Here is a 69,577-nt window from a genome sequence, read left to right as displayed (position 1 = left end):
AGAACTTGAAGCACAGAGTCGATTTACCTTCCCGATTCCCCATCTCTACATTGACTCGATCGGGAGCGCGTCGGGAACAGCCTGGTCGAATGCCCTGATTTTCCATTTCGGATGCCCTGACTGATTAAACATGATATTACCAGTGCGAGTACCCAAACTGATATTTTTGAATGTTATTCCCCTCAGATCTCACTCCGTCTCTTGCACTTGTGTCCAGGACCGCAATGGTCCAAAGTAAACTCGAGGCCGGCGGGAAAAAAGACCGGGGCACTGCAACCAGACCGCGGCCGCGTGTCTCAGGTCGTAATGCGATCCCGTAGGCCACAGGGGGACCCTAACGAGACATCAGACACCAACGGTCAGTCGAACAAACGAAGTCGGAGAACATTATCCGAGGGAAAAAGAAGCGAAATGTGTTCGTTTTCCTCTTCCGACGGTATTGACAACGTCGCATATTATGTTAGGCGGGATCGATTGTTGTCGCAGTCGACGTCAGTCGCCGTAGTCGTAGCTCGTTGTAGTTGACGCCGAGGAGGATTGCGAGGACGACACGGCGAGCTGACGTTGTGCGAGGTCGCATACCGACCTAAAGCCATATATTATTCTGCTCCGCGTTCTAGAGGCGGCATCGACGACGCTCGCTTCTGCTGACGGCAAGGAAATACGCGACGACGACCGCGGCGGCAAGCAGACCTCGCTAAGAGGGAGACTAGCTGACTGACTGACTGTCTGACTGACTGACTGCTGGCGTAGCTCTCAAGCGTATCTCGCGCGTCCATCATGTTTGACAGAAAAACAATTGAAATTCATATTTCTGCTGCCAGCTCCAGACTGTTTCGAACAATACAGCCACACATCAAGCCTGAATCGCTCCGACCGACCGCGCGCCCGAACCAACCAAACGAGCGAGCTAGCTAGCTAGCGAACCGGTGACGAGTCGGATGAGCTCGGCTTATTCATTTTGAGCACCAAGAAAAAATGGAAGCCCCGAAATCTGAACGGAAACCCCCCAGCGTCCGAGTTGACCGTCGCTTCTTCCGTCGGAGATCATGAGTGGGACCGTGACAGAAGATATCTCGCGATTACAGCACGGGAAAGAAGGATTGACGCAACGATCACCGAACACTCTCTTGAATGACCCCGGTCGTTCCTCAAGGGACATTTCCCGCGCTCCTCAATCAGAGATCGGACTGGGCTTCATGTGAGAGACCTGTCCAGTTCTGTGAAGGAGCTTTCTGAGAAAATGATGCCCCTTTTGAGATTCTTGCGATTCTGCTTTTGTTTATTCCTGTTTATCTTGTCAGTTGCTCTCGTCAAGTATGAATGAAATCCGACCGTCAAACAGCCGTCAGCCGAGTCATAAAACCCCTTCGCACACTCAACCAATGCCCTCCTAATGAGGTAGAATAGCTCTGAACGAACGCTCAAATCCCCTCGGCTCCTCTCCGCGGTCCTTTCACTTCTGCGGCCTTCCGAATTTGAGAACCGAAAAAAAACGACACCGCTTCGACCGTGCGGGGGAGGAAATGAGGGAGGCGACGAGCGGGCTCGCCTCGTCCGGTCACATGGCGATCGGGTTCACGACACCTCGCGAAGAAGAAATAAAGAAACAATAAAGACCACAGAGGTACGAGAGGTTTACGGTTCGGACCCTCTCTTCTCGGGTGCTTGTCTGAACGCCTCCTCTCTGACTTGTGAGTTCATGCCTGATTCCTGCTCCGGATCACCTGGTACTCGAGTATGTCCGTGGGTTGGAGCCGAAGATCGCCAAACAGTCAGTCAGCCAGCCAGTCAGTCAGCTACCCAACCAGCCAGCCAGCCAGTCAGTCAGTCAGTGAGTCGTTTTCTCAGTCGCTCGATGCCCCGTGGGGAGGTCTTCTGCCCCGATTCTGAGATCCTCCCCGCGGCGAAAGAACGCTCGCCTGACAACGACGACCGCGAACAGAACGACCTCCCCCAAGGAAGTATTACTTTTCAAGCGTAGGAGAGTTTCAGTGCTTATCCCTCGAACACGCTTTTGACTCCGAGTTGACTCTAACAGCAGTGTGAGGCAACGCGTCGGCGTCGTTGAAATCGGACCGGCGCTCTTCGAGGAGAGCCATGAGCTCCGGAAAACTGTCGAAGATTCGCGGCGAGATCGAGCGGGGTCGCGCGAGGGACCAGCGGACGGACTCAATTATGATGCGCGCCGATCAGTCGGAAAGCGGCTGGTAGGGAGTCGAATCCGAGAACAAATAATGAAACAAATTCTTTCGTATGTAAACAGGCCCCATTCTCACACCGTAGACTCGTCGCATGCATGCAGGCAGGCTTGTATGTAGCCTGTCGTTGTCTACGAGCAAACGATGCAATATTTTAAGGCCTCTTTCACTAGGGTTCGAGCTGGCTGTCGGCTGGCTGGCTTGCCTGCTTGCTTGCTTGCTCGTTCGGGGTCCTCTGAGCGGGAGAGGTTTAGTCAGCAAACCGGCCAGCCGAGCAGCCAACTAGTCAGCCAGCCGCTGAGACAGACATGCTTTCGTCAGCCGAGACATCTTTTGTCAATCAGGCCGCAGGAAGTCACTCTACAAGGGTCACTATACCCCCCCATATCGGCTCGTTGCCCTTGATTATTTTGTCCTCGCCCCTTCCCCCCGGATACAGCCTCGAACTGCGTTCCGGTCAAGCGAAAATCAAACGGAGAACTCTAACGCATTCGAGGAAAACGCCCGATCCGGCCATTCCGTAAAAACGGAGATCTGCCATCGATCGGACTCACGAGTCGACTTGCTCCAGATACGAATGCACGAGAGGTTCCTTCAAGTAATTGCGATGACAGGACGCAGGCTCCTTGGCCAAACGCGAAAACAAGAGAGGAAGGAGAGGACGAGATGATGAAGAGAGGGATAGAGGACGAAGTATCGATGCAAATTACAGCCTGATCGTTTTGTAGAAAGCAGCACGCTCAATTGCAACTCGACCAGGTAGACTTCCGGCCTGATCGGCGAGCCCAGCTCGCCTGGGCGCTGCTGTGCGAGAGAAACCTCTGGCGGGCTCGTATGCAGCTCCGGCTTCCCCGACTGCTGAACGACGACGCTGCTGCTGCTGCTGCATATGTAGCAGACGTGGATTCTAGCAGCATTCGGATGCCCGGTGATCCCGAGCTTCTGTGCAAAGACTCTGCGCCAGCATCGAATATGCGCGAGAGAGAGGGAGAAACGAGTGGTGAGCTTTTCGTTGCGCACCGCACCTCCCCTCCTGCTCTCTTGTGTATACCCTCACACTTAGAGCGCGCTCGGAGATCGTTTATCACGATTTGAAAGTGAAAAATCACAACATGTCCTCCTAGTCACCCGGCACTCGACAACAAATTAAGCTCGCCCTTCACAAGAACAGGTGGACAGAGGAGGACAACTCTCTTGCAGAAGCAATCACATAAACGACACAGCAAACAAACATCGATCGATCGATCGTTCAATCGGCCGACCGACTGACGGATGGATGGTCGAACAAACGATTTGTCAACACTCGCTCGTCGTCGAGACAATCCTCCTATTCTAGGAACGTTCCCGCTAAGACTGTTCCCTGTTCCCGGTCTTGATCGGAATCACGGGGTTCCCATCGAAGATCACAAGGGATTCAATGAAATTAATATCGCGACCAGTTGATTCTGTCGTTATTGCTCTTCGCCGACATTGACAGCTTCGATGACAAGTTCGAGATGAGCCGGATCCGCGAAAGAAAAAAACGCGGCAACGAGAAGAATCCCGCGACCGGGGCGGAATCCTCACAATCGCTAAGCAGTCGGATGGACATTCGGACCAGTGGTGTACCAATCGTGTTCGACACGAAGAATCCGAACCGAACGACGGACTAAAGAACGGACGGACTGAACATTCCGTCCGATCCACCGTCAGCCGGTCGAACGGCCAAGCCCCTTTACCCGCGCTGTTGATTCGCGCTTGTTTCGATTCGAGCCGTTGACGACGAGACGCGAGAAAAGAACGAGAGATGCCGCGCGCTGTCAATCAAATCATCAATACTTTGAAAAAGTTCCTAGAACACCGCCAGTCGAATCGAATCGTAGCGGAATTCTTCTTCGGACTGAACAGATCTTTTATCTCGGGAAGCTCTTAGCGCAGATGAACGAAGCAACGACCAGAATCGAGAGAAAACAGCAACGGAACACCACCGAGCTCGGACCGCGACCACCGGTCGATGAGATAGTTCATACGTATGCTTTCATAATCCCCGAGGCGCGCCCCCACTTCCCGACCGCGGTCTCGTATAATGTTTCCTCGCATTCGAACCACGAACTCCGTTCGTTTTGTGCTCTGTTTTCGCATAATTGTCTCGTCCAGCGCTTTGACGATTGGTCTGTAGGTCGTCACGTACCTCGTTTACGACAACGACGGCGACGACGACCACGACAACGACGAGGAGAGTCCGCTGAGGAACGAAGGGAGGGAGGAGGAGGGAGGCAGACACGAAACGACCGAACAGCCAACCAACCGACGGACGACACTCGGCCGACTGCACGGAAAGCGAGCCCGCGGACAGACAGAACAACAGACGAAACCCCAATGGGGTCATCACTTTCGACAGGCGTTCCTCAGCGACGAACGACTGGTGGCTGACAGCCTAAATACCTCAATTGTCATCCGCTCTGGCCCCATAATTATTGCAAATGCCTTCTCAACCGCGCATAAAACTCGCGTGACGTTTGTTTCCCTTCGTTTGGATCCGGAGAACATAGTCAACACAATTAAGCTTTGATCGGATTACGGATTGAATTCGATTCCTCCAGCCGGAATGGCCGTGGAGAAAAAAAATAATTTTTCCCCATTCCTTAATTTTTTCCTCGGGATTTTCGATACGATTCCCAAGCTTTGGGGAGGAAGTTTCCGACCTTCTCTGATGGAACGGAATTGTATGAGTCACAGTTATCCAGACGTTTTTTTTCCTCGTCCAATGCAAGCGCCAATCGCGAATCGGCGTCGATCGTCGTCATGTGTCCAGGTCCAGATGGTCACAAGTGCGAGAGTGGAAGTGTTTGGTCAGCTCAATCATGTTTGTTCTGGAGGACGGAACAGGCGAGACCTTGATGAAATGTTTTGAACACTTCGAGGCGCGTGTTGCTCGCACGGAAAAGAGTGCTTCTACTCCAATCGGAACTCGCAGAGGTCTCGTTCTGGAGTTTTTTTTTCGCGCCAAACTTAAGGACGGGAGAAAGTCCCCGTAATCGGAGGCGCACTCCCAGAAGTCAACTAGAGGAGCCAAAGCTCTGACCGATGGAATCCTCTGTGATTCCATTGCGTAGAGACGAGGTGAGACTGCACCAATTAAATGAATTTTGCTCGAACGACTGAGGGAGATACTTTCCTACAGGTGAGATCCACAACGGCAGCGATATCCGCAGCACCAAGAGGCCGCGTAAATAGAAGATCTAAACCCCAGCGTGGAGCTGACCTGACCGACATATGGCATTGGGAAACGAGCGAGCGAGTGAATGAGAAGATAGAGAGCGAGAGGAGTCATACTCAGACCATTCGCAGCGGCTTCGCCAGCGCCAGAACCCAAGTTCAGCGAGCGAGCGAGCGAGCGAGCAACAAGCCTCCTCCAACTTTTGCTTCTCCCGTCCTTTTCATCATCGCGATTATGGCCGCGATCGTAGTCGATGGCATTCGCTATGGAGATCGCCGAATCGGCATATCTGTTGAGCATACATACATACATCATAGCATCCGACTACACAGCACGGCAGCGTGAAGATAATGGCCGAAGACTCCTTCCTGCGAGACACCGCTGTATGCTTTTCGATTTGCAACGCTCCTGTGCTCGCAACTTTGCCGGGATCATGATTCTATGCCCAGCGTAGCAGCATCCATCATAATACTCACTTTGCTATACGGTAAACGGCAAGAATATACGGCGCTGAGCCTTCGAGGAACGCATCCCGTCCGACGACGACGATCTCGATAAACTGTCAGGGATTATTGCATTAAAAGCGATTGGTGTCAATTCTGTGGACTTCGAATTGACTTCTCCCCCCCCCCTTCATCCTTGTCCCGTCCTCTCCCTCTCTCCGCGTCTTGCTATCGTTGTTCATGCAGCGGGACTCGACGAGATGAATATTCAGTCATCCGCGAGTTTGGCTTGCACACTGCTGCTGCTGCCGCGCCTGGTGTTCGCTGGCATATCCCGCAAAATCTATGAACAGCAGCGGCAACGATTCTCTCGGCCGGTCGCTAGTTCCGTTCGAGAGTAGTCTTCGGCTCGCCCGCTCGTCCGTCCGGTCTCTCACCTCGGCTCGAAATGGGCCGCCGCCGCCGCCGCCGCTCACTGTGAGACCCTGACAGCTGTCACTCAAGTCCGCTCAAAGTCAAGCCAACTACAAATGCAACAGAATTCTTCCCTTTGCTTCTTCAACAAGCATATCAAAGCAAGTCGAGCAAGCACGCCGCACAGCTCCCCTCGTCGACTCTCATACCCCTGTTCTTGCGATCCGAAATCATTTCTCATAACAATGTTTTATCGGATCGATCGTCCTCCTCTCTGCCCCGGCTCGACCGGTGAGCTTCTCGAACACCTCGGTGAGGTTTTCGGCTCGGACTCTCAACTCAGAGGAGAGCTCGGAAAGCGAGCCTCGGAATTCAGGGGTTATTCACGATGCCCTCCGCTGCATGACGAGTTCTCTCTAATGAATGGGTAACGTGAAAGTTTTCGGGATCGTTCAGCAATCGCCGTTCGAAACAATACCGTGCCGAGCACGATGACGACGCAGGAGAATGAAAGACGAGGATTGTATGACTGTCAGCGACCGAAGACCATTAATCATAATCGAGGAAAACCGCCGAACAACAACTAACTGACCCCTCTCACTCACTCGCTCGTTCATTCGTCTGTGTATTTATGTGCGTCTGCGTCTGTGCGAGAGGAAGGAATCCATAGGATGATGTCTATCTGCCACTCGCACACACACAGACAAACGTGTCCGACGACGCTAATCAGCTTGTCACCGACTGCGGTTGGTCGAATCCTGAGACGGAGCGGTGCCAATTTCATAGACCACAGACGATTCCGCGCATTACTACGCAAAGCTTATCTCGAGACCCTTAAAATCTTCAGTCGTCAGAACGCTGCGGAAGGATTCGCTGATAGCGAGGAACGATGCAACTTCTGGTGTTCCAAATATTAAGAAAGAAAGGGAACAGAAGAAAAACCAATCTTTGGAAATGCCAGAAGTTCGTCCAAAAATCTCTCGTTCTCTTTTAGCTCTCGACCGATCGACCGACCGACCGACCGACCGCCCGCTTGCTCGTTCGTTCTCCACTCGTTCGCCGCTGGTTACACGAGCCCCATGAGCGGTAGACACGCCAGAATGCTTTCTCCATTTCGTTTGTGGATTCGCAGAGAGGCTCTACTGAAGAGGCGCGTCACGATTTGTATTCTCTTGTATTTGTTTAAAATCACCACAACTCGACCTGAACGCGTCCAACCGCTCGGTCGGACCGTCGCTCGCTGGCCGGTCGGTCGGTCGGCCAAGTCAGGGCGTCAGCCAATGAGAATGTTCACTTTTTCAGTCGTTACCTGCAGCGCCGAATCGAATCGGACATAATAACGTCAAACATTATCCGTTCCGCAAACGAATGCCGTACTTTGTCCCTGTATTCGATGCCATCGTACTCGCTTCGACTGGAAAACCTCGGGCCGCTCGCTCGAACGCAGGACTGAGCACGGCGATTTGCGGTGTTCTACAAAAAGCAATGAGCGCGCTGTGAGCATTCAGAGCTCATCAGTGGTTTGATTAGCTGATTCTGTGGAGCACCCCCGGCTCACGAAGCACGGGTGAACAGCGAGCTCAGATCGCTGGCAGACTAGGTCTTCGACCGTTTCAGTCGTTTACTTCTTGCTCTTCATCTTCTTTGGTTCTCGTCGCTTTCTTTGCTAATTGAATCGTGACGCTTCCGACCGGACTGCATCAGTCGAAATTGAAATACAGCGGGGAACGGAATACGTACCGAAATTTCGGCGAAATAATCACAGATCTCGATTTCTTCCGCCGAGCGCGGCGACGACTCATTCCTCGCAGTTCGATGACAAGCATGCCGTCGAGTGATTTGAGCCAGTGCCGGACATCATGATTCCAGAGGAATCACCGGGACATTAGACGGAAGGAGGAATGAGGGCAAGTTCCGAAAAGCCCACGGTAGAGCCCCGATGGATGCGATTGTATAGTGGAGAGTTTCAACAACACGGCTAGCGTTCTTATCGTCAGAGCCGATCTCTCGTTTTGGAGCCGCGACCCAGCGGCCAAAGCCTTTTAGAAGGATTAAAATGACGATATTAATTGTAGACACGTTCGTCTGCTTGACGACCCGACTTGGATAGCTACCTACCTAGCAGCCTAGAGCTGCTACCCTTGCCAAGCTCGAAACCATGGCAACCACGCAAGGAGAACTCCATCCCGTCGTCTCTAGTTCCGACTAGCAGTGGCCAGCCGTCCGGCAACCGAATCGTAAACAAAGGTCGTAAAACGATTCAGACGCGCAAGTCAGGTTTTCAACAGCGCGCCGATTTGGGAATTTGTAAAGAAAATCGGCGTTGAGTTGCAGCAGTGCCGGGATCTTTTTCGATCCCTCGATCGCCGCAGTGCTGATGCCCCTTCAGCGGTGCTCTGAGCTCTTCTCCCCTCGAAACTCTATTGGATTTTGTGAATCATGGCTCGGTTGGATCTTCGGTAGCAGTAGCAGCAGCGGAAGCGATTCGATACGGCAGCGGCGGCACCGCTTTTCTTCCTCGACTTCGCAGATTTTAAAGCTCCTTCTCTCCATAAGCTTACCTGGAAGGAAGCGAAAACAATTCAGCGAATTTGCCTTCACGCGCTCGCCGATTTTTGAAACAACTCAGAATCGTTTGCTTCTACAACAGATAGGCAATTTGCGAACGAATGAGAGAATGAGAATTTCTCGTTGAGAAACAACTCTCAGCTGCGGAGCGGGGAATTCTTTTCAATTTCGCGAAGATTCTAGAGGAATAGGAAAAGAGTGGAACCGACTCGGTCAGCGAAGATGTTGACCGTCCGTGGGCTAATGGAAAGTATCAGAGAGGGAAGAATGAAGAGAAGATTAAGAAAACTATAATGGTTGTGAAAATGACGGCTCCAAATGATATTCACGGCTAAGTGGATCTCCTCCGCCGAATTCACTGTGTGAGAGCGAGAGCGCGGGCGAGCGAGCGCAACAAACTCATCAACACAACGACCGCGGGCCGTCAGTCATTAGGCCGACGCCGCTTCTTGAGTCACATAAACACGCTGGTACTTGTATCGTATATTCTCCCTGTACGGTCTGTTTCGGATTCATTTTTCGATTCCTCAGTCCCCGTGATTCGCCAGGAAGAGCTTTATCGATTCCAGCTGACCGGGAACACGGGAATGGTGTTCACACATTGACGCGAACCAGACAAAACGAATTTTCGACCTTCGACACGTAATCGAACCTCTCGTAAAAGCTGTCACAATTATTGTCTTCCCTCGTGCGATTGTTGACGTGAGCGTCGTTCTAGAATGGGCCGCCCCTCCAATCGCAGCAGCTGTACGCAGTGGCTCCGGCGAGTCGCTTCCGAGCGTTCAACAGGCTGGACACTAGGGAAACTTTATCCTTATCATCGAACACTACTATTTCCGACTGCATCGAGGGACCGCCGCGCCAGCGTTCATCGACGATATTATAGCCGCAGACGAAACTGAGGAAGGCAGTCGGGCGGGTATTTTCCTTCTATGTACTTCAGCTGTTGCCTCTAAATGGTGACATGTATAATTTACAACTCTTTCCCGTCTTCAGCTGGGTGCATCTCTTCTGCTGCTGCCGCTGCCGCCGACGTCAGAGTATCGATAGGCCTTCGCCGAGCGAAGCTTCCTCAGTCAAATGGGAGGTGAGTATAGCTAAGGAGCCATAAACCTTCCGACAGGTGTCGCCGCTTTACAACGTTCCGACACGTGAAGATGCCCCGGGTTATTATCTATCATCTCTTGTCTCAGAAAGCACACTCTCGCCATATCACCGTGCAGCTGATAAGACGGGCAGAGGAAATGATCCCGGTTCGTCTCAATGACCGTGATTCAAACGGTCTCGAGTCGCGCCTGGGGTCTGAGAGAAGTCAAACCCGAGAATCGAGGGGCTCCGATGGGACTATTTACTTGCAGGAACTTTCCAGGGGACAGAGATTCGAATGCTGATCCTCGCCAGTAGACGATTGGACTCGGTCGGAAACCTATACGCCCTGGAGATCTTGAACTCTGGTCGCAGGGGACCTGGAGCGACCGGATTCACGGCGGAGCGACGAAGGAGAAACATTTTGAACACGCTTTCGTGTTCGGCAATGTTTCTGTCCTTGTTGCTGCTGCTGCTGATGATTTCAATTCAGACAACATTGGAAGTTGTTTCGTTTCTGTTGGATCCTCCTCTCTTCTTTCTGTCTCTTGCTGCGCTTCGGACGCCACCACCGTCGTCGTCGTCTCTGCAAAACCATTCGCGAGTGGTGCGCGTCTCCAACAGCAGAAAGATTTAAGAGAAGAGGACAACATGAAGAAAAGTGGTGGCAGCGGCGGCGGCACCAGCTACTCCGGGGGAGAGCGGGAAGGATGAGGAATGGACAGCGAGTCGAAGAGCCGATCTTTAGTCTTTCTCTTCAGTCCGGAGACGCTAGGGAGGCAGCTGAAGCGCGCTGGCCGACGGACTGGCTTCAGCAAGAAGTCTACTGCTGAAGCTTCGCGGTCTTCGTACGGCGGAATCAGCCGAGCCGGCAGCAGCGGCTGCAGCAGCAGCAGCAAGAAAGACCAGAGAACAACTTGGATGAAGCGACCTTCTGCTGTCGACGCCATCTCCGGACAGAAGATCCGCGCCCGTATCCAAGTTACATCATCATCTCCAGCAGCGGCAGCCACGAGAACGTGAGGAAAGACGTCAACATTACAAAGTCGACGTTTAGCGTCGGCGCACAATTTTTTTGTTTCAATTCCGCCATTTTTTCTGGGCTACGCGATCTCCCAATATCGTTTGGGCTTCACTCTACGACCCCGGAGCTCGCTCGACGACACATCGCCTAAGCCTCCGGGAAATTCCAGTATCGTTGCTGCGGTTGAGAGACCGAAACTGACTCTCCTAGAGTCCTCTCCGAGGCCCCGATCAGGAGCGAGCGCATGACCTGTCTTCTAGGCGATGACAAGGTGACGTACTCGACACCAGTTCGGAACAAGTTCGAGGGGAAGCAATTTCATCCAACGTTCGTGATAAATCAGTTGGGGCATGTGTCTGACGTGTCGCTGACGATGTTTTGTCTCGACGTTCGACGCAGGGGAGCTTCAATGACTTCCATCAATCAAAACAGCGCCACTGACTGAGTGTTTGATCGTTCCGTTTAACAAATAGGGAAACCTCTGACTGAGCATGATCACTCTCGGTTGGCCACTGAGACAATTTGTCTCTCGGTCGAGACCGAGCCTGGCGACACTACAGCTCTCATCCGGCACTTCGGGGATCGCATTGATTCCCCGAGGTTGATTGGGAAGCTCCAGAGCTCCGGAGTTCACTCTAACGGTAGCTTCGTCGCTCTTTTCCCTCCATGACCATCAGCCGATCGTGGCATAGTTGGGTCAGTCGTCAGTCAGTCGGTCGACTCGCTCGTTCGTCGGTCCGTGTGTCCGTCTGCCTTGCTGTCGGTCGGTCGGTCAGTCAGTCTGATTCGTCGGCGGGAAAAGGCTGAATCCACAATCGTCAACGAAGCTCTCTCGGTCTGTAGTTCGCCTCAAACTCACTCACTCGCTCATTCGATCGTTTAGACGTTCACAGGAGAGTAGGAACGCATCGGACCGAACACGATGATTTTCTCAATGCGTTTACGTGGCTCGACCACTTGTCGGACTTTTTCAAGCTCTCAATCAGGATGGTCTTACTCGTTACTTCCATGTCCCGTGTTGTATCTAAGTCCGGTTGAGCGGCCGCGCTCTCGTCACCGTCGAAAAAAAATAACATCTCAGCTTTCCAACACTCGGAAATAGCACCATGAGAAGCTCGCGAGTTCTGACACTCATACAAAACACAGCTGACTGACGCGTAGATTGATGAAGGTAATGGATAGATCTACAAATTGCGCCGCCGCGCGACGACCACTGGAAAAAGTAGTGAACTCTCTTCCCGGTCACCACAACCAGAAACCACACAAGACCGATCACCGCCGGCAAGCTTCTCTGTCCATCTGTGGGTTGACCGAGCCGTCTCTGACTCCTTGAGAGTGCCCAAATTTTCCGCAGGCGTGACCGACACTTCTGCAACAACCGCTTGTTGGGCGACTCTTTTCCCGGGAAATATAGGTACCCTGTCCGGCCACGACAAGATCGACCACAGCGATTGTTTTGGCCGGAAGAATCCATTTTGTCGCGTGCCAAGTGCCAAGCCAGAAGGCGAGACAGGCGGAACGCAGGGGGAGTTGAAATCCACGGTTCCCACTAATCATCATCATTTTGTGCGCTGGACACTGTCGGAGAAGCAGTATCAAGCTGGAATACTCCCGAAATACTCGCTACTGTTTCTGGTGTTGTCGTTGGCGGTGGCGGTGACGCCTTTGCCACTACTTCGAGAACAGGCCCTCGCACTGGAAACCGTGCAATCAGAAAGTCCGTCCGACGAGCAGAGATTGAGTCGTTAAGAATGGGAGACGAGCGGATCGCATGATGAGCTTCATCCAAAAGTGTTCAAAGTTGATTTGTTTAAAATGACGCGGAACACCCTTCCAGAACGGACGCTCTACTGAAGAACGCCATTCGCCTCTCATAGCAACTGTGTCTACGACTTCCATCGAAACTTCTCGTCGAGTCATTCTATCGGAACTTCACCGCAAGAGCTGTCGGCTTTTCGCTCGCCCATGGCTTCGAATTCGAACTCTCGAATTTGGAATCTTTCCCGGGAATCCGAGGCGATCCCAAGGAACAGCACATCGAATCGGGCCGAATATTAATCTTCTGTCCCGGACATTCATCGGCGATTCTATCGTGGGGCTATCAAGTAAATCAACCGAAATGAAACGAGCCAGCCATGCCAATAGCGACTCATGTTCCTGCCTCGAGCTACCTATCCGGTGTCAGTGGCCGCCGAAGCGTGACAACAGTGCACGGGGCAACGCGATGCCGGCAAACGACGCTCGAGACATTCGCTACCGAACGCACAGTTAGATCCGCGCATACAACGACTCCGATGATTGGAATGACTACGGCAATAATCTGTCATCCTTCCCGCGCGAATGCCCGTCCTTCCGAAACTCCATAGGTATCAGTGTCGCTACGGATCGAAGCAGTAAAGCAGCCAGCCGTAGGGTCGACTTCAATGATCGCTTAGACCCCCGACTGAACCTTCTGACCTTCAATTTATTATTTTTCGATAGATACCCGCGACAGATCCATGAGGGAGTTCGGAGCTCGATCTCCGTGGGACAATTTGTTTGGAGGAAAAATCAGTTTGAATTCATCCCGAATCATCGCCATACCGAAGATCCGCCATCGATGCAAATAGATAAAATTGAGAAGATTACAACGAAGACTAATGACGCTCATTGATCAAAAGACTCAATGAAGCTGTCATAGCCCGTTTTAGGCGGAACCTATTAATACATATACAGCTAATACGCTGAGCAGCAGCAGCAGCAGCAACAGTGGTCGTATTAATCCATTTGTTTCTCCTCCTTCTTCTTTCTCGACTTTTCACGATCGAGCTCTTATCTCGATCAAGCACACGAGAAGCACAAAGCTGCTCGTGGAGTGTCACGAATTGAAAGCTCCGCCGCTCGGGAGAGCATCTATCATAACGCTGGCTGATGTTCCAGAGACGCCGTTTAGTTTTTCCTCTCCGCTCTCGCGCGAATGAGAGGGAATCGCCAGTGTCGCCGAGTCTTTAGCGTGAGAGCGTGCGTCGTAATTGTAGAGACGAGTGGGGGGGCAGAGAGAGAGGGAGAGATGCCTGGCTCCGATGTCTCCGGAGGAACTTTTATTAAAACGCTCGTTGTCCCTGCCGTGTTGATACTGCTCTTCCATGATATCATTCTTCTCCATGCTACTTCAAGCTGCTTGTCTAAACGTCTCTAATTATAATTGATGACGTTAAAATTAAGATCGACCGATACTCGCGCAAGCAGATCGCTACCGCAGACATCCCACAGCAAAGCAACGAGTGCTTGTCAGTCGGTGCGCTACCGTTTCTAGAGTTCATAATAATTACGAACGCTCCGATATCTCTGTTTCCGGCGAGCTCCTTCTCGAATCAGTCAGCGCTCCCTAGACCTGTACGTTCCATCCGCCGTCCAGTCTACCACGATCTTAAGTTCATCCCCGTTGCGGCGCGAGATCCACGGATCGGAGGCGGGCAACCTTCAGTCCGAAAATGCTCGGATGTCGCGTGAGTCCTCCATGAACCCGAAGATAAGATCGCACTCGAGCCATTCGTGCGGGCAATGTGAGAAATCTCGTGGTTCGCTGGAACTCGGCAATCCACGGGGCGCGAAACCCCCGAGAGTCCAGCTCTGCCTGAGATAATTGATCGGAACGCGGGAGTGACCCGCACTGAGCCGATTAATTTAACAGAGCAAATACTGTAGATATTCTGACGAATGAGTACGTGACTCCACGGCTGCAGTCTTCAGCCATGCAGATGAAATCCGAATGGAATCAAATTGAGTGATTACGAAGAAAAGTAGCGCCGTCCATCATGGAGCGCATCTTTTCAGCAGTAAATTTTCCACGATCGTGACCGCCGCGTCACTCACCGTAGCGACCTTGTGGCATCGATGCGGTTAAGAGCCTGCTCTGCCGCAGAACCCTTCACAATTGAACTATTTTTTATTGGTGTCAGACTCATCATCGCGCAAAGCGGCGTCTCCAAGAAATTATGATCCATCAATAAGCTTTATCCCCGGCATGAAAAATCCGTGTCCCGTCGGATCTGGGATTTTCCGAGGAGGAAGTATTCATGCGCAAGCATGGTGAACTCGGCCGGCGATAAGACCTCGCGAGCACAAACTCACGAATTCAGCGGTCTCCTCGTCGGGGCTGCAAGAACTAACGACCCGGCTCACTCAGTCCCTCAACCTGTTGTGCTTAGCTCACTTTTGAACTGTTCCAGGAACGGCTTTCATTCGAATCAGTCTCGAGCTCATTTATCAGGTGACTGTGGTGAGGCTTCACGAGAAGAAACCACTCGATGAAGAGGTTCGAGCGGCTTGGATCACGACAATGTGATGTACGCGAGTTGCATGATCATTTCCCAATCTCAATGATTCGGAGCTGACGAATGGAGCCAGAAAATTCCCAAAAACTGGCGGAGGCGTCAGCTGCGAGGAACATCAGAGCTATGCTCAGCTGCGAGCACGAGGACAACTTTCGCGTTCGTCGAGCAAACAGTTCAGCTTTGACGACTGATCAAACACGCGTTTCCATTGAGCTTTTTTTCCAGCCGATTTCGGAGATCCTCTTTCATTTCGAGTCGTTTTTTTCCGATACCTCTAGCTCTGCAGATCCACCCAGGATATCGATGTCCGAAGCTCCTTGATAGCTCCCAGAGAGTAAATTGGCACGATAATTTCCCCGAGCAGCCGTACTCATCAAACGACACCATCGCGTACTAGCTCGATGTGGACTCCTTCCGCGCATCGGTCACCGACTTAGATACGTAAAATTCTCACACCGAGCCGCGTCCACTTAGGGAATATGAACCTTGGGCTTGTCCATCGATGATGTGTTTGCAAACTCCGGAACGTTTTGAACGCGGACCTCCGCAGATTTCTATGGGTCGCATTTCGCAGGTCAGACTTCCTCCGATTCCTGAGATTCCTCGGGACCCATTCATCGCTCCCAGCGGAGTCTCAGATCAGAAGAGCACCAGGAGGCTTAGGAAAGCCGCCGTTCGACAAATTCCATGTGAGCACATTTATCGCAGCATGTCTGTCCGTTCGCCGCCGCTTCGAAGGTCTGCTTACCATCCGCCCGCTTTTCGCAGCCGCTGCTGCTAAGCCAATTCGCTCCAGTCGAGCGGACACAGAACACGCTGTTTGACTTTGAAGGAAGAGAAAAAAATCCGAGCTCCTGAATCCGAGAAGCAGTGTAAATGGCAAGGTCGGTTTATCCGTAACATTTGGCTCGCTCACTTGGTTCCTCAGTGAATCGCTCCGTCTGTATATCCGCTTACCCTGCTTGCCTGTTCGCTCCGATGTCCCGCGTTCTCCCCGAAAGCCGGTCGCCGAAAGAGGCCTTTACGAGTTCGCAGAAAAGGAGCTCGTTCTTGTCTTCGCAGCTCGGCGGCCGCCGCCGCCGACAGCGATGACGGTGGTGGCAGCCCCCATCTCCTGGACTGCGCCCGCGACCAGCTCCCCGGAGTCTTATCAAACCTCGATACAACCTCAAATCGCTGCCGCCGTTCCCGCTAAGAGCAAGGGTAGCTCATTTCACACCAATTTGCCTCTCCGGCTCTCGACTCCTTCTTCTGCTCCTCATCTCGTTGCCGCTGCGACGCCAACACCACGCACAAAAGAACAAGTGAGTACTCGACATCCATCTTTTACGGGGTAATGATCCCAACGAGGAGACTACAGGGCGCCGGATCCGGAATAATAGCTCTACAATAAGCTCGGAATAAAATCGATCATTACTGATCGTCCTGAGTCCTGAGCGTCGAGAGGCGGGGAACAGACATCTGAACCACAGACAATTCACCGTTGAGACACATTCGATCAACACGGTGAATTTTCTATTCTCGATACCGTGGCGTACTGAACCTTTCCGGAGCCGACACTCCCCTCTCGTTCAGGAGAATAGATAAAAAAAAGACAAGTTGTTCCTAATAGCTATTCCCGCTGTCGGACCGGCGTGAAAGGCAGCGCAATTAACATTTTAAAGGAATGCGGAGCAGGCTCGCTCGCACACTCTCGAGTTCTCTCTCGCGTGCACGCTTTAATCAAGGAAGCTTGACTTTTCTCTCTGGGCCACCAAACTGGCCTGTGGACCGTGGCAAGTGGCATTTTCGCAAGAAGCGACCACGATCGTCGTTTTTGTTTGCCCATTTGCCTCCAGTCTCGAGAGGAAAAATTCACTAGAGCTGATGATGTTTTCTGTTATTGCGGTCTGGAATAGCGCTTCCCCCTCCGTCATCATCTTGTCGTTTCTGTGTGTAATTACTAATTGCATAATTGTTGTTAGCCCACGGATCATGGTAAGCTACCACGAGCGAGCTACTGAACGGATGGAAAGTGTTCGCAGTCCCGACAAGACGCCCAACCCAGCCTTATCCTGCAGTGAATCGAGGACGGAGAATGAACAGGGGCCTACTCGAGCGCTTTCTTTTTTCCATCTGGATTCCGCCCCCCCCCCCCTCCTCTCCCGGGTCACGAAGCAATGTACCAACTCAGCTCCGAGAGCACCCTCTTTTCCGGCCGGATCCTCCAATCTTTCAAATCATCGATCGGAGTGTCTGCTCGAATTTCGACGGCCGAATGCACTTTCTCGTCGCTCACTTCTTCGATTCCACGAAATTTGTTTCTATCCGTTATATCATGTACGCGGGGCTCTGCAGCTTCACAGAGTCGACAACAAACGCGCGGTGGTCTTTCTATCTTATCTCTGGTTCTCTTTCGAGCAGAAAACATTCTGAGCTGGGGCCTGAATTGAATTGACGCTCCTGCTCTTCACTGCACCGAAGTACCGCCGAAACACCGGTCGAGAAGTCTGAGATGACGTCGACGTCGGATCAGCAAGAGAAAAGTCAAAAAGCGGCGGTAGACTTCCCGAGCCACGGATTCGGTGACGAAATTCCACGTTCTCGAGGAACACCAATTCAAAAAGCGAGCGGATGTCCACCACAGGGAGCAACCCCGGAAAGGCCTGGTGCATCCAAAGCCAAACGCGATCACCTCAGCAAGAACGGAATCTTTATCAGAGCGAGGAGCGCTTTTCTCGGAGACATTCTTCAGAGCTTCGAAAAGGTGGACGCACGGTCCATTTCGGTTTAATCAGAACCTGAAGGGTCCACTCGGAGGAATTAGAAACTCGCATCACCATACCGGTGAGAGGTGCTCACACGCTGATTAGAAATGGATCGCCGGGAGATATTTCATGATAATTACTCGAGATGATAATTCAACTCTGAAGACTGAAGAGGTGCACAGTAGGAGAAGATCTCCTTCCGTCGGAGCCGCTCGGGTCCGATCCGGTAGAATCGGGAAGCCTAAATGCCGCCGACAGAAACGTCATGTGTCGGACGTCGGACAGAGCATCATCCATCGGAAACACACTCCACTGAATGCAGATGGGGTGATTTTTCTCCTGGTCAGAATCTCTCCGCGATATCGTATGTCTCGTCTCCGTCCCTCCTCATTAGTGCGCGAGATAATCCACGAATAAACACTCGTCCGCCACTCCTCGCAAAACGTTAGCAAAGCGTCCCGCAGGAGATGCGGTGCGAAAGCCTGTAGTTTATCGCAGTATCACCACATCTTCAAGAAATTTAATCTCCCACGGCGAAGTGTATAAGCAGCAAATCTTATTATGGACGGCTATATTCCATCGCGGGGAATCGCCTGAGATACATCACAGAATCAGAATCAGCGGATCCTTGATGAACGAGATTTTCGGAAAGTGGAGCCAATGCATTAAAATATGGATCGAGGCGACGGTAAAGTCATCTGAGACAGGTCGCCCCGTTCGCTGGCTCTTGAAGGCTCCTCGACGGTGGTCTTTCGGTGTGCGGTGATATTCTAAACAGGACAAAATTATGTAAATTCTCCTACGTAAATCAGAGGTACTACAGTTGAACATGACATGCCTCGATCGGGTGCCGCACGGCCAAAGCATCATTAAATCACATCTGAAACAACGACGATGGCAACGACAGCGAAAACGTCGACGTCAACCGCAGCGGCAACAGCCCCAACAGGAGCCCGAGCGGCAGAACAGGCACGCAGAGCATCGCGATAGTACCGCTCTGCTGTGACTCGTTGTTGTTGCGGCTGAGGCGAGCGAATCTAAAAATTTGTTGACGACGACGCACAGAAGCCCACGTAGTTGCGTCGAGCGGTGGACGCTCCAAAGCGATGAGCGCTTGACAACGCAGTGTCCGTCTGGCAGGATCGGCTCAAGAGGAATCTCGTCTCCCAGTCCTTCAAGCGTAATTTCTCGCAGTGCAGCAATGACAATGAATGGCACGTTTTTTTCCAATTCGACGACTGCGCAATTATTTCGGACCCGTCTTCAGGCACCTCGAATACTTGAAGCGTCTCGTCTAAGAAATCGCATTCCTCATCGACTATTCGGTTCCGCGTTGTCTGGAATCCACACCCGAAAATTCCTGCGAATCGATTCACTCTTTCGAGGGGGCAAGAGCACCCCATGGCACAGTCTGACGCGGTTATAAGTGCTCCAAGCACCGATAGCCTCAGCTAGATCTCGTTGCGATGCCCTTCGCATCAAACCGAGAAAACTCGAAAAGCGGATCGTTTCCATGACCTAGGAAGTGTACCTATCCCGAAATGTCTTGCGAATATTATACAAGGCCCGACCACAAGCGTGGCAAACGAAAGTCTGATGTCACTTGACGAGTGATGGATTCAATAATCGACGAGCTCGATATTGTAGTGAAAACAGAGAAGCAAACCGGAGGCTATGGATTGAGCAGGCAAGAACCATCCGGTGTCAGTGGCGTCAATCACGTTTATCAGCGCCAATGGACATCTAAATGGCTGGCGATTAATCAAGCGACCTCAAGAGCAACTCTGACAATAGCACGGTCCGTTCATTCGTTCGTTCGCTAGTCTGACCGACCGACCGTGCGTCTATCTATCAATCGGTCTGTCACTCAGACAGCCGTGGTCCATAACATCAGTCTGACTGTCATTGATCTCTCGATGACCCTCGGCGTGACACATTGCTCGAAAGCGAAAGTCTTCGACGAAAGGCCGTTGATTTTGAGGGAGATCATCGGAGTTTCTCGGAGTCAAGACCTACAGAAGCTTTCAAAAAAGCTTCATACTAGACACACCTATCATTGACAACGTATCAATTCATCACATCAGAAACCATGGTTCCCGTCTCTTCATTCCCGGCGCAGATCCCGAACTTCGCGCTCGAGCCGAAGGCGAGGAAAAGCCTCATTTTCGAAGAAGCTTTCTTCGTGGTCGAAGCGCTTTCGGCGGCAACGTCGGAGGCGCGGGCTTCGGGAGGCCCAAACCAAAACATAGAACATGGCGTCTCCCATAGCCACTTAGAGGGAGCAGACGATTTCCATCAAAACATTGGGGGAAAAATGGCAAAAACTCACCTGTTTTTTCCTTGATATCGCACAGAACGCTGAATAGGGCGGGTTTCATCCTGTGGCAGTTCAGGGTATGTTTCCTGAAAGTGCCAAAAAATGCACAATGAGATTTGAGTCGATTTGAATTTAGGCTTAGCAAGATCCAATGGGTCGAAGAGGCCGATTCGATGGTGGTGAATGGAATTATTTTAGTCGATAGAGCATCCCATGAAGCCGGTGGCACACGTCAGAAACACATCTCGGAGCCATCTCCGTTTACGCGCACAAGAGTCCGTCGTGAAACAATGAGCACACAATCCACCGAATCGTCTCGCAACCGACCCTCTGGTCTCTCTCGGCAACGAGCAAAACATTCGAATTGCCCATTTGGAGATTTTTTTTCCAATTTCCGAATCAACCCCCGAGCTCGAGATTCGACGGCTGAAACGAGCCATGTACGAAGGCTAGACCTCCAAGTCGCAGATCGTCTCATTGTTGTCGTCTCGAAGCTGCGAGGATTTTCAGAGCTTGGCATAAAAAGCCCAATTCGAATGTAAACAAAGCTTTTCTGATCGGTTTTTGAGCCAGTCCGAGGTGGGGTCGTCGTTTGACACCTCGCGGAGTTCACGGGGAAACTCGTTTCGTACCTCGCCTGGGCCTCGTCGAGGCTCTGGTCGGTGATGTTCATAATTTGTTGAAGTATTTCCGAAATGTCATGCTTGCGATCTCCGCCATCGCCGGACGCGGGGGCATCGATTGGGGGCCCGAATGGGCCCAGGTGACCGGGATGCATCATTCGTCCGTCAGCAGCCGAAGCCCCCTCCATCAGCTGGATAGACGTCGAGGCTCGACTGGCCGGCCGATCGATCGGCGTGTATGGGTTTGCGCACTCAACAAAAATTCTTCACTTCACCAACACCACCACCAGTAGCAGCAGATCCTGACTGACAACAGAGTGTATGAGACTCCTCCTCGGGTGTTCGAAATTCACTTGGGTTTGTTTCAAAATTCACTCGGTACTCAAACAAATCACTATCGATGATGGATTGATGGATCGATCAATCGATTATGGCCGGACAACTCGTTCGTCCGCAGGCGATTCGACTTCGCCTCAGTGGCGCACATTCACCACTTTGGTCGAAGTCAGCCGCGTGCTGGCAGACGACAACAGCTCCACATCGTTGCTCACTCGTTGACAACAATAACACGACCGAGGACCTGCAGCTCACACGCCTGCCTGCCCAACTCAGACTGACTGAGTCGCTCACAACAACAAGCTCTGCCCTCGCTCATTCAGCGACTTCAGCGCCTCGTAGCGGCCAACGCTTACCGACAGTGCAGACGCCATCTTGTGACGTCATTCGGCCGAGCACCAATCATATTTAAATAGGCGGAGTTAAGGCGACGTACCACACTGTGGTACGTATGTTGGACTTGTTTGACACCCGATCGGATCACGAACAATACGCATTTCATCTCCGTGGCCCAGCCACTACTACTCGCAGGCTGCTGAGTCTGTTCGCCTACTACTTGCTCGGATGATGCTCACAGTACTCAGTCACGATGACGACTAGCTGCTGCTGCTTCCATAGATGATGCTGGGGTGCTAAAGCTCCGTCAGAGTGAGTGTTGTCACAGCTAGACGAATGTCGATCGGGCGGCCATCCAAACCTGCAGCACCCTCGGCTCCAGGTGGGGTTGGCTGAACTTTCGTGATCGTCAATTCGACGACATTGGAAGTTGTTTGCTGACGGGAGGGATATTCTTCACCAGAAAAAGCAGACAATAAGGAGGCCTTCTAAGAGATGTTCCTGAAATCATCAATCAAATCATTTACCTTCGCCCCCGATACTAATTCACGCTGAACTGTTCCTTCCCGCGCCTCGCGGAATTATCCGCTTCCTCATCCTTCCCTCCAAATCCATACATCCGTGAGATTCTAGCCTCATCTGGGATCGGGACAATTCGCGAGTCTGCCGCTACAATCGACAGAATTAAGTCGTTACACACCGCTCTGTATGGAACGTAGACGCTCTCCAGGTCAAGCTTTGACGTAAACTCGGAGCGATTCCCTTTCTGTACCTCCCGGAGTTTATCCAAGCTCCCATAGGCTCGGATGCCGCGGCTGGAGTGCTTTGCGGGTTAATCTCTTGATCCTCGGGATAAGGGTCTCGATACAGTGTCGAGGGATCGCTGAGACTTTTAATATGATCCGAGACGAGATTCCGAATACTTCGTGAAACAGCGGCAGTGAATCCTGACATGCTGAATCCGACGGAATCTCCACGCCCCGGTATTGGAGGACATACAGCAAAGTTCGGACACGCTCGACACTTTCGGTTTCGAATGAACAGCGTAAAATATCGTTTCCGCCTATTGGCCATTTATGCCGGAATGACCAGCTTCGGTCGCTGAGAGAGTTCGATTGAATTTCCTGAATTCATAGTCGTGACTCTTAAGCTAGACTAAAAACACCGGATAATATAGAGCTCTACTTAAACGGCTTTTTTCCGACGGCTCGGTAGAAGAGACATATCGGGCCGGAAGAATGCGTTCCAGCCATTTCTCATATAAATGAGAATGAAAACTAAATTCGTGATGAACTCCAACCCCGCCTTCCTGCACAAATCAACGACGCGATCAATTGATCATCACTCTGGCGGCCTTTCCCAAGGCAGCTTCGTCGGTTAGGGAAGGCCGGGGGTAACCGGAAATGAGCAATAGTGGTCCATGAAGAATCCATTCCACACAACGCTGTGAGCTCGGCTCAATTCATAGCCAATCCGGAAAAATATTCCGATACCCTCTAGTACCGTTCTGCTCCGCCCCCCGCCTTCTACTTTCCCTCAGTCAGCCAGTCATTCATTGATATTCGCTTATCCGCTGCGAGTACCAACGTGTTTTGCGACTCGTCCTGACTCCCGCGCGAGCTATCAGTCGACTGGAGAATATCCCTCCAAAACACAAAGCTCCCTGGACGTCCTAGAATCATAATTCTGTCAACTAATGGAATACCTCGCCCACGATGAGAACGAATGAGGTGATTTCCGATCAAGGGAGGAAATATTCGAGATCCAATGATGCGAGAACTTCAGTTCGAGATATTTTCTGCAATCGGTGTAAGTCGATTCTTTGCGATCATGTTCCTCCGCCGAATGAGAGACAGACCCGCATCTTTCCGACGCGAGTTCCCCTGACCCTTCAGACCATGTCTCAATCGTCGTGCGAGAGAATTTCGGTGAGGCATCTGCAACAAACTCCGAAGGGAACGACCGGGTCCCTTCTCCGGCGCTTCCCGCGACGTTACCTTACGTTTCCTCCTCCCTGACAATGTTCAACTGCAGAGCCCATCGGCTCCATTGAACGCTGTCGTTGGACAGAGCTCCACGAGACCCCTAGCGCCATCTAGCTTACCTAAAAACAAGCCGGTCTAATCTCTTACCATCATCCTCATCTTTGAGACCGCCAATACAACGGAAAGCATCACCGGCATTTCTACCTGAACGGATCCTGTCCATTCCACTTCTGCTCGATGAGGTTTGATGGGCATCCGTCTTAGACACTCCCACCGTATAATCAACTTATTATCCATCCGAGGTATTAGTAGTCAAACTTGACAACCAGGAACCAGAATGTCGCAGAATAAGCGTGACTACGCTTGAACAAGGAATCTTCCTAGCTCGAAGCAAAACGAAAAGTATGAACGCATCAATGCTGCGTCATCGTGAATCGGGAAGGATCATCACATACGACTCCAATCCGTTCTGGAAAGCGCCCGCTCCAACGACCGAACGGATTCTCTAAAGGGAGTCGAGACCGGAATGGATTCTCGATCGAATTCCGTCTCCCGGAGCCTTATTTCCCGCAAAAATGACCGGATAGTCATGAATAGGATTCCCCCTCACAAATAGCACCATATCTCTGGGAGATACCTGTATGGAATCTAGGACCTGTACCTCATGAATTTACATCCCATGATTCTGTCATAACTTCGCAGTCTACGCAAATTGGCGGCTCAGCAGCCCACACGGAGATTTTCAGCTGGATTTTCATTGGAATGTTCTCCGCCTCTGACATCTCTTTTGTCTTTCTCGGCCATCGTCATGCCGGGTCGAGAATTTATTCATGTGCGAAAATCGTCGCGAACGCCGCGACTCCCGTGGATTCTGCATATGCAGAAATCTCTCCTGCGAAAAGCGACGAATTCTCGTTTAGTGAGCATCGAACAGGAAGTATACCTGACGTTAGCTAGATCCAGACATTCTTGCGCTATATGCGCTCTCTTAAAAAATAAGATCGGCTGCAGAGTAGAGTTGTTTTTCATGATTCCAGGGTCATCATCGATTCTCGGCGTCCGCAAGATCGATACGAAGGTCTAGCTGCCTCGTAGAACAGTCGGGAATTCGACATTTCGAGTAAGAGCTCAGTCAGCCAGCCAGCCAAGCTTGCTCCAAAGGTGCTGATACCGCTTGGGAGATGTTCGATGTCCGGCAATCATCTGGAGTAGATTCTCTCCTTTTAGGGTATCAGGCCAAAGGGGTGGGCATCGCGGCGAGAGATCATTCCCCTCCCTTCTAAAGAAACTTCAATGTCTTCTCGGACATTGGAGGCTTGGGAATCGCCCGCTGTGACGCGAAGGCCTCGCTGTCCCAAATCTTGAAGCTGGACGATCAGATCTCTTGAAGTGACGTCATTCAAGCTTGCATTAATTCGATGGGCGAGCTATCTTGACAAGAGACTCCTGTACCTATGATGGCTTGTCATGCTTTTCAATCTGATTCCGGCTACCATACTCGGTTTTTCTTGTCTTTGGTCAAGCTCCAAGACATGCTGGATCTCGATAATGCATCTTCTCCCATCACCAAGAGGTCAGATTCCAAGTCATTCGATGAGCCTGTTTTACAGTTTTAAAATGAGTTCCGCTTCGAGTTTTGAGTCGATTCGATATTTTTCTGGAGTTGTCGAGACTCCGATTGGACAGATCAAATCGCGCTGAAGGGGGAGTGATCGGAGGAATTCTAAGCGACCCCCATTGGAGCCGGGGGTTGAGATAGAAAGCCGACCTTCTGCGGTAACGTTCGGAGTTACGGAACGATGCGCCTGGGCTGGTCATCGCATCGATAGAGTTCGATGAAGAGCTCGATGACGGGAGCATTCCGGTTTCGGGGCCTGGACAAGGATCGCGAATGGAACGGAGCGTCAATTGTGGAGAATTTGAGTGACGTCTCGTCGTCTAGATTGAGATCGACTATTAAGAAGTCAAGATAGCGGCGAGGTTCACGATCTTCATTCTTCTGTGTCGTCTCAAAAGTTACGCGAGCATCCAAAATGAATCGATGAACGAATCTGAGGGAAGGCCACGTGACCCGGAATAGACGGCTGCTCGCTCGAATGAGATATTTTATCCGCCGCGAATGCAGAGTGGCGGCGTCCCGTGAATTACATCAGAGATCTGTGCATCGGGATTGTTCGGGCAATAAATCTCCTCCCGACGATGACTCGACGTACAGTTTATAGTATGTCTTCTCCGAGAAAGTTGATCCAGCTTCATTGATTTTGATGTGAACAGCCAGATCCGATCCTCTACCAAGTCGGAAAGCGATATATCCACGGGGAAACCTTCGCAAGCTCATACAGGATCGACTCTCTCGAGTTTCTGCCGCAGACAGGAAAGTTCCTGTATATACATCGGCCAAGCCCTTGATTGCCCCGAGTTGATACAGCCAGAAGACGCTTTCGGACCCTGTCACACACCATCATTCGACGCTCGAGCAGGTAGCCCCAAGCCACAAGGAATATGCCGGCATTTCATTCTATCTTTCATCGCGCCATTTAAACACACTCACGGAGATAAGCAGCATCGTGTACCTTGTTGTGGAAAGTTGTAGCCGATAAAGGTTGATAAGGAAACATTGTTTGAAAATCATTTTGGGATAAGAAAGTCAACGCTCAACATGGGAACGATAGGAGATCCCGTCGGACCTCGAGCGTCCATCCGTCCATTTAATTTCGCAACCAGGTAGGCGAATAACGACCCGAATAATAAGGTTCGGGCTAGATTTCTTTGATAGATTTCTCCGATCGGCAATCCGAGTGCCCATTGAGTTCGATTTACATAATCCATGTGACCACAACATCCTGCCCTCAACTTCCGCTTCAACGAGCGATGGAAGGTGAAACGGATGACATCAGAGTCCAGCCGGAATGTGACGAGTCACCCCCTCAGCTCAGCGTCAAGTCATCAACCCAGAATCGCGACTCACCGTTTTTCCTCTCATTGTTCTTGATTGAAGTTCACCGAACGACTAGATGCTTTTCGTGTGAGGTATCATTCGGGTTAGTGCAGAGTCGAGGAACCAGAATGAGATCATTTTAATCGATCCGATAACGCTGGGAATCTCTCAATGACAACGACGGTGAGCCAAGTCAATAACTTTAAGGGCATTAGGCACGGTTCCCGTTCCAGAAGACAGCGTGGAATCGGGGTACATCCCCCATAAGAAGGAGTTCCGCTCTAGAACACGGAAATCGGATCGCGACGCGACATCTTTGCGGTGACTTTGGTCTCATTGGCAAGGAATCGGTGGAGATCGTCACCCAGTAGACGCTCGATATAATACACCACGACCCCAATCGACATCGGGAATCGGGAAGCCCCGAGGTCGTTCCACAGCGGGGGCTCGATGGCCTCATCGGATTCCCGTTTAACGAACATCGATGGATAGACTTTCATCAAGTTATCCTCGATCGGCCACGTTGCGACCATAACCGACCAGGGGCTGGATCTGAATAATCGATCTCTCCGATCAGATCTTCCCGGAATGAGAATTCCATTTCTTTCGGCGGAGACCCCGCTGGCGCTGTGATATAGCGGCAACGTGTTGTTCAACTATTGCAAGGCTGTTGAAGCGACCGATTTTCTGCTCGATATCGATATCTTCTAGACTAAACTCCTAAAATGGATTTCCACACTGCTTGATGAGGACAGGGCCTCGATGCGGCGACATCTTCAACGAAGATGTCCGCTTAGGGAGTACACTGAGCCAGTGACAACAAGACCGGAGGTGGGCGGTTCGTTCGGCGGACGACAGCTCCAGATCTGGCCTGAAAGATGGAGGAAGATTCCACGGGGAACTTGTGCTTCAAGCGAGGGGCTTGTGAGATTCTCGAGCTCTTCTGAATGAGTCGAGTACCTTCAGCTCGCTCGAGAGGTATGCTCTGCTCACCCAGCTGCAATCAGCTGATGTCAAGAATTTATGAGTCTCATCCTGTGCTCTCGTGGAAAGAGCCGAAATTCGAAATTTGGCGCGCACAGTGGTGATTAAATGGCGGCGCCCTCCGCTTGGGGAGTCAGCTGTTCCCTGTGGACGAAACTACAAGCAAAACACCCAATCTCTCCGACTTCGGCTCCTTGTACTGGTCTATTTTCCGAGGCGACGGAGAGCGGGGGTGTGCCCTCATAATTTCACGTGTTCTAGAGCTCCTTGTCAGTGAGTGATCGGTCTCGAGGAAGTGTTCGAACAAGCCGCGGGGTCGTGAGAACAGAGGCCCGGTGAGTGACGACAGGACGAGTTCCTCTCGAAGTCTAAATGTGTGAAGGAGAAACTTACGTCCTTGCTTCCCCGCAATCGTCTACGTAGAGCTACGCGGTCTCTCTGAGACTAGGGCGATCTCATTCCTCGGGGATCAGTGATTCTGGAGAAGTGTTCTCGACCGGAAAGAGCGTTACCAGGAGCGTGAAAACTCAGGCCCTGATTGAGTAGAGGTGCCCAAAAGGGGTGCTCGCGAGGAGCCGGCAGAGATACGAAATTTATTTCATTTCATGGAGGAGCCCGCGCTCCTTAGGGAATTCCCCATCGAGAATACCGCGAGAAAAGGGATTCGAACCGATCAGAAAAAGATCCGAATCGATGGGTATTCAGAAAGAAGTTCTGACTTTCACCTTCTTATCATTCGCGATGAAAATCGGTGTCTCGACCACGATTCCGAATATTGACGAGAGCCGCGAAGGAAAGAGATACGTCTATGACAGTTGCGACTCAGGTTCTGGATACTGCTTGCTTCCGCGGTCAGATGAGACATGTGGATTGGACACCTTTGCTTCGAAATCTGTCTCGGTCAACCCCGAACTGAGTCGAGAGCAAACAGGACATAGAATTCCGGGCGGATTCCACTGTTGCAGATACCACTTTGCGACAGCCTGCTCATCCTTGGAACGAATTCATTGGTTCCGTGTTCCGTCCCTTCTCTTCAAAAGGCTCAACATCTTATATCTCGTCGATCGAGCTGAGATTTGTTGGCCCTCAATCACATTAAGGTGATGCCAATAGTTCGAGACCATCGGTGAATAAATCGAGTTTAATACTTCCCTCCAGGAGCGCCCATCGGCAAAAAAGTTACTCTCTGGCCTCCGGGGAAGTCTGCTATCACCGCCTCCAAATGGGAATCAATGCTCCCGAATTATTTGATGCACATGCGGGCTCCTGAGATGAAAATAGCTTCCTGTCGTCGTGCTGCTGCGGGGATGACGATCGCTACATGGTCTCTTCTGAGCGGACCCTCACCCCGTTTTCTAATCGCAGAGCGATCTTGAGAAGAGGAAAGATCCAGAAATGCTGAAGTCGGAAAGATTGTGAGTTTGTGGACGTTCTATTCCTCAGAATGCTTATTGTTAGGAACTCGGCTGAAGTATCTCACAAAAAGCGCATAGGCTGGTCGAATAGGCAAGCGGTCATCTGCCTGCTCTGCTGGTTGGCCAGTCAGCCGGCCGCTCGGCCCGCGTGCCATTCGCGTAAGAGCAAAACGTATAATTTGGCCTTTGGCGTTGGATGCTTCGCCGGCAAACTGGCTGACGGATGATTGACGTACGTCAAAAGTTCATCCTTCGGCTCCCCGCGGCGGGTGACCGAAGGCTCGGCGGGAATTCCACCCCGCGGAGTGCAAGACCCGCTTACACAATAGGAACAAATGTGACAACCAGCTTCCACTTTTAACAGCATGTCCGTCGGTGCGTCTATCCGAGCGGCCAAGCAACCAACCAGCCGTCGGTCCGCCCGACCGACCCACCGACGAACCAGTCGACTAACAAACCCGGTTGTCGAGGTGCCAGCATTCCGTGGAGCGTTCCGTACAGCTATTCGTGCACTTGTCGTTCGGTTTCCCTGCCGCGATATGTGCATAAATCTTGTGCGTAGAGATAGTTTCGATTGTTATCTCTGGGGATGCCCGAGCGAGCGTCGCCATCGCTCAGGTTTTTGGCTTCGTTCGTCGGACTCTCGACCTGAGTACAGTATTTTTGGAGTCCCTCAAACGTGACAGGCCGCTGCTCTCGCTAAATGAAGTGCGGTTCGGGGAACGTTTATCGACGATGCCCTTTTTGGAGCTTCGTCCCTTGTTTTTCTTCCACGTCAGCATCTGGTGGCTTCCACTGGTCGGAAACGAACTTCGGGGATTGACGATCTCCCACTGTCTATCTCCCACCTCAGTTTTGTGAAAATCCAACATTCTATCCACTGGGGACCATATGTATGTAGAAGTGGAGATGAAACTTGTATTATGGGAGCTCGGCTGGGATGCTTGAATTCCGAGGCCGGGAGATGAAGCTCGATTTTCATTGAGAACTTGCCCGTTACGTGTCGAGGTTAGGACACGGGGATGTCCGAGAACGTCATTCTTCCAAACCGTATTTTTCATTTCGGATTTTTTCTCTCCGATGATCCGTTGCGCTGAAAAATCAATTTTCGGTTTCCCGAAAGTCCGCGGGGAACGAGAGCCAGTTTGTAACAAGCTCGTGTCGCAGTGGTCAGACAACGGAAAATGAGGCGTCGAGGTTGACAGCCGGATGTCGCGAAACGAATGACTCAGCGCGAGATGTCGGCTGCCATTCGACATTCGCTGACCGATTCCCGTGAACGCTTCAATATTCTGGAGTCGTCACATCCTACGTTCCCAAGAGCTGACTGACTTGTCTTTCTACCTCTTTTTGACGAATGTTTCCGATCATCGGTCCAACGTTATCCGCTTGTTTACATTCGATTCAAGCGACGAATATCCGCATGGTTCGAGTGTTCTGTGTTTCTAATGGGGATTCGCATCTCCATATGGAGGCTGTCACGAGGAACCGCTTTTGTTGATCCGGATTCCACAGTCGAAAATTCTCATCGACACGAGAAGGATTTTTGAGGAGTGTTTCCCTTCGCGGACGAACACCAAAGTACTCGACCCGGGGAAGGGCCGCCCCCACCTACTTTGGGGACTTGATGAACGCCTTCATGGCTCGTGAGTTGCCCGCTGTTCTTTGTGCATAATTCCAACTCGAACTCCGGAATTTGTTTCCGCTCCAGAGTGCAGTGCTTGATCGACGGCAGTCCGACCCATTCATTGAGATCTCCGTCGAGAGTCGAGAGGCAAAACTCCGGAGGGGGCTTGGACCTCGCCCCTGAACTCACAACGGTTAGGTGCATACCCTTTGTGGTTTGTACGGGGAGACAGACTCGCCGTGGAGGGGAGCTCGGCGCGTATCCTTAGAAGTCCCCAGGTACCCGCGAAAACTCTCAGCTCTCGATCACGCTCCTCGTTCTTTAATCTCGATTCGGGGATCCGGATTACCAGGCTCGGAGATTTCAGGCTCAAAGCCCTCGGTCTCGCTGCGCTTCTTCGGATTCTGAGTCCATGATCGACTCGGCCGCGAATGTGAAGCGCTACCCTGTGAAATCGGATCACGTCAGGGATGGCAGGTTACGGGGATCGTCGCAGGGAGAGACTAGGGAACTAGGGCTCGGGTAGGGGTTAGGGGCGGGGAGATCGGTCTCGGAGGATAGGGACACGCCCCGCGAACGTTTCAGGGCAGCTCCATCAATGATGATTTCTATTTTATTACTCTGCTTGCCGACGGAACCATCAACGCCGCTTGAAGGCACCCAATGAATCCGTGTCAGTTCGTCAAAAGCGTTGACGTGCGTCACGATGACCTGCCTCACGAGGAAAACGTGAATTGAGAGACCGGGCCGGAGTCCCCGTTCAATTCGCTCGGCTGCGGAACAATCGTTCTCAGAGAAGAGGCGGGGTAGTCAATTTTTTCCGCGTTCTGAGAGGCTTACATCTTCCATGACTGGAAAATAAGCCTAACTATACGTGAAGCACGATATCAGAAATAGAAGTCCGTCAGTGCGATCACCGATTCCGTGGGAAGGACCCGGATACAGAGGACCTGCTCGGAGCATGGGTCAGTGTAAAGCTCCTATGAGCTCGTTTCGGTACTCGGCCCTGATCTGCCGTCAAGTTTATTGGGGTTGTAGTGGCCTGTCGGAGATGAAAGCCCGAGAGAGAATTGGGGAGAGTTTATGAGAGTTGCATGGAACGATATTGGAGAGAACTATGGAGTGAGATCGTAGATGATGCCATCACGGCCGTCATCAACTCGTCACGTACCTGTGATCGTAGCGGCTAGGTAGTCCCGAACCAACACCATCTCGTACCGACTGATCTCATTGTCGGCGGGCGGCTGGCCGTCCGGACGGTTACCACAGAGGGTTTGTCGAGATGCGTATTTACAGGATCCGACCCACTGTGAGCCACGACCCACTCTTCAACCCAGCTTACAAATCCGGGGAGCTACGTTCAACCGACCTTGCGGCTCGGCTTAGCTGGTCCGCATTCGGCTCCACACGGCTGTCCGGTCGGTCGCTTGCTCTTGGATCAAAACGCACGGCGATACAACAGCAACGACTGGCCATCATAGCTTTAGGGTTAGCCGTCGACGTTCAGGCGACTCTCTAATAGTCCGTTGTCAGGCTGAAAGCGATCGTTTCTCGCTACGCTGTGCTTTTTTTGTCGTTGTGATCAAACATCGAATACATGAGGTAGCAGGCGTAGCATACACTCCTCGTAAGGCCGCGATGCACCGCGTGACCGTTCACCGCGTGACCGTTCACCGCGCCGAAAATATTGATCGCGAAGAAAGCATACTGCGGAAAATGCTGATGCCGAGTGAGCTCAGACCGTTGAGGTCTCCGAATATAACACGGAGGTCCAATGAGCACAGATTCTTGGAACTTCAGGGGGGGGGGCTCCGCAGCGGATCGCGAGGGGTCCCGATGTCACTCCTGGAAAAAAGCGATCGACGAGGAGAGACAAGGGAATCAAAAATGGCTCGAGCGGGTCCCCTGAGAGTCCGCTGTAGCTTTGGGCTCGTCTCTTACCGAGCTCTTCGATGGGGATTCTTCGACGCTCAAGACTTTGGAGCGCTCATCGAAGCCTATCCCAGACATCAATCCGCAGTCAAACGCATCCGGAATCGAGTCGCACAGACGGACGCAGACGTCTGTTCGAGGAGATGCTCCGAGCTACATATGTATATCTCGGGATGACTCGCGACGTCGTGAGTTATTATCTTGTTCATTTTCCCGGGAATGCCTCACCGGCTGCACTGGGTGAGCGTCCCGCAGCAAAGCTGGCCATCCTATTCAATATGACTTGATTCCGAACGGTTCTGCTCGGAGAAGCGTTTTCGCTCTTGCTGTCTCCGTCGAGCTGCGACGCGAAAGCGTCAATGGTACCGGTGTATTCCTCTCGCTCAGTATGACTGTGAATCGCGGTGTTTAATAGTGCCTCTACGGGACGAGTGTTATCTCAGTGCGATTCCTATTCGACCGACGGAGTCTGTTAGCTGACTCGCTACTCGGCCAAGCAGTGGCTGCAGCTGTCCAAGCTGGTCTTCTCTCATTTTTTCTCGTCGGAATGCTTTACAGTCATCGTCACCCAGTCGTTTACGACTCAACCACGCCACAACCATGTTATCTCCTGGACAGTTTACTACACGACTTAATTGGATGCAACCACTACGAGCACAAGCTCTGATCTGACAGGCCAGCTTGCCGTTTGGAACACCTCGGAACTTTTTGACTGATAGCGCGGTCGGTACTTTTCTCCCGCAGAACCGCGACTTCCATTTTAAGCCTCGACAGGAAAACGGGACGGAGGCTCGAGCCCCGCCGGGGGGCAGCTGCTTTCTTCAATGAAAACGCGCGAATCGGACCCCGGGAACCCTAAACCTATGACCGGGTTTGGGAAATCCTGACGAGGGTTCCCGTGTAGATAATTTTTGAAATCCTCGGAATGTGGGGAGGAAAAAATTCATTCCAATCGTCGAAATCAGAACGGCCGGCTTCCGATCATTTATACGGCCCATTCGAGCTTCGTACATCGCCCAGAGCGTCCGTGTGAAGTGAAGCCCGGTCTTTGGCGCGGATTAGTCAAGCCCCGATTGTTGCCATGAAAGACTCAAAACGCGATAGTTGGCTGAGCCCGTACGCTGCACTCGTCGCCGTCGCTCGGTCGTCCGGTCGGTACCGCTCGGTAATGATGTCATAAAATGAGGAATCGTAGAATCTTCGCGAGTTACGACCTCTGAGCACTTTAGCACAGCCGTGGAAATCTGAGTGAAATTCGCGTGCTTGGGCTTTTACTCACTTTTAATTGGAGGAAACGCTGCTCGGCGTTTTACTCTGGGTCTAATGAGACGTAATCGCAACATCCCTAGTCGTGAGTTTTCCTCAGCACGTAGGTCTGGATCAGATTCACGGATATCGTTCCTCCGTTTCCAGGTTCATGGAGATCGTTGAGCAATACTGAGTGAGCATCGGTCTTGTTCGAATCGCCTTGAAAGGAGAGAGGAAAATCATGGCTCTGTTCGACGATCCTCGATTCCTGCTCTCCCACATCCGGCATTCATTCAGAAATTCGGACGAGTCGAGTAAGTTACTGTGATCTCGAATTTTATTATCGCCACAGGGGAGACGAGAATAAACATTTCGATACGAGGAGATCTTCGAGAACCCTTCCGCCCACGAAGGCGTTGTGCACATTCGAAGTCGACAACCGATGCGAAGTCTCTGAGAGTTCGCATCAGATGCAACACGGTCTTCTACAGTTATCTATGATGGGACAAGGTGTGGAGGCTCCCTAAGGGACAGTTTGAACGCTTCCAGGAATGTACGAGCTGGCCATGGTGACAGATATCATGCATCAGAACCCGTTCGAACCGATGCGTGGCAAAGATTCGACTACATCGTCTCCCTCGTCGCTGCTCAGCGCTCAGCTAGATCTCTACTCGGTGAACGACCCGGAGCTGGTTCAGATGGCTCACTCGTGCGATATCGTCATGGACAATGAGTTGGTGGGCGCCCATCGCCGGCGATCGAACACCGCGCAGCGTTTGGACAAACTCAAGAAGGAGCGTCGCCTGCAGGCCAAGATTAAGAGGATCACCCTGCGGAATCCGCATCCGACCGACCAACAGGACCCTAAAGACGGTAGGTTCCGAAAGCTGTGGAGCAAGCTCCTTCCTTACCTATTAAGGTTCCCGTCGGGCTTTATCAGTGATTAACGCTTTTAATTAAAAGTCGCTCCAAGGACCGCGCGTTCGAAAGAGGCGAAATAGAGAGGAATGAGGGAACAGAGAGAGGGTGAGCGAGTGAGAGGGGGGGGGGTGCGTATTAGGTGCAGGAGCAGCAGCAGCAGCAAGAGTAGGAGACTAGCGAGCGAGCAAGTAGACGCGAAGCGGGCAAGCGAGCAGAAACTCCACTAGCGCCTCTGCGACTACTAGAACCACTTCCACTGGTTCTGCCAGCACTGTGCCACAACAATTTAGATTAGAAAGCGAGAGGAAAAGAGATCGCGGTGGGTTTGTCGGGTGGGTAGTTGGCTCCCTGTACCGTCCGCGTCCTCTGCCCGTACGAGGAGCAATAGCTGTACTTTTCAGCCGCTGAAAAATCGCATCCGTGATGAACAGTCCGGACGTTTTTTGGGAGCTCGCACAATGAACCAGATAAGAGGAATTTCAACTTTGAAAATAAAGCTCCACGCCGCCTGCTGCTCGCAAGAGCGACGGCATTCATGGCGTATATTTATTGTCGCCCGCGAGCTCGGTACCGGGTACAAGCTCTCAAAACCGCAGGCTCGCCATCGATAGAAGTTGCAGAAACCTCTGCGCCGCCAAGCGTTGATGGTAATTTCTCGAACAGAGGGAGGTGTATCGTTACGACGATCGAGCGCGGAGCTCCACCTGTGGGGAATCATTCATCAAATCATTCATCAAATATCTATCAAATATCTATAGTATCGTTATTCGGGGAGTACCATGGCTCGTTCCCTGATAATCCGCTCCTGACTCCTCGTGTCTCTGCCGATCGGCTGTACGACCCGGTTGTTCAGCATTCGAGGTTTGGTCCGTATTGTTTGGCTCCGATAAAACCCTGCTCCCGTACTCTCGCCGACTTCTTCCTGACACCCCATCGGGAGAAGTTCATGAAACTGGGTAGGTAGGTGCCGCGTTATATTCCGCGTTTCGTTGCCTACTACCCTAACTCGATTGAAATGCAAGCCGGGGTAGGCGGCGGGAGCGGGGGAACGAGTCGGACGGGTGGACTAGACGGGGATAAGGGGAAGGGGCGTCTGCTAAAAAGCAGAAAGATTGGTTCGAGGGGAGTTGATTCAATTCAGACGGTCATTCCGAATCAACTCGCCTCGAGTGAGTGAGGCGGGCAGGCAGTCAGTCAGTCAGCCAGCCAGCCAGCCAGCCGACTGGCCAGAGAGCCGCCGCTCCGCCTTAGACCTGAGAATAGCGCGAGAGCCAATTCCAAGGTGTCCATTTCATATCCGGCATCTCTGGCCCCTAGAGGGAGGGACTCCTCCGACGTCTCGGGGAGTTGGCCGGGGGAGAAGCGAGGCGGGTTCGGGGCAGGAAGGAACTCGGGTCGGGGCTCTCGGCTGACAGAGTCTTAATCTTGAGATCCGCTGACAAGACATATCGCCCTTTGGGGAGCCGGTCGAGTCGGCCAGTGAAGGGCTATTTTTAATAGATAAAGTGTACTCCATCCTCCGCCACGATGGAACAACTCGCGAGAAAAAGAGCTGTTGCCCGTCTAACGATCATTTATCGAAGTTAGCCTGCGGTAGGAATGCGATAGGAACACGCGCTCGCTCCGACACTGGGCTTCTCAGCTAGCTCGCTCTACGATATCAAATACAGGAACGTGAATTCGTCTTAGTAATGTTTCTCGCAAGCTTCCGCGGGACACTCCCGGTATCCGAGCGGGACTCAATGTCCCCCCTCCGAATAGAGAATCTATTCATTTTTCGCGCGGAGAAGCTAGCCGGTGAATTAGTCCAGATGCCGTCCTGCGAATGCCTTCAAATGATTCTCAGCGAAGGAGTTCCTCGGCTCTCAATAATTCACAATCATAAATTTCTGCCTAACTCGGCATTCCGACTGAATTTCTGCTTCATTCAGGAACCATTGTATTTGTTGCGAAGGAAATCAGGAGGCAACCATACGATCCAGCTGCGGAGAAGAAGGTCACATCTCTATTGAGTCACCTCTTGATCACCCGTCCACTGCCCGTCAATCCATTCTCAGCATACAGCCGACTAGATATCCGAGTGAGTATACGCAAAGCTAACCAAGTGAATCCTCATTCCATATGGAAGTTTCCAATGCTTCACGATAAAGTTTCTCGGAAGTTCCTCAAGGGGTAGTGCTATCGGGTCGGAGTTTCGGCTATTCCCACAGAGGGAATGAATTCGTCTAGATACGTCAAGCAAGTCTGTGGTTCATGAAGAGGTTATGCGCACGAGGGAAGCGCCCTCAGAATTTTGAACTCTGAGGCGTCGAGGGAGCGGGCTGCCATAGCCGGCACACAATTCCCGACAAGAGATTAGGATCATTGGGAGCGCTTCCGGCTGCAGCAGGCCCGAGTCGGTTGCCACATTCGGAAGGTCGATTTCGGAGTTTCTGAGTGAGATTCGCTTGAAGAACATGTACATCCATACTCCTCATCGTTCTCGACGCTTGAAGTCTCCCCGTCGATGTCCCCTCGAATTTATGGGCCTGTGGGGATGAACGATGATTACCCACTCGTGAGGTCGTGGGTCGATACCATCAACCTCTCAGTCCCTCCATGGATAGTTTCAATAAGGCCGGGGGCAGCCTCAGCGGACGAGCAGCATGTTCCCCGATTTTATGCGCGGTTGCTTTACGAGAGTCGGAAACTACGCTTCTCACGATTTCGCTCTTAGTATCAAAAGATAATTAGTGTCGTTCGTGAAGATTAGCGCTCCGGTGTCGATAGCCTGTTGATGCTCGCCTGATCCAGATTTCGCTGCCTGATCCTGTCTCCTGAGTTTATCTGAATATTCTGCCATTCCGAATGGGCATTTCGATGGCTGCCGCCAATTGGAGACCTCCTGTCGCGGGAGGTCTGACCCACTGACGATTGCGCAGGATCAACAGAGTTATCTCGGTTTCCGGTTCGCTCCGGAGTTCCCGCTCCGGCTTTGCAATAAGTCAGGAATCTCGGGGAGTCTAAACGAGTCCTTGTCTGCAATCCCAGCGAGGAAGAGATAGGACTCGACATTAAAAGTCACGAATCCTCACTTTGCACAACACGAACTTCCTCAATCGGGCGAGTCTCCATGACGGTCTGACACGGAATGTCTGTCCTACGAGCTACTCCCTCTCTACTCGCTTACCAGCTCTACGTCCGATGGGTGGCTATGGAGTTTCAAACAAACCCGGAACATACTGAGAGTACGCGTAATTCTTGGTCCCTACGGTCAGTGGGGCGATCCGCAGGCCTTCCGGGGCAGGGCTCGGTAGAGAAATGGATTGATGAAGTTCGAGAATAAGTAGCATGGGCAAAGGAGGAAAAGTATTCGGCTCGGAAGCGCGAAGATCAAAAACTGACCATCAAGTCGCTTTCCCTTGAATTATTCGGGAGAGTGATTCTACCAGCGAACTCTCGTCGAACAGAACGAGTTTCTCCCTTCGAATAAGAGCAGAAGGTGTCCGTGCATTCACCAAATCATAATTCATCTTCACCTGAGCTGTGTCTCGCATTCAGGCAGAGCCAGTTGTGAGTAGCAGAGGCCATTATTATTTGCTGCGTTAAGTTGATTAGCGCCGCCCGCCGACCACAACTGACCAGTGCTTATCTTGCTCGATGGAGGTTCCTTCTTTTCCTCCCTCTTGCATTCTGACTCTGGCTACCGTTCCCCCGCACCCCTCCGTTTGCCGCGCTCAGCTCGGCCCTCGTTTGTCCAGCTCCTACCGCTGCTGCTCCTCCCCCATGTACTCCTTCCTCTCTCGGACACTGGCCAGTACTACGCGTGCTCACACATGAGCTCGGTCGGCCAACGGAAGGGCGAGCGAACACTGACGACTCTGTGTAAAATGTTGATTTAATTTGCGGCTTGCAGCAGCCCCAGAAGATATGGACAGTGTCCACCCGTCCAAAACGTCTATTAGCTTCGTAATTACTGCCATCGCCCCAGACACGGCCCTAAGTCCCCCTAGAGCTGAAGACTCTCGCTGCCAGGAGTAGCATCATGCTGCTTAAAAGCACTCGCGCACGAGACTAGCCGCTCTTTGTGGACCACCCTCGGGAAGACAATCATTTCTGCCTATCTGATGGGCAGTCGGGCGCTGGCGTATTTGAATCGTATTCAACAGAGTCCTGTTCTTTGCCATCTCCCCTTTTTCCCCACGAGACTGATTTGCTCACTGGGTCCATAGAACGGACAGAGATAATTTCTGACCCGAGTCGAGTCTCTGTGGTATGCTCGAACCACCCCTGAATTGTAAGAGGAGAAATCATTCCCATGATTCCTCTCTCATGATTTGGATGAAGAGCCTCATTCCATTCTGTGACGGTTCGCGAGAGGATACCCCGAGAGCGGTCACAATCTCCGTTTTGCGAGGGCTGGAGCTCGCCCCGACTCCCGTGTATGATACTTCCATCATATCCGAAACCCGTCGAGAAACTCTATTAGCGATAGTTCACGATTCCACTTTTCTCCAATTCCAGGGTCAACCAACTGCAAAGCGGATAAAGGTTTATCTCCCGATGCTCCCTGAGGCTGATAGAGGTTTCCCGATGACAGTTTCCTGTGACGGGAATACCACGGTCGGAGATCTGATAGGTCTCATCTGTTGGCAGTACACCATCGAAGAGCGGAAACCAGACCTTAAGTAAGTTGAATATCAATCAGAATACCCTTTTCAGAGGAGGAGAACGCGGAAGAATGGAATTCGTTCATGGCAGTAGATCCGGCCTGTCTTGTTAAAATGAGTGGTGGTGAAATCTGAAGGATCTTCCCCTTGCAGACCTCATACGAAGTATTACTGTCTGCGATTTGCCGAAGAAACCGGCGAGGTCGAAGACGAATTCCCTTCGGTCGACAATCGTGAACCCATCGGGAAATATGACTTTCCGAGCTATCAGATCCAGGAGATCACACCGTTGGATACGATGCCGTTCGTCGTCACCTTCTACATGAACGAAGGCTTCAGCAAAGTCACTCTTGAAGGAGAGGGCGCAACTTTGAGGGACGCGGTCAACGAGCTCTTCAAGCATCGGGCTGGTCTGCAGGACGCAATCGGCAGCGATTTCGTCGTGGAGAAGAGGACCGGGCCGGGAGTTCCGCTGAGTCTGGACGCGAGACTCGATTCATTTTACACGACGGAGTTCCGACTCCGGGCTGAAGCAGCCCCGCCGGTGCAGCAGAGGGTCAATAAACACACACCGCGGCTCCCGGAGCTGAAGATGTTCTCAGCCGGGAGTTTTCAAACCTACATGGTCCAAATGATCCAGAAAATCGGGAAGAATGTCACCGTGCAATTAGGTAAGCAGGAAAGCTCCCTCTTCAGAAACCAGACGCAATCGTATGAGCCGTTATATATATTATATATGAATAATATAATACATACCTTCGAGTCACCATCGAGGATGTGAATCCGGAAATCTCAAAATCGACCTGGAGTAAAAAACCTTCTCTCCGATCGTAGCCGTCTCGAGCGAAAAAATCGAAATCACGCCACTGCCGCAAAAATCGGTCAACAAAATGCTGTGGCAAGTTAAGCCGGCATCGCACAATATGAAGTACATAGCTGGCTGCGAACTCATGACTCCGAAAATGAGTGAGTATTCTCCTGAGTTTTATTCGAGCATACTCGTTTCGTGAATCCATCACCCCATGTTGTCCTTGTTCCTTTGGCATCCAAAGTTCTTGAATTCTTCCATTTTGCAGGTAGTGATAAACGGTGTCTGAAAATTGTGTACATGGATGGTGAGAGTTTCAAGGACTATATGTTCGAGGCATCGATCGAGAAAGCCAGTGAAATCGATGATCAGATCAAGAGCATTCTTCAGATGCGGAGCACCGACGCTCAGAAAGCCTATAACGTCGAACGGCAGAAACGTTTATCAAGAAAGCCAAGTTTTCTGTCGAATCCTTTCGGATGATTGAGCATGTATCATGTGGAAGCGTCGAGACTGAACCAAAGTTGCTGCGAGTCTTTATTAAAGTAATCCAAAGGTCTACTAGATTAAAGTTGAGCTTCATTGGAACATCTCGATCTGGATAAATTTTAGGAGGATGAGAATTGGGCTGTTGAATCATTGACGCCTCATGAATGACTGCGATTCCTGATAAGCGAATCAGGAGTTCGGTTGCTCCTCAGGTCCAGGGAAGCTCCTGCGAATCGATTCTATCAGAGTCACGGGAATCGACGGCTCGATGTTTCTCCTTTCGGCGTGAGAGCAATTTTCAATATCTGCCGCCGGAGACTTTCCGTTCTAGTTTCAAGGAGCACGGGAGTGGTCACGTCGACTCATCTTCTAGTGTCACACAGGGTGTAGCCCTAACGCCGAGTGCGGCCCGAGCATTTTGCCGATGACATCCCAAGGAGCTGGGGGGAGTGCTCGAGCTTGACAATTTCACCCGCTCCACTGCAGAGAGTTCCTGGGATCAATTTTCGACCTCGATCCAATTCGATGAGTCGACAAGGCTCGCAGAGATAAAGCGTGACTTTGTAAACATAGGTGTGATCGAATATGACTGCTCGTCTGGCCATTCCTGGGAGGAGTTTTCGTAGAAAAACCCAATGACTCTTCGAGTGCTTCCCCGAGTCATTCGGTCGTCAGTGAATACTAATCGCAATTCTTGGGGAAACACGGCTCTCGACTATTCAAAGAGAACCGTCCCTCGGGACAAGACCTTCGAAACGGATATTCGCGCATAAAGAGCGCACAGCAAAGCAGGTCGAGCAATCACGGAAGTCATAAAACGCAGGTGATGGATTCACAGAAATATTGGGCACGCCAAATCAGTGACGTATTTAGATCCGATCGATGGGAGCGAGTCGTATACGAAAGACAATCTGTCAAGGAAAGTCCTGTTTACGAGTCATCATGGTGATGGCGATTGCCGATACGGTCGGAATTTTCAAGAACAGGATATTAAGCTACCTACTGCGAAGAATTTCACACCCAAACTCTGGAGACCGAGGACGGAGGATCGCGCTGCCGGAAAGCCGACTCGAAAACGATCGGTGCGAAGGTTTACATCGATGCCTGGCTTGAATGTTATCTACTCGCTCTAGGTCAACAATCCAGGCGTCGCGATAGCACAAGCCTCAGTTCATTCTTGATAAGATATGATTCTCAATTGGAGGAAGGAAGCATTCTCATTCGGTTGGGTCCCATGCAGTCGCGAGATTTCCCGTGGTCGCTGAGATTCGGACGAACGGCGAACGTCAACCTGGTATTTACCGACCGGACACCAACCGGCTCCAAAACCGGTGAAGAGCCGAAATACTCGACAACATATTCAGCTGTTATCCATGTTGTCGTGATACACTGTGGGGAGATAGCGCAATCTGCGTAGATATCCCGTAGGAGGCGGTGTAAAGTTTGAGCGAAACCCCAACGTACATGCGACGAGACAATTCTATCTCTCCGTATATCTTCACTCAATACTCATTCATTGAGCCCTCAAACAAATTGTGGGTAGTGATGTGCCAAAAGATTTTCATGCTTCCGGAAAGGAGAGAGCGATCCATCATCCACGATAGGGATGATCTCCATCTCGAGTAAATGCGGGTTCCTGAATCGGACGTCTTCTGTCGAGTGGGTTACCTATGGAGTAGATATACGGGCTGATCTCCGATAGCGTATCACCCGGATAACCAGGGTCGGGGGTACCGATTCGGAACTCGCGATTTCTCGAACGACCGTTGCCTGATCTCGGTGCAGCCTCCCAATCGGGCAGCATCCGTGCGTCAATAGTTCGACACTCGCTGAGCATTCGAATACCTCGTCGATGTGCCCTGGATCCAACGCATCATTCCATCCTCCGGTTGGCCGATCTGACTTCACCTCAGATATGCGTTCTGGAAGGATGGAGTTCACGGAACGCCCTCCCGCCGGAAGCTCCAGAAACACCAAAGCTATAGGTATAGGGTGTTATTCGCGTGGGTGATTCCAGAGAAGGACAATGAAGGACGACTGGGAACAGGTGGGTCTGAAAGGGGGAGGGGGCTGAGGGAGCTTAAGCAGCGCCCAGATTATTCCTCCGTCTGTCTAGGGTATGCAAGCGTTTCGCCGAAGGGTGGAATCATCTGGAAACAGCCGACTGCGATCTAAATCGAGGGACGTGTCCCTTGCACGTTCGCCCGATAAGGAATCCGAGCGAGCGCTTACAGGGAGCGCAAGGGATCCTGAACGAGCTGATCTAGAATGCGATCTAGCTAATTTTATTGTATCGCAGAGTGGACTTACCGGTGCTATCACTGATAGTGGCGATAAAGATTTGGTCGACGAAGTTCCAGATGGATGGAAATGCGTCTCAAGTCCGTGGGGATTTCAGGTCTGATAAAATACTCGCCTCTCGCGAGGAGGATTTACAGAGAAGCGGGAGGAGCGCAAAAGAACTTCGACCGTCATACTCGTCACACCGGTCGCTGGTAACCGGGAACCCTCTCGCATCCCCGACTCGAGATCCCACCGAGTCCATCTTGAGGCTCAGGGGTATTCTGAACAAAAAACAGGTAATAAAATATAAGCATCAAAATCAGGGAACTTGTCGAGGATTCAGAATGGACTGAACTTTCGCGGGAAGGCTCCTCGATTCCGTAGTCTTCGATCCGCGATAACCGCTTTGTAGAATATCGACAACCATCCGTGATGGGCAGGAGGTGACGCTCGCGTTTACTCCATTGGTGTCCGCTAACAATCGAAGACCGACGCCGACGCATCGACTCACTCAGCTCTTACGTCGTTCACTGTAATCCACAGAACAGGTTCAACGGTGTTTCTCGAGACGAAATTTTATTGCCATTGTTCTGTAGGGCTGATCGACTATTTCGACCGGAATGAAGCTCGAGATGCGAGAAACTTCCCGCTGGAAGAGATTTTCGGATTTAGCGCGTGCCGATAAGGGTCTTGCCCCTGTCTGTGATTCGATCATCCAAAGATGCGATAGCCATATCTTCTACAAAATCGACAACTTGGTCGAGTCATCGGATCATCGTCAACACGGTCAAGTTTATCAATCGTGAACTCTTCCTAAGTAAGCTCGCAAGGACAAACCCGCGAACCAGACTTGATGAATAGTTCCACGCATGGTTCACCGGACGAAGCCACTGGAAACTCGCTCGGAGAAGGAGGCACTAGCTCTAAGAAGAGGACGCAGTGCGGTCGAGCAAAGAACCTCTGCGTAAGGTGGGTCAGGATTTTTCTTTGAGACGAACGGCAGTCGAAGTCAGGGCTTGAAGTAAATGGGCAGGCTTGTATCCCACTCGCTACCCAACGAAGCGTCAGCCCTTGAATATCAACAGTATCTCCGATGATTTCGGGCGCCCATCCTCATTTTGACTCCGAAGTGAATAATTCTCCGCATTAGCATCCTGGACGGTTGGAATCTCGGCATATGAAGTCGCCCGAAACAGGTGTTCATATGCTATTGGCTTCAAGTGGAGCCAAATTTTGTACTCACCTGTACAAAATTCGGTACACGAGTCTTTTGTACACGAACCTGCGGCTCAGGTCGTTCGGGACAGATTTCGGGGGCAGACTATGCGGCGATCGTTCCTGAATCACAGCTTAGTGCAAAGGCTCCCTCTGAAGGAGATTGCTGATTCCCGCTCGGGCTCGCGGCCCCTCCGAGCCATATGCGAACGGGAAAACAACCTCCATGCCGCAGAAGAGCCGCCGCGATGCTTTGTCTGGTCCGCATACGGCAGTGGAGACCAAGCTCCGGTTCTCGTACGTCTACTCCAAGATTAGCAGATTTATCTCGCACCACTGTCGTGATAAATGCGTCAATCAGAACGCCATTGCCTAAAACCGTCTCTCGTCCCGACGTTTACCAACAGCGAATCTACTCGTTCGAGAGCGACATTCTGCGGCCTGGTATCAGTGTCCAAGATGAGCTCAGGGAAAAAATGCACGAATACCGACCGAGTCCAGTTTTCGCTGCTCTACTCGAAAGAGAGACCCTCATATCATCTATGAGTCTGTGTCTCTCTTCTGTCTTATCACCAGCGCTAAAGATAAAACACAATCGCTATCAACAATGCCTCGTGGCGGTACTAGCGGCGGTGTTCTCCACCGGAGAAACCTTTCTCAAAGCGCCGATAAGGGATTACTCTCACGAACCTGCGCTAGATGCAGTTTTTCCTCGCTCGGCCGTTCACCGGACGGCTGCGTTGAAGACGACTGTTACGGCTCCCGAGTTCCGAGTGAAATTCGTTTTGAGTATTCGACCCGTGGCTGCTAACTCCTCCGGAAAATAGCTCTTTGGTGACGATGGTCTCCTTGGTGGCGAACGGGAGCCTCCCAGCTTCGGAATAGAGCGGACATCGCTGACCATTAGAGCCTATTTCGTCCGAGAGGAATAACTGGATGATAAAAGTTATTAAAATACGCCTCTCCTGTCTCGCCTTGTTCTTGTTCTAAGACAGCGACAAACACCTGAAACTCTTGTATGAAGCGTCAGTGTCACTCTACCTCAACAAGAATTGCCGTACACTGCCGCTCGCGAGACAGATCAGGGCGCTACCCTGTGATATCGTGCGGACGGTTTCTTATTCCTTGATAAGCAATCGGTGAGTGACCATCGTCGATATTGATGGACAATTCATATCATATATAATCGAATCAGCTGTGCGGTCCCTATCCTAATGTGCGCTACGTTGCCGTACCAAGAAGTTTCTCCTCCGGATCCGTCTCGAGAGTGGGCACGGTGAATTTCATCTGAGAATTCGGCTGTACACTTAAAACACACATCGACTGCATCAAGCATCGATGCTTCGAGTACATTTGCCAACTGACAGCTCGAGCCTGCGGAGACGTGATCGTTCCCAAAATCAGAAGGCTCGTTATCGCAGTGACACTCTCAAGCACCTACGGGGTGTCGAGATCAATGGAGAATCCTTCCCCTCCCCCGACGGGGTTCGCACCGCTCCGAGAGGGTGCATGCTGCAAGCTGGCCCCGCTCGTGGGTCGATCACAATGAACCCATTTCTCGGCAGGTCCGAGACGAGAGAACTAAGATATCACGAGCTCAGCGCTTCGCCGTTCGACTCCTTTTTCGCGGTATTTTCTGACGTCGGATCAGTTGATGACCGAATCGAGCCGATTGCCTTCAGCGCAGAAGCTGGTGAGCGAATTTGAGCCGGCGTCGTTTATTTTAGCTCGTTTAAATCAGAGATACACATATGGATATCTCGGGTACCGATATCTCGCAGTTTTCCCTTCATTCCAAGCTAGGTCTAGTTTTTGTTCTCGCTCGGTCGTTTCCGTATCAGCAAACGAATGACGCGATAGAGAATCCGTTTGTTTGACGCTGTTGACGGCGCAGTTATCGCGATAGGCTATCAGGATGTCGTGTCAAGAACAGAATAGGTTTTCTATTAACAGACTTGCTCTGTTTTCGTCTTTGCTTCCTGCCAAGCGCTCTTGGGCCATCAAGTTGGCCGACCGAGCGGCCGGCCTGCCTGCAGACAGAGCGGTCGCCCGACTTTGTGGAATGGCGAATGCCCATGGTGGCGAGCGCAGGCATTGTTTCAAGGAATGTGACCAATACGGCGGATGATTAATTCTGGAGCGGATTCGAGTGGAAGTCTCCGGCTTTCGGAGAAGACACCATGAACGAGAATCCGAGACGATGGCATCGACGTCGAGCATTGATGGTTAGCCGCTCGAGTTCGCCCGTTGTAGTCTGTTCCGGCGAAAGCGATAGCGCGGCATGAAAGTTGACACCTGCTGACCTCATCGTAGAATATTTCTCTTGTCATAAGGCAGGAATGTTCGACCGAATGAACGAGCAGCCGACCGAGCGATTGAGCGGGGGCTGTTGAACTCGAGATGCACATCGAGTTAAACTTGATTTTGTTCTCGTGAATTCCAGTCGAGATGGAGAAGCGCAACGAGTCGGACGAACATCCAATCTTGCTCCAGACGACCGTAGTTAACCCGAGCACCGGACTGCCCATCTGCACGTTGATCAAACTGCCTCCAGGAACGACAATCGAGAACCTGACCAACAGCTTCAAGAAAAAAAGCGTCGACGTGCGACCGACCTTGAAAAAAGAGGTCGTGGCCCTGACTCGTTTAGGATCTGCCAGCCTAGTCGCTGCTGCTGCTTCGGCCGCAACCGCTTCTGCGTCCTCCGCTCAAGAGAGCTCGGACGAAAGCGTTGAGGACGGCAAAGCAAACACAAGTGACGATTCGATGGACGGCGTGAACGTCTCATCATGTGTGAGTGACGACACAAGATCTGAAGCGGACCGTGATAATCTAGCGAGCCCGCCAAGCAGTCCGGGTGTAGCCACGATCCTTTCGCTTATTCCAGAGCCGCAGCGTGCCGGTTGCCACAACGGTCACAAGGCCACCATCCTGGGCGGACGTTACGTGCTGCAGAAAACCAACAGTCGAGCCCGGTTGACGGGACCATTTTTCTGCAATGCCTGTGGACTCCGCTTCGATTGGCACAGCAGCGCTCGGATGCACCTGAACTTCCACAACCGCGACTTCGAGGCTTGTGACAAGTGTCAAAAACGCACTTCGCCCGATAGCTGTGGATCTTCCACTGAGAAAACGGGCCGACCGCCCCGCTGCAACGTGTGCAACAAATCATTCTACTTGTGGAAAACGTATCTCGCTCACCAAGAAAAGCACAAAGATAAGGTGAAGTGCCCACTCTGTTGCAAATTTTTCCAAAGCCTCCACAACGTAGGCAGACATTACTACGATGAGCACAACGGCGTTCCCGTCGTATGCTCTCTCTGCGGCAACGGATATCGGGCCTTCAAACAGTATCAGAGCCATGTGGAAACCATGCACATGGGCGAAGAAGATGTCAAGGGAGCTCTCCAACCGAGCAACGACGACGCCATCAACTATTCGATCGATCTTCCGACCCTGCAACAGCTAGACCCTTCGATCCGGATTTTCTCCAGCGTCGAGCGCACTTGCCCAGTGCCGAATTGTGGCAGGATCTTCTCGACACAGCATACCATGCAACGGCACATTTATGATGTTCACTGCAATGAGCTCCTTCCGTGTGGACTCTGCGGCAACGCCTACAGGACTTACAGTCAATTCGAACGTCATTGTGAAGTTTTCCACGGAGAAAACTTCCGCGTTGAATTGCCCGTCGGAGAGATAAACGTTCCAGTGAAACGCAAGCGAGAGCGCGCCGCGGCCGAGAGCGAAAACGCTGGGAAAACTAAACGCCCGAAGAGCCGAGGGATCGACGCCGAAGTCTCGAGCTCTGAATCGAATCCACCCGACGAACCACTCGACATGACCGTGGTCAAACAGGAATTGTCCGACGACGTGATATTGCCGGACTAGGCCTTTGAGGTCAGGATTTTGATTGCTTCACGTCAGGAGACCCGATTGTAAATATCTGCGAAAGAGTCCATCTTCTTCATTATTCACTCACAGGAGTGATGGATATAATGGTTTCTCGACGGTTTCCCTCCTGGTAGGAGAGAAAATCGTCGACCGATCTCAAGGACGCGTACAAGGCGAAATGTCATGACACTGGAAAAGTCTGGCTACCTGGAGCGAGTTCTGTCGAATCATTCCTCCACAGCAATTCTCTCGAATCCTTGAAATGGTGTTCTCCTCCTACGAGGAGTCTGGAGTTCGTTTCAGTATCGAGACTTCTTCAATAAATCTGATGTTTCTCGGAGAGCTTCGTTCTCAGTCTCGGCACCGATCCAACAATGTGCGGAAGATCGCTGTCCAATAATAATTCTTCACGGTTCAAATTATCGGCAGATAGAAACAGGCTGGATGTGGGCTCATTCATCGATGTTCGTGTTTCGCCAGCGATTCGGGCACCCGAGGAATCTCGTAGGGGGATGGGGGACTTATTCTAGCGACTTTATTTTGAGCGGAGCTGATCCGATACGCCGGTTCCAGGACACTCCGACACTTCCTTCCGTCATCGATGCCAGGGGGCGACAGAAACATGAATTGCAGCTCGAGTACGTCTGTCGATCCTGATGTCGATGATATGAATGCGATAGCTGCGCCAAGGATTATCTTATCATTCCGAGGGCCAGACGAACTCTGTGTGAAGGGTCGGGGGTCAGAGCGAGGGGTCAAGTGCACATCTTGCGGGTTCGAGCCGGCATCCGGCAAGACGACGTGCCAAGCGTTCCCGCGCGCTCGTTGGGATCTGGAGATACCTTCAATATTCTTGTGTTGGCTAGCTGACAAGTCCATGTTTAGAGCATCTCACACTCACATCCGCTTCCGATGGTTCATCATCTCCCATCGAAATGAGCGGAGATTTTTAAAACGCATGTGCACAAAGGAATTCTGACCGGAGTCCATCGAGCGCTAGAGAGGAAGCCGACATGAACTTTCGGAAGTGTCTAGTCAGAACTCGAAAGCCTTGTTGCTTCTCAGATATCGTTTCTGTCCGCGGCGATTGACACTTTGCTTCCGTTTTTCACTGGGATGTGAACTACCGGAGACGACATCTCCAACCCTTGTCCTGACATCATCGTTCTCGTTGCTGTCAAATGTCGAGTTCTATGCGGAGATGAAAATGCGCGACCTCTCACGAAGTCTCGGAAAAATCAAGCCCTGGAAAATCGGAAATAGGGGCCCAGATTCCATGCCCCTTCGTATCGATGGGTTTCGGAATTGATTCCACGTCGCGATCTCTGTCAGGGCATGAATCACAACTGCTCAAGGCGCATTGGCTGCCTGACACGAACAAGGATGGTATTCTTCAGTAGTTTCGATCAGATGGACCATCCATAGCAGTCCAGGAGCGCAACCCTGACAGTCGTCAAGGAGCACCGGTCGTGCTCGCTGGAAACAGGCGCCGTACCGCATGCGGCAAGTCACGGTCTGTCTTCTGTCCAAGACTTTCCGCCTGGGTCGCGCGCGACAGTGGGGCGCGAAGGGAAGTTGCTATCCGCACACCCGTCACTTCGCTTGCCCTCGCATGAGTGAAAGAGCGTCTAGGAACGTCTTTTTAGCTCCACACGACCAGGTTCCCCGTTGTGTAGAATATGTTCAACTTGCTCGTGCTCCCGTTAGCCCTTGTGGGTGAGTTCTATTCTGAATTCCAATCTTGAAAATTTCACTCTGTGTCGAAGCAATCCCCCAGAAGGGTTCTAGGACGTCCCACGTCGGCTACGCTGCGATCGAGGCTGTAACGGAGGAAAGTATCGACGCCCTTTAGAGTGGGACGCGCAGCGTCGATCCTCTTGTGCTCGGTCATGTGTATGTTGTAGTGGAAGCCTCGATCCTGCGGAATCGTTCCTCGAGCTGTTTCCGTTACAGTGCCGGGACGTGGAATTCGAGAGTGCGTCTTATAACTTAATGAAAAAAAAATACCGCATGGGATCCTCGGATCCCGTTCCGGACCGCTTCGCAGAAGCTGGCGCCAATCATCAACGACTTGGTTATCTCGCGCGAGTCTCCGAATCTCAGGATCCATGGACGCGGAGCTGAATCGGTCTCTTGTTTCTGGGTCTTCAAAAACTTTTTCGGGCCGGAACGCACAGCCGAGACTTGACACCTCGGCTTGAAGAGAAAATGCCCCCAGGAGGATCAAGGTCGAGTACCTGCGCTTTCTTTGAGAATTTTCGGCTGGCAGCAGGGCCCAGAGCCCACGCCATGTCCCGCACGAGTGACATCGTATCTGCTCTTCAAGAGAGGAGAAAACCGTTCCTCAGTTCAGCCTCCTCGATATCTCTCACCGGAAGTCTGCTCAATCGTTCGGATTCATGCAGAAAGCTCATTTCGAGCTCATATGATGTGGAGCGCTGTTCGCTCGGGATCGAATTCCGTGATATTTTCCCGTCAAGGGACTGAAATCTTCGAGCATACGACGCAAACGGCGAGCAGAAGTGAATTCTTTGATGCAGCCTCTGTATTATATATGCCGCTTTCAGCGCGAACCTCGGCTCTGACTCTCGGTCGCTGGTACTCCGTTCCATGACAAAGTTTCTGTCGTATCGCGGACTTCGGACCGAGCTGTCTTCAGATCCAACGATGTTTCTAGTCGGATTGTCCAGCCGATCAAACCGATTCCAGATGGAATAATCCCAGGCTGCCAACGGAGGAGGGGACTTGATTACGCATCATGAGTCTCGCGACATCGCAGATCCCTTCTTCTTGACGTGAATATCCGTCTCTCGTAGCGCCATTCCGCGAAGCGTCCCGGCTTCAGTTCCGAAGCCTTCCTTGGCATCTATTCGTGAGGTGCGCAAATCCCATTCCGGAGCATCGGACACACGTTCCGCGATGCAAAGCAGACGCGGGCTCCTAACTAAGACGGCAAGACAAAAAAAAGTCAGAGCTACTAGCACTCCCTGGAAGCCAAGGCTGCGCGTCTCATTGTCAACAGGCACGAAGCTGCGAAGGGTTGCGGCGAATGTTCGGAACAAGACAACGAATGCTCACGCTGTGATCATTGTCAGCCGAAGACTTTTCTTACCACGACGGCGTCCAACATTTCGTTGCTAAATTCGTTTTCAAGGCACAGTGAGGAAGCGCCGCCGTGACAAGGAGCTTTTCTTTCCACTCAAACCATTACTACAGAAAGAACCGTTGATCTCGATCAGAGCGACAGGAAATTATTCCACTCCGCCAATTGATTTCAATCTCCTTATTTTCGCCGTTTTCCAGGGCTGGCGGAGGCCTTCCCCCAGGGGGGTCGGTTGAGTCATGCGACTCGTTGCTCCCTCGTCACATCCACACTGAACCTCAAGGACCCCGCGAATCACCGTACACATTTATCGCTTCTTCCTCGACCTATTCGAAAGAGAACTCCGTCCACGGCATTCAGGGTAGGTGAGCTTTCGCCTCGCGGAGAGCGATAAGCACACACGAAGATATGTTTTCGCATTAGCGGCCATATCAGATTAGTTAACCCATGCGATCCGAGGCCGTAGAACAGACCTGCAATCACGAAATTTTCTCATGGAGCGATAAAGGTATAACTAGCTTTGGTAACCACTGAACATATTCGAGAAATTCAAGGTCGAGAAACACGTGTTTCGTGAAGCTTCCGGCTGGTTTCACAGAACGTATGCGACAAGGAGCGTACGTTCCGTTCAACAGAATTATTTTTTATCCATTCGGATATTTCTTTCTGTTTTTTGGGTACATTCCAGCTCTCTCTCCCCTATAGAGCACTTCGAAACTTGCGCGAAGGGTTCACCCCGAAAGACCTTGTTTCCTGAGCCAACTCGCTTCGCACCTTTTCGTATTTAAAATCAATTTTTTTTCTGTCTTTTGCGATATAGTCCCGATCCTACGCGCCTACCCGAGGGCTAGAGCAGTATTGGCACAAGCCCGTCCCGGTATCAGAATCCAGAATCCATAGATTCGTTCAGCGTCCCCTCTCGACCCCCACGGAGGTTTCGCCAATGCGAAAATTAATGATTATCACCCTTTCCGACACATGCGAGAGTTCCGGCCGAGTTGCGAGAATTGGAGCATGCTTCGGAGTGTACAGATCAAGCATCAAAGTCAGCCGAGAACGTCCGCGGGATCTGTTTGACCCAAATCCATGTAATCATCACCACGGATATCTATATCTCGTCCGGGACGTAGCTGAACTCCATTTGAATAAATTGCGACAACGGTCTTAAGCTAATCCCCCGCAAGGCAGCGCTTCGCTTTTGCACTCTTGACTCTTCTGGAAGCCGAGGGAGCTCCCGAGGTGATAAGTCTGGCGATGATGTCATTTCCCATCAGAAAGCCCATATCTCTTTTCAGTTGAAATCGCCGGCTCAACTTTCAAAGGTTTCATTGTCGCTGCGATCGACCCCGATACCCACAAAAGGATTGGACGCTTCCAGGAAGTGACAGGAACGCAGCCACTCCCTTGCTCGGCAATAACTCACTCTGACGGTCAACTCAAGAAGCGGGTGAGCTTGTTGTGGGTTCCACCTAACGACATACCGAAGGGAAACGTCATCTTCATGGCGACTGTCGTCAAATCTTACAGCAATTATTACGCTGGCCTGATCGCGGCAGTGCCCATGTATAAGGCGATCGCTTGAACAAGGAAAACCGATGCCAAGCACGGAAAACCGGAGCTTGGCTCCGGAAGATAATAATGACGGCTATGGATTCTGACGACATAGGTAGATGCAGCAATTTCTAGGTATGAGAGAGTTCTAGGTAGACTAGGTAGATTCCGCGTTCAACTAACAGCAACCCTCAATACTCTACATGCAATCATTTCACGACGAATCACAGATGTTCATAGGTACATCTTCGAAAAAATAAACCGTTCCACGAAGGCTCTACGAAGTAAACAGCGCAATTGAGAAATATCATGACCGAGTATTGTCTCTAGATCAAGAAAGGCTCGTTCTGAAGACAGAGACCGGACCAATCATACTCATGAGGAGCGAATCTCGAAATCAATAGCTCGGGTATTCTTGACATACCAAGAACCGAGTTGCTTCTCATCTCAATGAAGAATTCTCGTCGTTCTTCATACCAATTTTATTTTTCCGCCTATGCACAGGTCGCCGAAAAGGCATCCTGGTGGATTATACATTTTCGTACATTTCGACGATATCCGTCGATATCGCTTATTTCCAGGAGTGTACACCGAGCCTCAACAGGAGCTGCCGCGTTGCATCGACTTTTGCGTCACGCGCAGAATATGAAACATAGAAATATATAGTCTCCAAATATATGCCCTCCGATCCGAAATAATGCCTAGAATGCCATCCTCGCCGATCACAAGATCTACACACGAAATTCCTCGCTCTCAACATACATACGAGAGATTTCACATTCGCAATCTCTCTCGCATTGTCGCTTTCCAGGTACGCGATCACCTTTGTATTCAGATACGTATATCGTGAAGAAGCTCGATACAAAATTCGGTCCCGTATGCACGTCATCGATTCACCAATGACCATCATCATCATCCCACCTACAATTGCCATTTACAAGAATATACTCCGACGAATTGCTCAGGCTTTGAGTTCAGAGCTCTGCCTCTTTTTGGGGACGGATGCCCTCGTCGGGAAGTTCTGCATGTATTACCCGTCGAACATTCACTCCGCACAAACACACCTGCGATCAGTCTCTCGATCCACTCAAAGAGTCGCATGCGCTCCATTGACCAGATTAAGTTCTAATTTTCAATTTGAACTAAGACCTCATTGGTATGAGATCGAATTGTCTAACATCCGGGACCCCTCACGCAGGAAGGGATGCTGTAGAGCTTGCTCGGCCGTGATCCTCGTGAACGGGTTTGGGTCAAGGAGCTTGTACAACAGGTCGAAGGCCACTCGATCGACATGTAGCCACGAGGGGTCCAAGCAAGCTCTGCGTTGCGGATTGTCGACTCCTCGCAGGCTGAGGCACAAAGCTGCCATATCCATGGGCTCCTTGCGAGAGGACGTCGTCAATTTCTTACCTGCAAAAGTTTCGAGCGTTCAGACGCATTCTCCCCTCCAGGACATTCTTCAGGTTCGACACTCGAGAAATCGAGCGTCGCTCCTCGGGAAGGCGACAGTCAATCGAGAGCGATGTATTGCGTACACTTACCGATAGCTTCGGCGGCCGCTTCGACCTTCACCGAACCTAGGAGGGTGATGACTTCGGCCAAGGCACTGAGGTCATCGTGTGCTCTGAAGAATGGATATCTCCCACTCAGGAGTGAGAGGTAAATCACAGCTGCAGACCATATATCGATTGCTGTGCTCTGGTTGCGGAACTTCATAAGAACTTCTGGTGCGCGAAATCCCGGTGTGCCGGCTCTAGGAGCCACCTCGGTCGGCCTCGAGAGACAGACGTTGCAAACCTGACGGAAAAGTTCAGAGATCAAGCTCTCGGGGTATTTTCGCAAATTCGAAAATCCTGCTCGGCGAGTAGGTAGATGGGTTCGTCTGACTCACCTCATTACGACCGAAGCAGAGACAGCGTTTAGACGTCAGGTGCGTGTCGGATCTACGACGTTCTAGTTTCACATTCGAAGGAATGGGAGTCGACACTCCTGGTCCTCTGAGTCCTCCCGTCAGCATTGTTCCCGGTGTAACTCCGTTCGAGACGCGTAGCGCTCCCGGAGTCATTTGCATCTGACAGATACGCTTAACTTTGCTTTCCTGCATTGAAAATACGATTGCCTTAGACAGGGTCCGACATCAGATGAGGAGATTGCTCGCTCAGCGGATCGACGCTGAACCGAGCACCCAGAGCAATAGATAAAATCGTCGGGCCTATGCCAAACATTCAATGTATTTACCAAGTTCTCTTGGTCGTTCCTCGCACGTTTTCTTCCCTGACTGTAGCCAAAGGCAGGGGAGAGACACTTGATTTCGTTTTCGATTTTCTCGGCGAGGCCGAAATCCACCAAGCAGTATCTGAGGAGAAGAAAATGGCCCATGAGATTAGATAGATAGAGCACCGGGAACTACGCTGAGTAATCGGGACCTGAATGAACTTACTGTTTCCGCTCTCTATTGTAAAGGAAATTGCTGGGCTTGATATCTCGATGAACTACTTTAAACTGATGAACCCTCGCTAATGCCTTCAGAAGGTTCCTCATGTATTCGCGAACCTCATTCACGCTGAGGAGTCGTACGTAGTCCTGCGGCAGAGGATAAATTATCCAGAGGCACAGATCACATATCACAGTTGAACGCTCTTCCTACGCGGTACCCATTCTTGATCTGATGCTTGTCGAAATCGTTTCTCTAGACTTACGGAAAATCTGTCGTGCGCGAAGAACGGCATAACGATCGCCACGTTTCCTTTATGCAAAAAGCAGGTTTTCAACTCCACCACGTTGTCCTTGCCTCTGGAAAGTCGCATGAGCAATCGGAAACTGAGTCTTCGAATAGATTGTCGCAATTATTTCCCGAGAAAATGCATAGGGGAATGTGCGCTTACCCGATGTCTTTGAGATATCGAAGTTCCTTCATGATTCTGCTCGGATGCGAAGTAGGTATAATGTACTTGAGCGCAAAATACCGGTCTGGCTGAGATTTGAGCCGAGCCTTGTAAACATATGAGAACGTGCCCTCGCCTATTCGCCCTTGGAGTTCCATGAACTGATGGACTTGCGGTATGTGTTGTTGAAGTCTGATCGCGTCTTCATCTTTCTCTGAGTTCGATTCTGATGCACTGCATGAAGAGTTTTTCGGATTAATTCCTCTCATATACGGAGAGCTCCCCCGCATGAGAGCAGGAGCCTCGTTTAAATTGTCACATGGTTGGAGGCATCCCTAGACGCCAAGAGGGGGGAACTCATTTTTCTCTTGGCACCAACCTGTACAGCTGAGAAGGCATTGCCGACTCCATGGTCCGTAACAAATTAATTTGCGAGAATGAACCAACGGACGTATTCGAATGATGTTGTTTCTTAAGCATACGATTTCTGTAACCATTGGTGGTTGCTTGAGCATCCCCTACGAACGAGGGAAAGGACGACAAACTCACTGAAGCTGTACGGGACAAGGCCTGCAAGGAGGAACGTAAAAAGCGTTATCGCGAGGAGAACACACTCTACGTATCCCGGAGGATTCCGTGTGGAAAACAGCGTGATTACAGTGGGAACGCGAAGGCGATCCGGGACGAGACGATCGCTCTCGAAGAGCATCGCAGACATTGCACCAGATCATACATCCTTGGATCATGGATTCCGATTTCCACATCGTCAAGGTATTTTCCGGCCCACAAGAGCCATTCCACCTTCGAACCCGAATCCGGAGGCCGGACGAGGTATTTGCCTCGATATAGAATGGTATGATATGCATCAGGAGGTTCGAACTCCGATGCGAGTCGCGCCAGATACATCGAAACGCTGATGGCTGCGTAACGAAGAATACTCGAGCAAGCACTGGGTGCATCTGACTCCATGATCGCGAGCGCCTCAGGGTCCCAAAAACCAGGGGGTAGTCGCTCTCAGAATGATCGGGTCAACGCTTACCATTGTGGTGGAGTCCCGGGTCGAGTTCGACAAAGTCGGGACCTAGGTTCACTCGAACAGTTCTTACATGGCGTGCCTTGCTGCCGCCGCAACCGAAAGCTCCCTTAAATCGCGGAGACTATTCGTTGGATGCAGGCTGGGGCTGGCGAATCGGAGGCTCCGCTACCCTTGCGCCATCCGCCACCGTCGTCGCGGCAACTGTTGCATCACTGGCACTGACAAGGTCCGGGCAGGATTTGGTTTTACGAGCAAGTGTGAGGGCAGAAACTGTAAAGCGATGAGAGGAACGAGCTCGAATGAATCCTAGCGACAGTGTACGGTTGGGGCTCGGATGACGAAGATAGAAAAACAAAGTTTCCGTGCGAATTCTCAGCCGAGCGATCAGCTTGCCCAGCGACTCAGACCATCCCCTCGGAAAAATTATTCTCCTCGGAGCCCACAGGGTGCGTGGGGGTAATGACGATTCAATGATTCTAGAAATCAGGACTCCCTGATTTACTTATTCGTGTCGCAATACTTCAGCGAGGAAGATCCCCGCACGAAGCTGGCAGAAAGCACCGAACTCGTCCTCCCCGTCAGCCGGCGCGTTCTCACCTGAGTCTGGCAGGCAAATAAGCGGCATTATTCGGTCAACTGGGTGACCACCATGTCGGATTCAAAACCAATCAAGATTCACATCCATACAACTTTTCTAAGAGATATTCAGAGCGGACGCGTACGCCCGCTCCTCCAACAGGAACGCTCGAGGAGATACTCGGGACATATTCGATCGGTCAATATCGTATTCAAGGGCTCCTCTTGACCAAGGAGATCCTTCTGCCTCGGGGGCAGAGGAACCAACTCCAGTCTTGCATTTCTGCTCCGCGTCAGCGAGCGGTGCAATCATCCGGCTGCCGAGTTCTTACGATCAAACGTAATGAACTTTTGGAAATGATATTTTCTCGATGGGTGGAGCAGCTCGCAAAGGGGTGAACCTAAAACTCTCAAAAGGAAGCGCGAGTGCGAAGAGGGGCAGGGGGACTTAGGGGAAGGTAGGAGGAAAAGGTAGAAGAGCCATAGGAAGAAATGCGTTGACGCACTACCCACAAAAGTGGAAAATTCAACTGGAGTGTGGGGCACATGTACATGATACCCACTGAAAAAAACCTATGGCTCTTTACCTGAAGGGAGAGAGCGGATAGTGGTGGACTTGACGAGTTTAGGATCGTTCGTTGAAGGGAAGACATGATGAGGAAGGGCATTCTGGAAAGAGGAAAAAGACTGAATCAGTGTGCCGTTATCTCCCTCCCAGAGAACAACAAAGAACATTGGATTCCAAGCCACGGCGACCTCCGGGACGTCTATCTCCCTCGCTTCTATCCCTTTCAAGGTCTCCATCTCCCGAGAGATGAGCTCACGAGGCTTGCGATCTGAAGACCCCGAGAACGTAGCCGTAAAATGGGGTGTGGGATTCCCTCGAAATCGGGTTAACCACGCGACTCCTCATCCTACTGATAAGGAGGAGCTCCAAATTATCGCTCTAGGACTTGAGAAGGATCATGTTGCTGATGACAGTTATGACTGATGCATACGCTTCCTCACAAACTTGTCCAACACTCGACCAACTTGATCTCCGTTTGCGGTTCGCGCAATCTCTGATGGACACACAGGAGATTGCCCTTCTCGTGCATCCCCCAGGATCTCTCGGGATCCAGACGAACTTCTTCAACCACGGCCTCGATTAAGTCGAGTAAGTCCGAAAGCATCAGGACCGACCGTCTACCACGAACGAAAAGGGGAGGTAAGTCCCGAGTCCCGTTAGAGCCAAAAGATCGAGTTCTTATGGCTCAAGTTCCGCATTCCGGCACCAAGAGAGTCCAAAGAATGGATTTTCCTCCTTCTATCCGTTTTCGGCGACGGATGCTGCGGGAAAAGTTCGGGCGAGTATCGCTCCCGACGAGCTTTTGGGGCTTCCGCTCGAGACGGGTGGCTCTTCAAGGGGTGCGATAATCGTGGCATGCAGACATTCATCAAGTTCCGCCGGTAGTTTTCTGGTTTCCACCGACTTACGAGGAAATACAAAGAGCGAGAGCAGAGATTGCGACGGGAGTACTGGGACGGCAAGTAGTCGCTTAGGGAAACCGCGTTTTGCAGCTGGAAGCGTTTGGAACTTCTCGAAGAACAACGCGTGGCCCCTCCCTCTGTTCGAATATCCTAGTAGTATCGAGACCTGAGCTGTGGAAGCGACCCATTTGTTCCGAATTCGTATCAGGCAGAGATCATCATCAGCGCCGCCATATTTTCTCGTACGGAACTTTTCTTCGAGTTTTGTGTGCTGTGTACCTCCGGAAGATCACGGCCTCTTCTCGAGCCTCCTTCTGTCTCGGTTGACATGTTTTTGAGCTGACACTTCGGACGTTTGACATGTGTGCGCGAGCTTGCTGTCATAGCCTTCGTGGTTTGCGAATCTCATTTTCATAAACAACGCAATCGGCTCAGCTGATCGAAGTCGCTCTGAGTTATAAACACGGGCAGCGTCCCGTGCGTTCAAGTCGGCTGACAGCCATTTCCAGAACCGCAAACACATCGATATCTGCGGGGAGCTCTGACCGGAAAAGGAAGAAGATGAAGCCGGAAAGGTAAGATCTCGAATTTATCGTCGCTCAAATCTTCGGGGGGCTTCATGTTTGTTTTGAGGATAGATGCTCTCTCTGAGGGTTCGAGGCCTCCCTCTCTCCCGCTGATCACGTGATCGGAGACGTCCTGCCCGGAAGGCTGAGAGACACGCAGGGTAAGCCCCGAGCACTCTGATCACCCTGTGATTCAACTAAAGCCATTCGTTCGCTTCTCGCATTATACCGCTCAGCGATGATTGCTTTGTCGAGAGTTCTACCCTCGGTGGCCGCGCGCGGTTTAGTCCGCTACAAACACGGCAGCACTTCTCGTCTGACGACTTTCAACTATCTGAAGCGACTCCCTCAACCGAGCGACAAGTGCATCGCGACTTATGTTTGGATCGATGGTACGGGCGAGCATTTGAGAAATAAGGCACGAACCCTGAACTTCATCCCCAGCCGTCTCGACCAGCTCCCCGAATGGAATTACGACGGCTCCTCGACCTACCAGGCCCGCGGAGGGAACTCCGACACTTTCATGCGACCTGTAGCCATGTACGAAGACCCCTTCTTGCCGAAAAGTCAGAACAAACTCGTATTGTGCGACACTTACCTCCCGGACGGATCTCCGACCCCGAGCAACCGCAGGAACAGCTGTGCCGAGGCCATGGAGAAAGTGAGCGACCAGGACCCCTGGTTTGGCATCGAACAGGAATATACGTTCCTGGATCTGCATGGTAGGCCTTACGGATGGCCGGAGGGGGGTTACCCCGCACCTCAGGGTCCGTACTATTGCGGTGTCGGATACGGTAGGGTCACCGGTCGGGATGTCGTCGACGTGCACTATCGGGCGTGTCTGTTCGCTGGAATCAACATATCCGGTACGAACGCCGAGGTGATGCTCTCTCAGTGGGAGTATCAAGTCACTTCGAAAGGAGTCGCGGCGCCCGATGAGCTTTGGATGTCTCGGTATCTTCTGCAGAGAGTGGCGGAAGACTACGGAATCGTAGTGACGTTCGACCCGAAACCCATGGCCGGGGATTGGAATGGAGCCGGGGGCCACGTCAATTTCTCGACTGAGGCCATGCGAGCCGAGGGGGGAATGGCCGTCATCGAACAGGCGATCGAGAAGCTTTCGAAGAGACACAAAACCCATATCACGAACTACGATCCCAAGCTAGGAAAGGACAATGAGCGACGTCTGACTGGAGCTCACGAGACTTCGTCAATTCACGAGTTTTCGTCCGGAGTCGCGAACCGAGGGTGCTCCGTTCGGATTCCCCGAGCCTGCGCCGATGCCGGCAAAGGTTACCTGGAAGACCGCCGACCAGCGTCCAACATGGATCCTTACGTCGTCACGGATCTCCTGGTGCGCACGTGCCTCCTGGACGAGACGGACTGAGAGATTCGGATCAGCTCCGGGATCGACGATGGGGAGGGAGGGGGGACAGCGATGACAAAATAAACCGGGGGTGCGCCGTCTGGATCGACCGATGTCTTTCTACAGTGTCTTACCGCGCGCATAGGATTCTAGTCCTCGTCGCTTTCTCTATACACACGCATCGAATCGAACGAAAAGTTGTTCTCGAACTCCCGCCGACCCATCTCGAGCGAGGATGATTGAGTTGCACATCAAGCCATCTAATCAAATGTGATGAATGTTCACGCTGGTACACCCTGATGTATTGAGAGGTGCGGATTTGATGTATCCAGATCGGATCTGATAGAATAGCGATCCTGGCGGAAGCAACGTGACGTAAATAAGGTCTTCGATTATACTCTATGTACGGGAAAACTCTCTGAAATCTCTGTGATGAGCTGCATATGTTATACGTATACCGTGAACGATTCGAATAATGGTTGCTTTTTAAGTAGGGGTCCGATTACCTGATTTTAAAATGGTACAATTTATTCAATGCCATATCCATAACTGTCTGAATATCAATGTGATTCTCATATCTGACGTGAAATATCATGTCGAATAGCAGGATACTCGTCTTAAGCGGCAGCGGCTCTGTCGACCATTTGGTCAAGGCGGAGCCTGTGGATATCCGTGCCGCTTCGAACTCATCACAGGAACTTTCTTATCGCTATATGCTCAGGGGAAATCTTCCTCAGAGCTTTTGATCGGTAACCACTGTAAATAAATGAAATATCTGAATTCGAAAGGACTTGATTCGATCATTGACGTGTTGTGGGTGGGATGTTTCCAACTTCGTGTGGAAACGAATCTCTGAACCATTCAAGGGTCCCAAGACCTTACGCTGGGTCTCGAAGCTCGGACTTTCCCCTAGTCTTTGTTCAGCGATCACAGACAGCTGAACCAGTTTCAATGAGTAGGTCCCCATCCGGGCTCGTTCAGGGATGTAAAAGCTGAATCTCACGGTCTATCAATGACGCCCAAGACTTGACATTCCTCCCTGATCTGTTGTTGAGAAAGTGAAGAGAACGGAGTCCTCGTTCAAGGAAAAAGCCTAGCGATTTATGCAATATCCTCTTCTTCCCCCCTCAGGGCCAAAACCCCGAAGACTCAGAGCTCGACATCACGGATGACGCAGCGCATCCGGAAGAAAACCCCTCTCCCTCCCTCGGAATCCGCATCTCTCAGCGGTATACTGAGAGCTGCGAATAAATCTTCGAAAGATAAAGTCGGGATCTCAGATCGGAGGAGTGAGGATAACATACTCAGTTACATCAAATGCATCATGTACACCTTCGGCGATGTCCAGGAACCGCTGGATACGACAGCGAAGGCTGTTTCGGACGGATTGTTCACACAGATGAAGCTTGTGTATCGGTGAGATTATTCGTATGTTCCTATCGAATTCGGGTTCGCGAGCCATGTCTCCACCATTATCTAGGGCTTCTACATTGATTCATCGATTTCATTTGCAGGATTGCCGCGGCGGCACAGGATCTTCGGAGAAAGAACAAAGAAGATTCGGTCATTGAAGTCATCGACGTGGTTTCAGCTTACAGTCACAACTTCCCCTTACTCTTCAGAGTCTACAAGTGAGTTATCGCTCCTGTCACTCGCGCTTGCTCACCGTGCCGGATCGGCGGACGGGAGTTCTCTATCATTGGGAACGACTTCATGGGAATACTCAAACTCGTTCCCTCTCCAGGAGACTTCTGAATAGATCGGAAGCGAGAAAAGCTACCAGGGACATCCTGCAAAGTGGCGTGGGCGATAAAGTTTTAGGTGAATTGAAGGACGCCCTGGAACAAGTCCACTCGGGCCACTCGGACGAGCTTTCCGATCCCGCCCTCGTCGATCCTCTTTATCAGGTAGATGATAATTATTAGGAGTAGTCCGATGCGTCGAGAATCGGAGTCCACTTATCATGTGCGAACGGATGCTCGTACTTACGGCACGAACGCTTCTCGCAGAATCGCCTCGTGAAAATGGACGAGAGGACGCGGGAAATGGATCAGAAGGAGTACCTCTCGTTCCACAAAGCTCGTTCGACTTCGTTCTCGTCATCGGCTCCGGCGAGGAGAATGTTCCTGGATTTGCTCACGAAGAATCGCTGCGCCTCGAATTTGAGTCCGTCAGCGATTGAGCTCTTGACGACGATCGCCTACGAGATCTCGGCGAGAATCTCGGAGGTTGCCGTCCAAATTCGCGCCGGACGCGAGAAGGTGAGGATGTGATCCAGAGTTTCGGTTCATGATCGATTCGAGCGATGACGTCGAGCTTGTTTCGCTCCCGCTAATATCACACTTCTCCTTCAGCCTTCCCCGAAATTTAGTAAGCCCAAATTTCGGAACCCGATTTTCTGCGAGGGGGGTCCCAATACGCAGGAGCTGATTCCGCAGATCTTGTTGAGACGATACAATCAGTACGGGTTGGACCCGGACGATATACGCCAGGCGGTACAGAAACTCATGGAAGAAACTTCATCTTCCGCATCACATCCGATAAAAGACATGAGGAATGTTCGGCTGTTCTAAAAAGTCATCCCCACGCTCAGTATGAGCAGACTCTAAGTGATCTCCTCCTCTGGTGCCCCTCTCTTTATCTCGAACGAGCTCCTGATCTCACAATCCACATGATATTCTTCGAAGCGGAGGGACGATCCGAAGAAAAGCGTAAATACCCGGAAACTTGTAAATACGGACCGCATTCCTCCAGAGGACGAATATTGTTGTTGCGGCCCTGAATACCTGACCGGGCAGGGAACGTGTAGCAATAAAGAGGAAGGAACCTTATGAAACCATAATTTTTCCCTTGTCTGATTTTATTCATCCCACATTGGTATGTACAGAACATCAATGCGACGGACGGATAAGTCCTCAACGAATGGGTGATCAATTGACAATACGGTGCGATCGCTCATCGCCAACGCACTACGGTTCCGTCCTGCGGTCTCCTGATCTTTACAGGATAGCGAAGTGCATACTTTATGGTGTCTTAATTATTTTTCCTTTCCGATTTCTTTCTCTCTCCCTATTTTCCTCTCTCATAAAAATACCATATCAGGTTCAAGCACCATAAGTTCAATTGACTAGAGATGTTCGGCCGACAAACGACGAGAGACGAGTCAGCCACGAGCCTGGGTTCGAATCCACCATCAAATCTGTCCAATATCTGCTCGCCAGCGAACTCCTCTAGGCTTGGCATCTCCTTGTTGCACACACACACAAGTGCAGATCATCACAGAAACTTCGGGCAGAAGATCCTCCGTCGAAGGAGCATCATCACCCATCTCGGGTGCTCGAGTCGATGGTGTAGGAGTTTCACGGATCACGATTCTTTCAATACAAGTGAGAGTCGAGTCACTCGCCATTATACACTACCACGGAGGAGGGGCTCCGATTGCACTACTGATCGAGCTTCCAGTCGAAAACCTCGGCGGTACCTCTCTCAATGTTCAAGACAGAAGGGAAGCGTTTCCCTCAATAAATAAGTCGAATCTGGTGCATCGGGAACTGAGTCACCACAATCAACTGACTCGTGGTTCGGCTCACCGGATGCTCAAGAATATACGTAAATAACATTCGAAAACCTCGGGGGTTGTCTATAAGTCATGTGTCAAGTCATGTGGACCTCAAAATGAGCGATAAGGAATCGCCCCTTATCCCTCCATGTTATGTGAAACGGAACTGAGAGAGCCTGCCTGATGGTCAACTCAGGCCAAGCGTCGGAAGCGTTGAGAGACGATGATTCCTAAATTTAATCCGTTTCAAACTCGGCGAGACAATCTCTCTCATATCGTCTTCAGATACTTGGATTATTTTTCTATTCTAGTGACTATGGCACCGGTAGGGTGATGGAGAAGGGAAGGTGTCGGGCACGTTGGAAGGCCCCAGTGGTCCGTCGAGTCGGGCAGAAGATTTTAAAGCTCAAAGGGCAGGCGTAGCAGAACTCGTGCAATGTCAATCAGAGATAAATACTGTCTGAGTGTCTGCCGCATCCCTCGGTCTAACCCAGACTTTGGGAAAGAGCTACGAAAGCAAAAGTGGTGGCCCGTTATCGACAGCAATACTATCATGTGGCGAGGTGAGATACAAGCTTTACAACAACAACATTCGACGCCAATGGTGAACGACAGAAGGTTTCGGGACTCTATTTGCTATTCTCGATTTCATCGATCAAGTTCATGACCTGAGTCTTGACGAGCTTTATAGCGTCAGAGGCCCGCGGTATGAACAGCACGTCGCTGCCGGTGATTTGGAATGTCTTTCCGCCGTCGTCGCTATCGGAGGGACAGTATCCATATTTGAACGTTATCAACTCAGGATGACTCTTCTTTGAGGTGATCTTGACGATTGAAACCAGAGGTCGGCGCGCTACAATGTGGGCGTAGTTCTTCTTCGAGGATAACTCGCGCAGAACAAATAAATGCGTCTTCGTCACGATTAAGTGACAGTTGGGGCAAAGGGTTTTCGAGCCGGGCTTCAGCTCTTCACACTCGTAGTAGGCCAGCACTTCGGGTTTGTTGCGCCACGTGTCAACACACACCTCCTCTTGTCCTACCGCAGGATCACCAATGTTCCCGTCATCTGCGAAAAAGGGGACGTGTCGATCAAGATGCTGCCGGGAACGATATTCTATAGAGGATTCGAGAGAGAGGGAGAAGATTTGAGAATCAGCAGGTCGATACTGGAGATCGGAAACCTGATGAGATCTGATCATGATCTGATTATTGTATCGTCGACGTATACCAGCTCAAATCATGTCATTCAAACAAGGAAGACTTCCGGCGGGGCGGGAGTGCGAAAGCGGGCGTATGGGTTTCTCGAGTCGGATTCAATCGACAATAATTCATGAAATGCTCACCAAAGAAGTCGTCATCGTCGATAGACGTCGCTGTGAACATCGAGTCAGCGGCTCGATAGCGTTTGCCCAGCTTATCTCCACTGGAAACATGTCTGTCTGGGTTGATGGGTCCACCGTTCGATGACGGACTGGTCTTCATCAGCCCCTGGAAAGGAACAGAATTCAGGATCATACAGGATATTATTTCATCTCGATTCTCTCTCGGAACGAAGGGACGAAATCCCCAATTCCAGGCCTGGACCAGGGGAGGCTAAGGGAGCCGGAGCACTGTCAGATGGCTCACCTTCAGGTCTTCTTTCCAGTCTTGAGCGGACGTTTTCAACTTGCCTAGGAGTCCGGAGTTACTCTTCAGCCTAGAAAAGAATGAAGTACTCTCCCGACACTCTTCCGAGTCGCTGGTGACTGTCGACGTGTTCTGTACGCAAACTATGCATTGCTGGGGATTATGGTCGATCAGGTGCTCCTCTAGCGACGATTCTTCGCTGATCAGGTCGTGGAGGGCGGCATAACCACCTTTGACAGCTGATATGTACGTGACTTGGTTTTTGAGGAATGAAGCGATCACCATGTTTACGTATTGGTCCTCTTCCTCTCGCCCACTGCCCATGAAACAAATGTGTTCGCCAGCAACACCCGCCTCAACCATGTGTTTCTGAGCGGCGAAGAGACCCTGAACGGCGACTGTGTAAGTTGCTGGCTCCGTCAGCATCTGCAAGCCAGAAAAAACAACAGAAAACATTATTATTATGAAAACTGCAGTCCCGCGCGGAAACGTCGAGCCCGTGGATCCCGATGGCCACAGACATCTGATATTCATTCCGCAATCGCCTAATAAGATCCAGAGTAGCGTTTGTCACTCACGAGGCTGGCGTCCAGATGGAAGGCCGTTCTCAGGTGTCCCGCATTGTATTGCTCTGCAGGACGGCAATCGACAACGAAGTACTTCACGAGGGACCGGTAGGGAAGTGTCATTCGTTGCGTTTCCGTCAGCAGCAGATCCGATGGAGGTATTGGCAAGCACAACACTTGAGCAAGACTCGCCGACGTCGTCTCGTCTTCCGTTGGAGTGTGCCTCGGCTCGGGACTCACGTTCGAATGCGACCGAATCCCGAATAGAGCATAACGGAATGTGGCGTATATCGACGGGGGCGTCTTGGTCGAGTAGAAGTGGGCCAGCTGGCAGAAATCCTCTACGTCATCTGCATTCAGGCCGCACGGTGCGCATGAAATCGACTCAATGATCTTCTCTCGCGAGTCGCCTTTGGAAGGCAGTATCTGATCCCTGGGAAGAATGAAACTATTAAAAATCGCGCTCTCTCGCACCGATCACCAGGTGTCTCGGAAGCTTCAGAATATTCTCGAGAAGAAAGTCGCAGTCGGCTCACCTCAAATTCACGAGGAGCACAAGAGCTAGGTAGAACGAGAGGAACGGATCGCATATTTGCAGGTACACGTCCCAGATTGCCTGAGTAACGGCCAAGTCACAGCATTCACTGAACACTGTCGCCAGCCACTTGTTGCAGTAGCGTTCCGGGAAGACTTTTTTACTCTCGAGAAACGAGCAGATCTCTGGGTCATGGTATTGGAGGAGCAATCGCATAAGATGGAACGCCGCACTTCCGAAAGGTGTGTCCCCGCTTTTGAAACAGCTCCTAGAATAGTGGTCACTTGTTAGTCCGTGGTCGATCCGAGTCTGCACTGTCAGGGTGTAGACGGAGGTTCCCGTCTGCCTCGCTACCGCTCTGTGTGTGGAAGGATTGGTCCCGTACGAGCTCGCCCGATCGCGGGAATGGTGAATAGACCGAGTGACTTATAGGAGTGGAGCAGCGAATGGACTCTCACTGTCAGCTACAAGGCAAAGTGAGAGCCCCCAACAACCTTCGTCGGCGCCATTCCCCCTTCCCGTAAGCAGCTCGTCGGGATAAATCGAGTTTTCGAGAATCATCACACCACCAGACTGAAGCCCAGGAAAGGAGCATTTGTGATTGCAAAGATGACCCGTGGTAAGATGGAGTGGAAGTTCATCCACCATTCAGTCAGGCTATCCTGCCGACGAGCTCGCAGTACTGCTTTTATATTGTGTTCGAAGGAGATAGAATCCGAATTCAGAGAATAGAAATCATCTCACCTTGGTACGAATCGATGTACCATATTGTGGAAAGCGGCGAAGAGATCTTCTTTGTTGAGCCGGAGTGCCACCAGCGGCTCCAGGATCGCCATCCATCCATTTTGGCTTTCGTATCGGAGCTGGCTTTGCTTCACGAAACGAGTGACGACTGATTCCAGGTCACACAATACAGACAATTTCTCGGCTCCTTCGTTCCCGAGTTTCTCTGTGGACGAATCATATCGAATCAGTCTCCGATTCAATGATCACATATCATATTTGGTCCGTACTTCACATCGAGGCTTCCGAAATCATATTTTCTCTCCGTGCTCTTCGGCATCCTTTTCTGAGACCGATGCTCCGAAAGTTCGCAGCATTTTCCGGAGATCGGCGTTCGATACTCGCGCCACCTTCCAGAATTCCTGAAGTGATTCGTGCGCGTTGTGCGAAAGAGCTCACTCAGTCATATGGTTTCAAAGGTCGATAGTAAAATCCCACGACCCCAAAAGATACACTGGCGACACGACCGCCCGAAGAACGTTGCCGAACATAATGATAAACAGCGTCCCGAAACGTGCGGCGACATCTACTATCGACAGAGCGGCGAGGCTTTCTGTCCCACGTGACGGTGCCGCCGTCGATGCCACCGCCTGTTCAACGTCGGCGTTCGCCGAGAATTCGGAAGGTCCCGCTTCTCAAATGAGCAAGGCCGAACGCCGAACAAGACCTACGAGCCAAACACCAGACTTTTTTCGATTCCGAAGTCCACTTCGCAACCGGTGACAATCCGATTGGGTATTTTAAAAATTAGGGATTGAGTTTTGACTCCTTTCTTTTTGTGGGAATCTCTACCCGTTCATACCGTGCTACGCCGGGAAGTGGATGAGGAATGCAAATCCATATTTCCCACAGAAACGAGTTTACGGAGTGTGGATTGTTTCGATTCGCAGACATCGGACCTAGGTGTGCGATATGAAATGCTCTCAGGAATCCCGATGAGGTCCAGAACCACTCGAATCGCGAAATAAAACACTCCGAACGGTCCCGAATTGTCGTATTCATGAGAAGAAAGCGCTTGATCCGATCCACGAATCCTACAATTGATCCATCGAGGGACCAAGCAGGCGACCTCCGGGCCGGACCGTGGATGCGGCCTTCGGCTCGTTTCATTACTCAGATTCTGTTTGATCAGTGGATTTTCTCCGGCATCGAATCAGCGAAGCCTGAGATGAGGCTTCTGTCTCCAAAAAAAAACGGCGTGCCTGGAGGGAGAAGCGGGGTTCCCATTGATTGCGGGTAGCTCACAAAGGAGCCACCCAAAGCTGGCTCGGGAAATTCAACGACAACTTCGAAACCAACTCCGCTCGTCAGGCAAGCCCCCGCGATCAAGAGTTCAAGAACTCAGGCCAGGTCCGGTCGGGAAGAGCGGTCTCTCACACAGCATCCGTCCTGGGAGCGACCCTGCTGCTAATAGCAAGTCGGAAAAGATTCATCAGGGACTCATCTCACAATCGCTGGTCCTATCGGGAGCTCCGTATTCAATCGAGACCCTTTTGAGATCTCGTTACTTTTCAAGACACTCTTTGCAATCAGCGCAGTACTTTGACGCTAAATCCGCCGAGCTCGTCATTCGATGGCAGCTGCGGATTCCAGGCCACGTTTCCAGTTGGCAATAAAGTTCTTTCACTCCCGTTAAAGTTACCACATCATGTGGATCATAATTGGCTGCGTTGCTTACGAGTGAGGTAAGCGATTTTGTGGCCAGGAGGCACCACGTAAGTTGTGAGCTGGACTTTCAGTGACCACCGAACAACTGCATAATTCCACGGCTGCGGTTGACCGTGAATGGGCGCGGTAATCCTCGTTCCTAACTGAATAGCGTCGTCGGATATCGATGAGCCCGTGAGAAATTCGCAATAGTCTTCAAGTCGTACTCGAAGCGTCGGGTCGGAACTCCATTGAATAGATCGATCGGAACGAAACTCCCTCGGAGCTTCTATCATTGCTAAATTATAAA

At 51.4% G+C, this 69,577-nt stretch overlaps 7 protein-coding genes across 7 annotated transcripts in view; 5 read left to right on the top strand and 2 right to left on the bottom strand.

Moving 5' to 3' along the window:
- The first annotated feature begins 33,980 nt into the window (after nt 1-33,980).
- On the top strand, nt 33,981-40,600 carry Sin1 (SAPK-interacting protein 1). The gene is made up of 7 exons (XM_029112593.1): nt 33,981-34,053; nt 34,289-34,612; nt 36,592-36,740; nt 39,164-39,327; nt 39,463-39,980; nt 40,144-40,275; nt 40,362-40,600. Exons 1-7 carry the CDS (start codon nt 33,981-33,983, stop codon nt 40,598-40,600), a joined length of 1,599 nt encoding a protein of 532 aa, XP_028968426.1.
- A 5,690-nt stretch (nt 40,601-46,290) lies between these two features.
- LOC100898658 (zinc finger protein 497-like) lies at nt 46,291-48,328 on the top strand. Its single transcript, XM_003747399.3, has one exon. It carries the CDS (start codon nt 46,553-46,555, stop codon nt 47,993-47,995), a length of 1,443 nt encoding a protein of 480 aa, XP_003747447.1. The 5' UTR covers nt 46,291-46,552; the 3' UTR covers nt 47,996-48,328.
- A 1,349-nt stretch (nt 48,329-49,677) lies between these two features.
- On the top strand, nt 49,678-52,957 carry LOC100898517 (putative defense protein 1). The gene is made up of 4 exons (XM_018641020.1): nt 49,678-49,714; nt 51,094-51,157; nt 51,302-51,462; nt 52,397-52,957. Exons 1-4 carry the CDS (start codon nt 49,678-49,680, stop codon nt 52,681-52,683), a joined length of 549 nt encoding a protein of 182 aa, XP_018496536.1. The 3' UTR covers nt 52,684-52,957.
- Nucleotides 52,958-53,802: 845 nt separating this feature from the next.
- Nucleotides 53,803-56,041, bottom strand: LOC100898372 (cell division cycle 7-related protein kinase). The gene is made up of 8 exons (XM_003747397.1): nt 55,917-56,041; nt 55,538-55,771; nt 55,352-55,445; nt 55,093-55,235; nt 54,891-55,008; nt 54,544-54,750; nt 54,194-54,449; nt 53,803-54,062 (listed from the first exon to the last, which is right to left on the bottom strand). The coding sequence occupies exons 1-8, from the start codon at nt 56,015-56,017 to the stop codon at nt 53,803-53,805; spliced, it is 1,413 nt and encodes a 470-aa protein (XP_003747445.1). The 5' UTR covers nt 56,018-56,041.
- A 3,372-nt stretch (nt 56,042-59,413) lies between these two features.
- On the top strand, nt 59,414-60,816 carry LOC100898223 (glutamine synthetase 1, mitochondrial-like). The gene has a single exon (XM_003747396.2). It carries the CDS (start codon nt 59,424-59,426, stop codon nt 60,570-60,572), a length of 1,149 nt encoding a protein of 382 aa, XP_003747444.1. The 5' UTR covers nt 59,414-59,423; the 3' UTR covers nt 60,573-60,816.
- A 903-nt stretch (nt 60,817-61,719) lies between these two features.
- On the top strand, nt 61,720-63,124 carry Spt3 (Transcription initiation protein Spt3). The gene is made up of 5 exons (XM_003747395.1): nt 61,720-61,967; nt 62,066-62,182; nt 62,296-62,458; nt 62,561-62,812; nt 62,906-63,124. Exons 1-5 carry the CDS (start codon nt 61,720-61,722, stop codon nt 63,122-63,124), a joined length of 999 nt encoding a protein of 332 aa, XP_003747443.1.
- Nucleotides 63,125-64,649: 1,525 nt separating this feature from the next.
- Nucleotides 64,650-69,577, bottom strand: part of TBC1D23 (TBC1 domain family member 23) — a 6,375-nt gene continuing 1,447 nt past the window's right edge. Inside the window, exons 3-8 of the mRNA XM_029112583.1 lie at nt 67,582-67,786; nt 66,839-67,105; nt 66,315-66,735; nt 65,737-66,162; nt 65,454-65,598; nt 64,650-65,176 (exon numbers count right to left, since the gene is read on the bottom strand). Of these exons, the coding sequence (XP_028968416.1) occupies nt 64,740-65,176; nt 65,454-65,598; nt 65,737-66,162; nt 66,315-66,735; nt 66,839-67,105; nt 67,582-67,786 (1,901 nt within the window). The 3' untranslated portion in view covers nt 64,650-64,739. The remainder of the gene's footprint in view (nt 65,177-65,453; nt 65,599-65,736; nt 66,163-66,314; nt 66,736-66,838; nt 67,106-67,581; nt 67,787-69,577) is intronic.

The sequence above is a fragment of the Galendromus occidentalis genome, unplaced genomic scaffold, assembly GCF_000255335.2.
Source record: "Galendromus occidentalis unplaced genomic scaffold, Mocc_1.1 scf7180000077517, whole genome shotgun sequence".
NCBI lineage: Eukaryota > Metazoa > Arthropoda > Arachnida > Mesostigmata > Phytoseiidae > Galendromus > Galendromus occidentalis.
Note: the sequence above shows the minus strand (reverse complement) of the source record. Positions and strands in the feature narration are given on the sequence as shown.

Coding starts and splice junctions, on each gene's coding strand:
- LOC100898658 (XM_003747399.3), top strand. CDS start 46,553: ATGGAGAAGCGCAACGAGTCGGACGAACATCCAATCTTGCTCCAGACG.
- LOC100898223 (XM_003747396.2), top strand. CDS start 59,424: ATGATTGCTTTGTCGAGAGTTCTACCCTCGGTGGCCGCGCGCGGTTTA.
- LOC100898372 (XM_003747397.1), bottom strand. CDS start 56,017: ATGCTTAAGAAACAACATCATTCGAATACGTCCGTTGGTTCATTCTCG. Junction 55,446..55,537: donor CGATATCTCAAAGACATCGG/GTAAGCGCACAT, acceptor GCGACTTTCCAG/AGGCAAGGACAACGTGGTGG. Junction 55,009..55,092: donor TACAATAGAGAGCGGAAACA/GTAAGTTCATTC, acceptor TCTTCTCCTCAG/ATACTGCTTGGTGGATTTCG.
- Spt3 (XM_003747395.1), top strand. CDS start 61,720: ATGACGCAGCGCATCCGGAAGAAAACCCCTCTCCCTCCCTCGGAATCC. Junction 62,183..62,295: donor TTACTCTTCAGAGTCTACAA/GTGAGTTATCGC, acceptor TTCCCTCTCCAG/GAGACTTCTGAATAGATCGG. Junction 62,813..62,905: donor TTCGCGCCGGACGCGAGAAG/GTGAGGATGTGA, acceptor CTTCTCCTTCAG/CCTTCCCCGAAATTTAGTAA.
- Sin1 (XM_029112593.1), top strand. CDS start 33,981: ATGGCTCTGTTCGACGATCCTCGATTCCTGCTCTCCCACATCCGGCAT. Junction 34,054..34,288: donor CAGAAATTCGGACGAGTCGA/GTAAGTTACTGT, acceptor GAACGCTTCCAG/GAATGTACGAGCTGGCCATG. Junction 36,741..39,163: donor ACAGCCGACTAGATATCCGA/GTGAGTATACGC, acceptor CTCCAATTCCAG/GGTCAACCAACTGCAAAGCG.
- LOC100898517 (XM_018641020.1), top strand. CDS start 49,678: ATGTTCAACTTGCTCGTGCTCCCGTTAGCCCTTGTGG. Junction 49,715..51,093: donor GCTCCCGTTAGCCCTTGTGG/GTGAGTTCTATT, acceptor GATCATTGTCAG/CCGAAGACTTTTCTTACCAC. Junction 51,158..51,301: donor AAATTCGTTTTCAAGGCACA/GTGAGGAAGCGC, acceptor GCCGTTTTCCAG/GGCTGGCGGAGGCCTTCCCC.